This window comes from Puntigrus tetrazona, chromosome 10 (genome assembly GCF_018831695.1).
Source record: "Puntigrus tetrazona isolate hp1 chromosome 10, ASM1883169v1, whole genome shotgun sequence".
Classification (NCBI taxonomy): Eukaryota; Metazoa; Chordata; class Actinopteri; order Cypriniformes; family Cyprinidae; genus Puntigrus; species Puntigrus tetrazona.
The window spans coordinates 3,402,910-3,474,998 of NC_056708.1; the positions used below are offsets into that span (position 1 = coordinate 3,402,910).

Genomic DNA, 72,089 nt, shown 5'->3' on the forward strand with positions numbered 1-72,089 from the left:
ACATTTGCTTCTGAAAAATTGTGAAAAATTAAAAATTGTGGCTGAAGATACAGCTATAAACAACTTTTATTTAAAAAATTTAAATTCTGTCACGCTTCAATTTTGTCAGCTCCTTTCTTGGTTTATTTTTAAACTATTGAACATGATGCAGTCACATTTGTTGTGTTATTTTACTAGGGTTTTGTTGTACATTATTTATCATTGCACAATATTCCAAGGAAAATATATTCTTTGTTATGTATTCTTTGTTATGTACCTTCAGTTCTGCTGCATTTTTTTATTTATTTTTTTTTACAGATTTTTGCAAACCCGCATTTTAAAACGATGCCATAATCACATATTTTGCAGTAAACTGACAAAAATGACATCATTGTACAGAGAATAGACTATATTTTAACAAACAAGTTTTTTATTTGAGATTTATTTGATCCATCTCCTTTCATGACGATCATCTGATTCATCTAAAAGGCAGTAAACAGGGAAAAAACATTATTTATATGATTTATGAAAAAATAGTTATTTAATTGTAGGGGGTCTATACGTCCTACTTTTGAAAGATCAGGCATATTCAAATTCAAAACCTTCATCATACTTAGGGCTAATCAACTTTCATCATACTTAGGGCTAATGAATATAAATGGTCTCATTTTACACAGAAGACCTTCAATTTTATCACATGGGTGGAATAATTCATAATTATTATTGTATTTGTTTACAATCCAACGTGATCCACCGTGCATGGAGCTAGCGGCTAGCACGCTGGGGGCGGGTCCATTTCGTGCTCAGTGAGCCCTCCTCCATCGTGTTTGGAAAGGTATAAGTCATTAACGAATAGGCTAGAATGTAAACCATTTTTCCTTTGAGAGCTGGGATTGGAGGCTTTTTTTATATATATGACATTACGTGACAAAAGTAATGGTAAAAGCACCATTTAACTGTATTTCCTGTCTTGACCGGGACATATTAGGTTGTACCTTCGCTGTGCACAGAAAAGCTTGTGGCTACTTCAAGCACAAGGAACTAGCAATCTGAGCAAGAATGTGATATAATTTATTCTGTTGTTGTTCTTTCAATCGCAATGATACTCTTGATTACGCAGTTTGGGTCCAGACATCAAGAGGTTAATAACTTGCTTTTTGTCTTATGTCTTATTTATCAGTTTACCTTCCTTCGAAGCAGCTGTGAAGCAGAAACGATTCATGACGATCCAATCGACTCTCGCCGGGTAAAACCAAGCCGATATACGCAGCGCTACCGAAATAGGTTACGAATGCTGTTTCATGTTGACTTTAAAGCTTTGCTCAATCTCTGGGTCACTGAATTAATTTGATAGCATATGTGGCACGTTTAATTACTTCACAAGACGCTGTGGGCAAAAACACTGAGCCGCGTGGAGCTGTCGGCGCAGAATACGGAGCACATATGATATGCCAGTTTTGATGCTTTGATCTTTTTAAACGGTGAGATTATTCACTTACATCATCAAACAGACAGACTTCATTAAATATTCATTCAATTCCTGGTTTGTATATGTCATTAGTGGGTCCCAAAAGCTGTTTCCTGTGGGGGATCGAGGAGAGAATGAGTAGCTGTTTGGAGTGATAGAATCATAGTAATCACTCTTTCTATCTTTTATATTCATGTTAACTGAGAGCATGAGATTGCGGGACCAGACTACCGGCAGGAAAAGGCAATTGATTTAAGTTTGTTGCAGAGATTAAAATTGATTTTTAGATTCCCTGTTTTTATTTTTGTGGTTGTTTTCCCTCAAATGTTCAGTTCGTTTCTCTGGTTATCTTCTGAAGACTGCACCATAATCACATTTTAAAAATAAAACTGAATACTTGAATATGAATACAACATATGTTTTTTTAATTTTTATTATTAATTATATGTGTTTTATAATATATGTTTTATATGCATTTATTTATATATATATATATATATTTATTATTATATATATATATTATATATATTTGTATTAATCACAATTAATCACGATTAATCATTTGAAAATGAAAATTGCACCACACACACACACACACACACACACACACACCAAACAAATAACAAAAGATTTTACAGAATTACAGGTAAAATATTTTGAAAAACAATGTTTACATGTAAACAGTTTATTTATATATATATATATATATATATATATATATATATATATATATATATATATATATATATATATATATATATAATGTATGTGTAAACAAAACTTAATCACAATTAATCACGATTAATCATTTGAAAATGAAAATTGCAATTGTAAATGACCACACACACACACACACACACACACACACACACACACACAAACAAACAAAAAATTCAAAAGACAACATCCACATAATTCAGTATTACAGAATTACAGGTAAAATACCTCTTAAAATTCAATACGGAAAATAATTTTATAGGCTGGGACAACAATGTTGTCTGTAAGCAAAACTTTTTAAAACTAAAAACAAACTTTTAATAATGCTAAAATATTTTATGGTATATGCAAGTAAACTCAAAGTTTTGACATGTTGGCTGTAAAACATGAGTTTTCCACCCACACCTTCACTAGACACGTCTGCAGGAAAATCACTGACATCACATTTTCCTTCCCCAAAAGATCTAGCGTGTATTCCGATGAAATATATTTTTGCATTAAGCACCAAAAATTACAAACAGTAAATAAACACAAAAATGAGAAAAGGTATAGCCTAATTGTTTATTGCTTTCAACTAATGCAGTCAAGTTGAAAACTTTGCACAATTTCTGTAGCATATAATATGTTCAAGTAAGTAAATATCTTCAGATATCTTAAGTAACTTGACCTTCCGCAAGATTAATAAGCCAGAAGTACTTAAAGACACTATTTGGAATATCAAATAATACATTTGCCAAGAGACGCAACAAACAAACCCCAAAAATTTGGTTTAAAAAGTAAAAGCGTATTTATATGTATTTCCAATATGATGAATGAATGATATAGAAATGTAGCTGAAGGTGTACAGTGTTTTATATTTAGTGATCATTAGATTTCAGACAAAGCCATATTCAGTTCAATTGCAGTTCTGGTTCATTCACTGAGAGAAGGTCAAATTCACAACATTGCATTATGGGATATAATATCTGGTGACTGCATTCCGACTAATACAATACTGCCTATACTACATATTTGCTATGCAGTGTGCAGTGATACATTTAAAATAGTATAGGTTACATTATTATCACTGGTGGTATCCACATACTATATGCAAATATAGTATAGTATTTTTTTTTTTAATAGAAATGTTTTACTTCTTGCCAGCCCTTGAACTGTGCTTATAAATAAAGAATAAAATTATAGGATATAAATAAATTATTATATATATAGCAAATCATGTAATATTAATTAAATAAAAGTACACTTTTATGACTTTTTATTTTTTTTAACACGCTTAATTATACTTAATAATGTCAACGTGCACTGTCAAATTAAAAATTAAACTGTAGTGTGTTGCTATTAAATTTTCTGTTTAAATGTAATATAGGTTATGTACTAAACTGCAACTTCATTATTATTATTCTTTATTAATGTGCAATATAAAAATACACATCTCAATAGAAATTAAAGTATATTTTTGTTTACACAAAATGATTCAATCATTCAAGAATACATGAAATCGCATGTATAATGAAGTCTTATAGCATTCTTAGGTTAATCTTTTGTAATTGCATTTAATATGAGTTTAAACTATAATACACTTTAATGAAATTATATGATTTCTGGTTCACTGTGAAATATTGGATACTGAACTGTCAATGTAGTAGTTCATTCCTTAATAAATTATATATTAAGGAAAATGTGTTGCATTGCTCACGGCTCATCAGATTGGAACTGAAACTAATTAAATATGCAATGCATTATAATATATTCAGAACTGCTACAAATAAATATAATAAAATAAAATACAATGCAGCACAGCTGCTGTATGCAGCCCTGTGAAGGAGAAAAGATTCAACACTGTCTCCTTATTTACATGCACACATGGCCTTGTTGTCCAGTCATGTGTGAGAAAGCAAGAGCCATAAAACACAGACCTACACCGTGACGAAATGTGATTCACGGTGTGTGTGTGTGTGTGTGTGTGTCCTGAGCTATCTGTTCTTCAAACTCAGCCATGTTTTCTGGAGATCACTCCTCGCCATTGCATGCGTTTGATGTTACCATGGCTACCTCCGCTCCGCTGAGGTTATTTTTAGTATGTGTGAGCTCTCACCGCAGGCAGACACGTTCAGCGCGAGAGGAAGGCCGCTGAGCCAAGATGGCAGCGACAGAGAAGAACGAGGAATATCGCGGCTGAGGGTTTCTGTATTGTCTCAGCTAAAGAGGATTATGAGTCTGGAAGAGCAGCGGCGCTCTGGAATATAAACACATGGGTTAAAAAAAAGAAAACAGACTGTAAACAGTGTTGTGAAGCATCTGGCATCTGAGAAGATTCTCCGCGGATTTTGGTTTAAATCACGTCTTTGTGGTGCAGATACTGGGATTGTTCCTCCTGAGAAGCAGATTATCGTGTTTACCACATATCATCTTAACGTAACATTTAAAATGCGACCACATTTTCTACACTTTTTCTGCAACCACAGTATCATAAATAAAAGAACATTTCAGCATTTGAATATGATCAGGTGACCAGACCTGTTTTCAAGGTCAATCTTTCACTATTGTCTATATTAGCCGAGTAATGCTTCACTTAAAGGAGAGAATGAAAAGCAGCAAGTGAATTTGGACACTGAGTGCTGCTTTTACTTTTGCTTTTATGTTGAGCTTGACATTTAATAATCATTTGAGACCTTGACGAGCTGGGAGCTCCGGTAGTAATGTACAGATTTATCTTAAACTCTAACATGTATAAACCTCAAATGAATTATTTAATAATCAATTAAAAATAAATCTGCACCTCTATGATATAGTGCTGTACTCACTTTGGACGAGCCGTTTGGAAGATGGATGGATGGATGGATCATTCAGCTGCAGCCACCATCTTCTGGCGAGACGTGGGAATTCATGACTTTCACAGTGCATTATGGGTATTCTCTAGCCCAAGGGTACTCGAATTCAGAGTCCAAGTGGGCCACATTTAAACTACATAAAATGCAAAGGGGCACAAATTGCAATTTTCATCATGAGACTTTATTTGCAGTATTTTACCATCGTTTTAACATCATTTTGAGTATTTCGTTCAAAACATTCTTAAGCAAATATAATTTACAAATTTATTTAGAAGGTAGGATCATATTGCCTATTTAAGCCCAAAAAATATGCGATCTGTTTCATTCATACTGTACACCAGAGGAAGCTCTCGCGCTGAAACTCCACTTAAGCATTACAGAAGTAATGGAAGGGATGACACTACAGATTTTGAGATTTTTTTTTACACATTTGAGAATCTGAACAGGATGGCATAACAACACAAAACGTGGCAATATATAACCAATATGCAACATTGTGACATAGAGACATAAGCCCCGCCCACATGATAAACTCTAACATGCAACCTAACATGTATAAACCTCAAATTAATTATTTAAGGAAGATTGGAAGATGGATGGATTTAGCTGCAGCCACCATCTTTTAGCGAGGGAATTCATGACTTTCAAGGTGCATTGTGGGTATTCTCTAGGACCAAGGGTACTCAAATTCAGAGATCAAGTTGTTCACATTTAAACTACATAAAATGCAAAGACTTTAGACTTTATTTGGAGTATTTACTCATGAACCTGAGCAAGTTCACAGTGAGTTCATTGCTGCACTGACAAGAATGTCTCCCCTAGTATTAAAACATACAGGCACTGTGGTGTTAAGTACATCATTGTTTTCTGATGTCAGGAACCAGTTAATAATTTTTGATTAATTAAATGTATCACTTCTGTGCAGATTCAGGCTCCTAATGAATCCCTACTGCGCAAGACTCAAGCTCCAAATGAATCACTACTGCACAGATTCGGGCTTCAAATGAATCACTACTGAGTAAGACTCAAGCACCAAATGAATCACTACTGTGCAGATTCAGGCTCCAAATGAATCACTACTGCACAGACTCAAGCACCAAATGAATCACTACTGTGCAGATTCAGGCTCCAAATGAATCACTACTGCGCAGATTCAGGCTCCAAATGAATCACTACTTTTGTTAATCCATTGTTGAGCAAGTGGTGCAATGCTACATTTCTTAAATTGTTCTGGTGCAAAAATAAGCTCATCTACATCTTGGATGGCCTTAAGTACATTTTCACTCAATTTATTTTTGGGTTCAAATTCATAAGAACCAATGACATAAGCCTTGAATAAATGTAAAAAAGAGCAGAGATTAATCATGATTAAATAGTTTAATTATCTGACAGCCCTATTAGAGTAATTAAATGTAATTGAACTAGACATACAATTTTACAAAACAGAGTATAGACCTCATTTAAAAATGTTGACACATCCCCTGTAATAGGAATTGCAAATGATATTCCCTAGGTCTGCAGTTTATGCAGTATGATAACGAGAACCGGAATCACAAATGTCACAGTGATGTTCATTTCAGAAATCTTCAGATCCGCTATGCTCCTATATTTATATTTCTTCTGGTTTCTCACGGTTCTGTCGAAGCACAGACAGGAAGCCCAGCAGGGATCATCGAGTAAACCCATCACAGGAGAGGTCAGATATTTCCATGGGTCTCATTTTCTCATGCAAACACAAATGTCAACAAGCTTTCCTTCCTAAGATAGAGAATCATTCTGTCACTGAAACATTGCCGTCTGTGTCTATCCAGGATAAATTAGCTAATATCTGCCGGTGTTGAATACCATGTAAAGTTGAAGTGTGCAATTTTGGTCCACTGGTGAAAGAATTGTGCATTATCTAATGTGATATTGAATATATGTGAATGAATAATTGAGTATATATATAAATAATGACTCTATCTATAACATTACTGAGGTACTGCACTGGAAGGGTTTTTGCCTGATGGATTGCACGATTGCACAAACGCACACACACATACACAAACACAAAATAAAAAATAATGTTATAATTAAAACAAATAAATCAGAAGCACTCTTAAGTGAATTTACTGACACATAGTGAGCGTAAAAGCAGTTAAGGTAAATGTAGAGCTAAATGTGAAGCATGGAATATCCTGGACACCATTCCCTTTGTCAGGGTGGGTTGGTCTCCCTGGAGTCTCATTTACAAAATATTGGCTCAGCCAAACTGTCTACACATTGATTTAGTGCCGTCCTAAGATACCTATGTCCCTGCCTCTTACATCACCATGGCAACCCCTCCGCGCAAGGGCCGCTGATGTTGTACTTCTAGATACAAATATCAGTTGGGGTCTATGCATACAGATCACGCGAAATGCTGCCTTTGTCGAGTAGATTTTTCTAAGGTTAAACAACCATTAAAAGCTCGAGAATCAACATCAGCCGCTTTAATTGTGTATGAAGCTTCAGCATCGCGTAAAAATTAAGCCCTTAGATTCTACGTTATCCTGTTATTTAGATCTGCTGAGCTCTCTGAAGGGGCTAAAGAGCATGAAATTCCTAATCTTTTTACAATCGCGACAGTCTTTGTAAAAAAAACCCTGGAAATATTTATATGTATATGTAGTACACAAACGTACGCTTGTATTTTTCTTGTTCTTCTTCTTAATATGCATTTGAATCTCAAGGACACTTATTTTCGCAAAACGTAGCCTATATGTTACGCATATTTCGTTCCTGTATTGAAAACCTTCTGCTTTCAAGGTTTTTCTGCTTTTATGTTCTGTATTTTCATGCAGAAACATTCATCAGTCTTATTCACTAACCACCAGCAATCCATTTTTACCAGTGCCTTAAAAACGTAATATTTGCTCCTCCCTCAGTATATTTAGATTGCAATGTCAGTATTTGAACATCTTCCTCTTCTGTTTTCCAGGGCATGTCAGAAAATGTCACAGTATAACATTTACTTTTACAACACTTACTTTATAAGTTTTACCAGCGGTGCACTTAACTCACCTTTATTCTACCTCGGATTTGGAGAAATGTAGAATTTCTTAACTTCATCAGCAATAGACGCTCTTCGGTAAATGGGTGCCGTCGGAACGAGAATCCGATAAAAGCATCACATTTAACTTCAGACTGTTGCTTCTTTGCAAAATATCCATTATCCATAATAAGACTTTGGAACATGAAAAGGTCAGTCTCCTTGTTCTTTACTTCAAAATCCACCCACGTATTTGTTTAGAGCTGTTTTGGGCTGTTTTCACTTTTAAATCACAATCGATCTGTGAATATTTCAGAAAAGACGACTGTTTCACTGCAAAGCAATATTCGATTTTTTTAGATATAGATTTTTTTACCTTGCGAAGCCAGATGCACGCATTCTGGAAAAGTAATACGATCTGATGATCGCCACACTCCAGTAGAGTATGTAAACCCACAATCTGTGTTGCCAACTGTCTGCTCTGTGAGGATCTGTAATGCTGTAGGCAGACATTTCATGGGAGTGTTTAGGGCTGATGATCGTTCTTAATTGCTGTATTATATATTATCTAATAATCTTAGACTGTCATACTTCCATAATGTCGTGCAAGCACATTAAAATGGGTAATGAACATCAGGACAACCAACCTCCCCAGTCACCAGTTCTACACGTTACCTGACCCTAACAGAACGCATGATACGTGCACCGATCAAATCCGTGTTTATGAGATTGGGAGATGTATGATTCATGAACAAATCATTCTCATGAGTCAGATCTTTTCAGTGAATCAGGAGGTCCATTTCACAGAACTTTCCTGGATGAGTTGATCATTATTAATTCATCCCAAAATGGCAATGCACTCACCCGATTTTAAATAAATGCATAAAAATGCATGCGTACATATTTTTAACAAATTAATGAAATACAAGTAAAACGTAAAATACATACGTGATATAATAAAGTCTAAATATTTAAAATCATAAAGATTTTAGCTGTCACTTATTCTCATTCTTCATGACATGCATGTGTAAAAAAATTACAGAACATAAAATTATTTTATTATGAATATTTATTTAATTGCCTATATTTTAATCGAAGATACAGTATGTCATAATAGCAGCACTACCAATGCAAATGCAATACCCTATTAACCTCAATACAGTATGACCGACTAAGCTTCGCAAATATCGATATTCAGATGATATGTCAAAATTAAATAGTGTGTATTTTCATCAAAATGATGACATAGGATTGTGTGCTATATTTCACAGATGAAAAATAAATAAATATACTCTATTGCGTTCATTTGATTAAATAAATTGTTTCGAATATAGCACATAATATCTATTAGATAATGCAGCAGACGTTATTTTCTCTACCAGTGTTAATAATGAAAGACAAATGGGTTGATGGGAAGAGGATTTGGCCTGATAGTTAATGATTAAACACAAAGGAGGGTCTTCCCCTCTCAGACGCATTGAGAGCTGCTGGCCTGAGGGGGAAACACACACACACACACACACACACACCACAAAGCAACATGCGCTCTCTGCATTCCTCCAGTCTCTTTGTCCAAACTGCATACATTAAACGCCTGACGGCACATCCTCAGCGCAAACAGATGCGTGTGTAGCGCCTGCCATGACAAATTATCATCTAATAGCAGCTGCCCACTGAAACGTCGTTCTGTTTGGTGGGCGATAAAAGGACGCGTTATCGTTTCACTTATAGCTATACGTAAACATGCGTTCTGATGGACGTATTTTGGTGTTTTTTTCACGTTTATTTCAGCCCCTTTCTGATTAATAATGCAAGAGCAGACGCAAACGTAGTCGCTGCACCGGGTGACCAGTCAAACCACAGTACGCTTCTGTTCGGAAGCCATAGGGGTCCTCTGCCTGTTTGTCTTGCTGTCCGCGCTTGAATTACGTCCATTGTTCAATTCGCAGGCGACTCGTTCTTTCGAACCGATTCTTTTCGAAGGACTCGGTCGAAACCATTCGCGAAGTTGACTTCGAGAAATTGATTTCCCAAGCGAGATGGGAATGATGTTGTAAACATAAAAAAATTAAATACTTAACAGCCTAGCATTACTATTAAAGTTACTATAATACATCTAGCTTACAATATATGTAGCGAAAACGTAATCTTGTGGGAAACAAAATAAAACATGGGGGTAGCCTATTTGTAAATCATTTTACTGCCTTGACATTTTTGACAAAATATTCATTGTTATTCATTACGAATAATGACACTGTATTTATATATTGATATAATTTATCTAACACAATATTGATAATGTGTTTGAATAATAAACACCGCAACATCTGACTACAGCATGCATGAAGTGCATTCTCTGCTAAAAAAAATAAAACCATTAAACAATTAAAATGGTTTCCACTACAAATACCATCACACCACACACATTACAAACAATCAACCAACTTTTAACCATTAAAAATGGTTTCGTGCAATGTGTTTTAGGACACGTTCTATTAGGATTTAGTGTTTTAACAAACCACCGAGAGAAAGCAAATACCAGTAAAGTTTCCATTCAAATCAGTAGTTTCCATTAAACCACGTTTCCAATTATAATAATCAGTTCTTTTCTTTTTTTTCACCAGGGCTGTTATCAAAATATCGACAGAAAATGGTTAGACCTTTCATAGGTTGGTCATAGAAGGAAAATTGACTGAAAGGCAAATGCGGAAACAACTTAACGCTGAAATGACCCAGAATCGATTTTTTGAACCAGTTCACTGAATCCCTCCGTCCGAACGAATCGATTCGATTAAATGAATCAAATTCCCAACGCTTGCAAGCGTTCTCACCCTAAATTTCCCCGTTCTACTACCGCGAAGGCTCGGCTTCTGAGTATTAATTACCTCACGCAGATAACGCTACTGGACCGGCGTCTCGTGCGTCATAAATATTCATGAGCGACTCCTTCGCCATAGTAGGAACGGGAGCGTTCGCGTTCCCGGCCCCGCCTCCCACTCATCCCAGCGTCTGTGTGTGTGTTTGAGTGTGTGTGAGTGTGTGTATGTGTGTGTGTGTGTGTGAACTCCTTGAGCATTCACGATCGCCTCTAATCACAGATCTCCAATCAAACAGCAAGCTCAGCTACGCAGAAACGCTGCAGAAAACGCATATAATGGAATACCGGTTTTTCGAATCTATGCCCAATGAACACTGATGGATTAATTCAGGAATAATATACATCCATCGCACGGTAAGTTGTTAGAGGAGGTCGGAGGGGTGAAATGATGAAGCATGTGGTAGTTGCAACCTGCCATTGTCTCGTGCGTCCGGTGATATTTTGTGTCCGTTTTTCACTTGCTGGCAAGGAAACGGGGACGTTTATTAACATGCCTGTTATTTGGATCTCGCAAATAATCGCGCATAAAATGCGGTAATAGTCAGTAATAGTAAATCATGTACAACTTGGGTTGTTCGGACACCTAGTGAAAGCTACACGTTGGAAACAAGTGATCTCCTCATCCTACAGTGTTGATGGAGCATCTCCGTGATGATTGACACCTGTCCTCTTGGTATGATGCATCAATGATGGAGACTATGTGTGCGAAAGGCGTAAAATAGGGAATTTTCACTAACGGGGAAGTTTCGAAGATTGTGTGCGCCAGAGAAGAAATGGAATTATACGATGCGTTTTTACGCGCAAATACGAAGCGGAATCGGGTTTGATGATTTGACATTTATCTGCTTTGACCGAGTGTCATGGAGTGCCAGAAATGCTGGGAACACAGATGGGTCCGTGTAGCCTTTGGGCTCAGTTCATAGCAAAATGCATTCGATCGGATGCATGTTTTGGATAGAAAAGCAGAATTTAGCGATGCATTTAATTGACTGTATCCTGGCGTGTTTTTTGAAGATCATTTGCGATATTTCTGCACCGACGCCAGACTGTAGTATATCGCGAAGGCATGAACTGGTCACATGATCGGGGGAACCCTCAAGTTAGTGGGCCACACTTTGCATTGCATGTTTAAAGCATGGTCTTTGGTTGCCGTGGTTACCCAAATTAAGCGTCCGGAACTCAAAAAGAAATGAATTTAAAATGATAACATGCATTTAGTCAGGCTTGCCATGAAATCAATCAGTTTTATAGCCTAATGCCCAGAAAAAGGTACAAAAGCACACATTCGATCCTTTATTTACACTGTTAGGGTGCATTTCGGTATCTTAAATGAACATTTTAGTTCATAAAATCACATATTAGTACCTTTTTTTTTCAAGGGTTACATTTTGTTAAGAGCATGAATTGGGTATTTGAATAAATTCCGAGTTGGTTGTTTAACCAAAGTGCTTGTCTTTTTTATTTTTCAATTCTTGAGTGATTGCAAAAGTTTTTATTAGTAGAATCATCCGTCATATACTAAATACGCTTTTTCCGTTGCATGCTTTTCAGAGCGAAAAGCGAGTCAACCATTGTCTTTGATTTTTTTGCCAAATAGGACATGTTCCTGGATCGGAATCAACATCTTTTTGTCGCTGCTGTCAGACTAACCCAGCTGTATCTCTAACTATTAGCTGCTCTAAAGTCACAGGAAAAAATAACAGCTTGGCAATAATGCTATTGAAGCTCTGTTGCCAGCCCTGACCCTAAAATCTGATTGGCTCACAGGACTGTTGTTCCTGGACCAACAAGGATGTTGACGAACGTGGCTTGTCTAGGACGAGGAAAAGCCTACGGAGGGATTCATTTAGCAACATCTGTTCATGAGAAGCGAACACATGGCTGATAGACGGATGGTAATCTCACAGTCTGACTGATTCCTGTTCCGAGGGTTATTCGTGGAAGTTTCGAAGATTTAATTTTCTGTGATAACAGAGCTTATAGATGTGATTTATACTGGTACCTGCATTTCTTCTAAAGATAGTTAAAGCTGTTGTGTGTAATTTTAAACACGGCTCTTGTTGGAGTGGCCTGACTTGTTCAATTTTGGCATACATCGGTGTTAGCTTTAGTCGGGGACTGTAGTGTTTGGTGAGTAATGGAAGAATGGCTTCTTGTCTTGTATCCTGTCCTGTAGGAAAACTGAGACAACGTCTGAGCGCAAATTAACAGGACATTGCGTTTGCCGAGGGTTTATTTTTTCCATTTTCGTTTGGAAAGTGTCCCGGCAGAGTTTGAACAGCGCGATATATAGACAAGTACTCGATTGTTTAGTTGTAAAAGCACCGTTTAATCGAAAATGCTATGAAGTGTGCCAGGCCAGATATCCATCAGGTGGGAAGTCGGCTGTAATGCTGACCAGAGAGACATGGGAGATGAATAATACCGAGATCCTCTGTGACCCCTTTCATTCTTCTGAAAGTTAAAGCGTTTGGTTAATTCTCTACGGCGGGCTAATTGGAAACGCCTAAGTCGAGGTTTTAATTACGCAGCGGTTAAAATGCAAGGAAAATCGTGCTTTCCCCCTAGAACAACTTCTTGCGGGGCACTGCTGACTTTTCTGTACGCCAGTAATGGATTTTCCCTGACTGTTAATTGCTGGTGAATTGGAAGGAGGATATAGCGTGCGGCTCTTGAAGGCTTTGAAGCGAGAATTAGCCACGCGAGACGCTTTGGATTTACGCGTTCGTTCCAGAGAACACATTTAAACTGAACTCTGCTTGACTGCGCTTCATTTGCTCATTTCTGTGCTGACATATTTAAAACGGGTTAGATGAATACTTAACCCATCACACAGTTAAAAAACCTAATTTGGTGTCACAGTTAATATATGTGAAAGTGCTGTTCCATATACATATTAAAAGTAGTTTTTATGTTTTCTACTGAAAATGTCATTGGTTTTGCCTACTGAAAGCTTTCTAGGGAGTTGTGGGTGTTATTGGGGTGAACTGCGTGGTTGTAATGTTGATTTGTGGTCACTAGGGTTAGCTAGTTGGTTGCTGCTCAAATGTTCTGTGCAGTTGCTTTCTGTAGAATGATCGTTCTGCTTTTTAGGACAGCTTCCTATGCGCAGCATTGGATAAAACACTCACATTGTGGTATTTTGATATGAAAAAAACAAATACAAAAGTGTTGTTTTAAAGTGACTTGCACTTAGAATATAAATATATATATCTGTGTAAAAATAATGATGATGCTGGCATCGTTTTTTTTAACCTCCCTGTAATCTAGCCCTCTACAAAACAGTGGATTACTCAGAAATATTCATCCATGACATTTAATATTTTGGCTTTTTGTCACTATACATATTAATCTTTCTTCAAAAAAAAAATTCAACTGGGAACTACCGAATTTGTACGGAATGACCGTAGGGGTCGCTTGACATTTGAGCTTGGTGGGACCAAACCAAACCAGTAGATTTGGTCAGTCAGACTTTTAAAAAGATTTTGCATTTCTGTAGTAAATGTAGAAAGTCACAATCTGTGTGTCATTTAAGCAGTTTTACTATGATTACACAGAGAAGCAACAAGCTCGTGGGGTTGTCGTGGCAACCAGATACATTGAACGCCCATTACTTGTAAGGGCTGTGCTGTACTGCACTAGCAATACGCATAAATAATATATTGCACTATAAACATGTTTGTCAACAGAACAGAGTAGTGGGCTTTAAGCAAATCAACGAGTGATTTGTCCATGTGCTTTAAAACCGATATCTATTGGACGTTATTCAAGTTAAAACACACAAAAGCAGGCACACAAAAATATTTAGTAACTAAGTCTTACTGAAAATGACCAATTGAGTAGTTTATATTCGGAAATCGTGCCTCACACACCATGACGGAGCGTGAGGGTGAAGTTAGCATAGATGCCATTTCTCATTTCTCCACAGTCATTTTGCTTATTTAAATAGAAATAAAAAAATGTCATTCAGCTGGCACACAGTGCAGCAGGAATCAGGAATCACAGTGCACTTGACAAGACCTTGCACAAAAGTATAAGACTCCCAAAATCTTACCTTTCTTAGGCTGTGTTGTGTACCTGCACTTTTTTTACTCTTGATTGTGTTTATTAGCAGGTTGGTTTGGCAACACTTTATTTTAAGGTGTCAAAATACAGAGTAATTACCTAATTAAGTACTTAGTAGTTGCCATTGTACTCACATGAAATAAAAATATACTTATCATGTTACTCAGTTATGGAACAGCCTGTAACTAGTTTGTAATTATGTAGCTGTAACAGGCAGCTACTGTTACACATTTGTAACAGACCTGTCTGTTACACAGCTTCTTACACTTAAGTACAATCTTGATGCACTTTATTTTAAGTAGCTTATGCCTGTGTAATATTCTGTAGTTTTAATGTAATTAGGTATTAGATGTAATTTGGTATTTTATGTAAAAGACTCACCGATGACTTGGTCTGTTACATCTGTGTAACAGTAGCTGACTGTTACATCTATATAATTACAAACTGTAAGTACAAACTGTTCTGTAACTTAGTTATGTGTTTTATGTAAATAAGTACAATGGCTACTACTAAGTACTTACTAGGTAAGACACTTTAAAATAAAGTGTCACTGTTGGTCCTTTTGCTGCTCAGATTTCAATTTTCTTTGAAAAACTACCTGAAGGACTAATCTGTAACCCTAACCATAATTTTAGCATAGCGTCAGCAGCACATTCTGAGGCTGTAGGTAGCATAATTGCTTGCTGCGATCAGATCCCACCATTTCCAATCTGTTTTTGACAGGCATGACTGCATAATTAAGTTACTAAAGGAATTTGGCTGTGGGCGGGGCTTGCAGTTAACTTGTTTGTTAGGTTAAACCACACGACAAGCATCAAAGACGGCAACTGAAAAAAAAATATTGTTGAAATACATAAACGTACATATGAGTGAAACCGATTATTGGTAATAGAAAAATGTAGGGTGGGTTATGCGAATTATTTGGAGGCAGAACTGAATCTCGCATTTGGTTTTAGTTGTAGCATAATTTACGTGAAATAATGTTCGGAAAATAAGTGTACATCTCCAGAGAGAAGTCTGTTATTCTGTTGGGATGCTGAGTTACGACATTTTGTGGATAGACAACTCCGATGCATTTAGAATATATGCTGAATTTCCATTTCATGATGACTTTAAACTTAGAGTATCAAGACGATTAGCTTAGCAACTATCGTAATCAATGGTGTCTAAAGGATGCTTAGTGTAAGGAACACTAGTTTCTGTTCATGAAGAGCGTTCCAGTCCAACCGTGGACAGTAAGGCGGCTTTTTAGGTTTAGCTACAGAGTCTGGGTGTACCAGTTGGTCTTTCATCATTTCTCTGAGCTGGGCCTCATGAACCCCCAGTCCATTAGTGGCTTCTGACTGGTATCGCATTACACTGATGGCAGTTAGAGAGATGTTGTGCTAGAGATATGTCACAGCCGTTCCCTCAGGGCAGCGCTTGGATCCCAGGCTCAGATACGCCAGCAGGAGAGATGCTGTCCTGGCTGGGATGGACACAGCCAGAGAGCTTTATCTCTCCTCAAACCTCAACAGTGAATAACCTGACCTGGGTATTTCCCACACGGTATGCATATGTCATATAAACATGATATTTTTGTCATGTATTTTTTGGATATGTCATTAAATGTTTTTTATGCTTGCTGTTTTGCTATTTGTGTGGCTTCTCGGTTTAGTTTTTCCCAAAGGATTAAATTAGTGTTGTCACGGTACCAACATTTCTGTATTCAGTACTGATACCAGTGAAAATCCACTGTTCGCTGTAACAATTTCGGTACCAAAGCAAAACACAAAAACATGCTAATAAAAAGAATTATTTTTATTAATAAAGTCAAACTAAAAAAAAATGTAAAATAAAGGGTATTTACTATTAAAATGAAGAAATGTTATGTGATTATTTATTAAAAAATAAAGTTGTATTTTTTTTTTTTAAAGTAGTGGTAGTAGAAGTCTATCACATACATTATTCTAAATAATAGTAATATATTTCTGGCACAATATCTAAATCAAACGTTTATATTGTTGTATATTGTAAAATGCAAGTGAAGTTGCTTTCTGAGCAGTTATGGAGAACATGCAGGATTTATATTTGAATCGATTTTTTAAATTTACAGATACTAGTCCATATAGCAAACTGTATTTGTAAATACAGGTACTAGACAGAATAAACCAGACTAGCTGTTTTTGTCTACTTTTTAAGTGCTTAATCAATAGAGACCAAGAATATCTAAAAATAATTAGTGGTGTTTGCTAAGGCAAGCATTGCTGTTAAAATTCTTAGGGGTGTTGAAAAATCCCAGACAATTAATAACTGGTTTGGTGCATATAAGTCTGCACTGTTTGTGCTGCATGGATTGTTGACATGAAAGGTTCAAAAACTGATACTCAGCATTCTGTATTATGGATGATAAAGCATAAAATCTCAAAGTGAAGGAAAGTCCCCAAGTGACAGAGACCAGAATATCATCTTTGTAGGTGGACTTTTTTGACTTGGGCCAGTAAGCAACGATCTAGAAATGCAGTAACCAACACCCACAATACCCTAGCACCATTGCAAAAAGTTTGGCACAAGCAAATGCAACTCCTATTTCCTTCAAAAACACTTTCTTCTATGGATCCAAAGGCTTTGTGTAATAAGTTTGAAGACACTTTAAAGTAAACAAGAGCATTTATCACAGTGTTATAACACATTTGATCTAAGTTTAGATTGCTTGTGTCTCTGTGCGTTTTATTTCTATGCAAGGTGTGATGCGGTTTAGTTTCACATTTAGGATCGTTTTTAGAAAAAAAATTTCCCACTCAAATTCAAGTTGACCAATGGAAAGACTTGATTTGAAAGTGATTCTGTATGAGTTGAGCTTTACACATCACTGCACTGTTAACAATAGACTTTATTGGAGACAGAATTTTTTAAATGTGATCGAATGTTCAAACGAGCCAGTTTACCATGAATTGGCGCTTTTGTTCTTTTGGACTTGTTGGATAGAAAAGGTGCTTTATTCGCAAATGTTTTGTGCATACATTTAATTTGTAACTTTGAATGGAAACAAAGCTAGTGTCGCGCTACATTTGGCATTCAAGCCTGTGCCTTTACAAAAAAACGGAAAATCACAAGCATGATAAGCGTCTGTTTTCTTTTTGTTTTAAATGATGCAATGTCACTGTTATTCCTTCATCTCCTTTTGTCTTTGAGATAAGCCCTGCATGCTTTCTCAAAGCAATAGTAATCCTGGTGAACGAAGTGTGTCTCCAGATTCGCGATCAGAAGCTAGAGTAGACCCTAACCATAACCTGTCAGTCAGTCTTGCTTTAGCCAATTTTTGGTGGTCCTCTGTTGGGATGACCAAGGGCGAGTGTGACTTGCAGCACAGTCTTGGGTAGGGGATAATTCTTCATCTTGAAGAAGTGATCTGCCCAGTGCAGCTACGTCTTGAACAGCAGGTCCTTGATCATAAGCTCTGCTTGTTCAAAAACTTCAGTGTTAGTAATGAAATCATACCAGTGAGAATGGGCAGCTTTGTACAATATGAATTCCAAAAACGTTGGGCCGTTTTTTACATTTAAATAAAATTACAACAAAAACAAATTCAAATCCCACAAGCCATTATTTTATTCAGAATAGAACACTGATAACATAACAAATGCTTAAACTGAGAAATTGTACAATTTTATGCACAAAACCACCTCATATCTAATTTGCTGCCTGCTACAGGTCTCAAAGCAGTTGGGACGGGGGCCAACAAAGGGCTGAAAAAGCAAGTTTTGAAAAAATTCAAACTTGGAGAACATCTAGCAACTAATTAAGGTAATTGACATCAGGTCCGTAACGTGATTAGCTATAAAAAGGAAAAAATAAAGATGAGTGGAGGCTTTTCAGTCTGCGACAGAGTGCATACAGTACACATATTGCACAATACTTTAAATTATGTGATATGAAAGTCTTTTTTTTCCCCAACATTTCCGAAATTCGGGTTGCAAGTTACATTTGAATGTATGAATTGTGTTACGCCATGAAAACCCTTTTTTCTTCTCTGGGCAGGGCTTGCTTGTTTGCTTTCAGTGTAAAAAAGTCATTTTACACCAAAAGAGAAATGAATATGCCTTGGTGGCTGAAGAAAATGTAAATTCAAAAAGGCTTAAACAAACCTTTCAGCTGTGCTGCGTGTTTGAGTTAGACTTATATTCTGAGTTATCATTTTTATTCATTTTGAGAAATACTGAATTTACACATTTTAGTCGAGAACTACAGTAACATCATGTTCACACAACACCGCTGGACTTAAACCCGGTTTCAATCTATATGGCAACATGAGAGCTGCTACATAGAAAAACAAAGTAACTGGAGTTGTTTGTTTGAAAAAAAACAACAACTCCTATATATCACACTACTTGTAATGCATTGCTCCCAACTCCCATATACCCATGCCATACGGGAGGGTGGTCACTGCTGGTCAGTCTATGGATCTATACACACAGATCTTTTATTCATATGCTCCTTGTTCCAGACTCCTCTGCACAGTCTACTGAACTTTTGCCAGTCTATTTTCAATCTCTTTGTCAACTGTGGCGATGATGCATCCCAACTTTCTCACCATTGGTGATGTGGGGAGGATGGTAATCTTTCTGAGGTGCAGGTTGATAGATACCTTTCTTTAAAACTAATCTAAAAAGCTCAGAAGCCTCTGCAAAGCGTGTTATTATGCACTGCAGAACTGTCACTGTATAGGACATCTGTGAAAAGAAGCTATCTGATTGGTTGCCTCACTTTCTTGGCGTGAGCCTTTAGTCGCCTCTGATTGAACAGGCTTTCATTGCTGTGGTCTTGGATGTAGACAGTAAGACTGAGTTCCTAGAGGGTCCCTGTCCTGTTCATTGACACAGTTTTTAGTGCTTGTTACTTATACAAGTGGTGCCACCCATTAGCATCAATTTCAAAACAGTGGACCATTCAGAAGGCATTGTTCTATTTATATTTTTGCATGTAGCATTATTTAAAACATTTGTTTACAGTAGACTGAATATATGATTTCCTTTTCACATCAAGTTATTTTCTACATTTTTACATTTTCAGTTCAAGTGATTGATTTGAGTTGTTTGAAATATTCAGTAAAGCCGACAATTACAACAAATAATTTAAATAACCATACATGCAAAAACACATTACTCTTTCATCAGTAAAATAAATCAATAAAAATCCCTTCTTACCAAAAATAGCAGTCAGTCAATCAATTAATCAATAAAATAACAAATAAAATCCCAAAAATAATTTAGATGCAACTCATTGATGAATAGAACTGCCTTCTCAAGTCAACAAATGTAGTGCTTCTTTGTTTATCCTGGGCTTTTTTTTGAGACTACTTTCAGACTTGACTGTTACTTCTGACAATGTGCTTCTCTGAAGAGAAACTTGTTTTTGATTTTAAGTGGCCATTACAGATTTTCCTTTTGAGTCCAGTGAACTGTGTTTTGACAGAATTTGCAGAACAGTTGCTGTCCTAAGTCATAGAAATCCTTGGAATAGTGTTCTGCTTTGAATTCGCTAACTTAGATGTTTCAGGTGTCCTCTTTGACAGGGTTGTTTCTTCTCTCAAAACCCAAGTATTGTTAAAAAAAAATAGCCATGTAGCACCATGCTCCAGTCAAATATGGGGAGATGCTACTTGCTCAGGTGACATGTTGCTCGGATAAAGGCTTTGTAGGACTTTCTTCTAGCTGTCACTGGGTCTTGCTGTAGAATGAAGGATCTGTTCTAAAACGTTCACAGGCAACCACAGTCTTCCCTCAAATTCTGCAAGTAACTTGCAGTTTTATGTTCCAACCAGATATGCCAATAAATCAATCCATTGTGCAGCCCTGAGGTGTTTAGTTTTTCTTGCTAAGGCAATACATTGAGCCCTTTTATAGTTACACAAACAACTTTTATTGTAGTTAATTTAGTTTTAGTAAGATTGCAGCCTAAATTGATATAAAAAAAGGTGGCTCGGAGGTCAAAGTCTGATTATTTTGAAGATGTTTCCAACCCAACCAAATTTGTGGTAAAACATCCATGAGCATCATACAAAAATTTGCAAACAATAAGCGTCATCTCTTCCAGCTTCAATTGGCAGCATAAATAAAATTCCACCTGCATTATTGCCAGTGGGTAAATTTAAATAATTTAGTTGAACTTGACAATAAACGTTAGCATTTAAACATTTGTTTGGCCTTACGTGATGACTATATGTCCATAATCTTCCATTTTAACATTAAAAATTATGTAAGCAAGTTGATTGTTAGCATTGGTCTTGAGATATTAGTCATGAGATATATATTTTTTTATTATTGCTTCATATTTATGATGATATTATTAGAATATAATGCTGCTCAGTCAGACTTGTTTTAGATTATTATTTTAGATTATAATAATCGACCGTGGGTAAAAAAATAAACGTGTGATGATTGTATTGGAAAGTATAGTAAGTTCACAATAGCAGTTGTAACATTGTTGTTTAATGTGTACAGTTTCTACCTGCTAGTTAATATTTAATTTAGATGTATGACCTCATGCGATTTTATTGCTCAGTGTGATCTTGTTTGTATTCTTTTCATGCATCTCTGGTGGTCTGACTCAGAAGTATTGTGCATACGCAAACAGGAGGCTTGTGCGCTTTGATTTAAAGGTATGGTAGGTGATTTCGGAGAGGCTCCCTGAATAATCGCTTTCCAAAGACACCTTCAAAACACATGACCGCACAAAGGAAGACGGAGGCTAGCGACACGATGAGAGATGCTGTTGGTGGAGGGTTGAATGCAATGCTGTCAGATTACCTCATATCTCATTCATCAGTGAGAAAACATTACAGCAAAAAATGCATAATATTACAATAATAATAATACCTTCCATTCTCACTTGGTCTACAGTAGTGTAATTGAATGCTCCTGAACAGGGTGCATGGAGGTATACAGATACATATGTTGGCAGGCAGGTAAGACAGCCTATTGTGATGTCCGGATTGGTTGAACATTTTATGTTCCTTAGTGTTTGTTATTGGGATGTGAAGAGACCTTACTAAACATTTTGGAGCCAAATCATCATGGCACATGTGTTGTAATAACTTGGCAACATTTTTATTTTTTGTCATATCGATTAATGATCATAAACTGTGATGAATTGCATACAGTACAGTGGATGCTATTTTACGTGACTGTTCAAAGCTCCCACTTTCGGATTGTCTTTGGACTGTGTTGGAGTTTTGCTTTTTGGTTGGTCACATTTGTTTCCAACATAGTAATGTCTTTTTTTGTCATGTTTGTAACAGAAGTTTCCCAAAAAAAGGCTTTTTTTGTAATGTTGTGTACTGACTCTTCATGCAGTGGTTAAAGATTTTATATAGAAAAGGTCCAGGTTGTTTTTGAGAAAATGCATGTAACACTATCACTGTTAGTGTTACAGCTATAGCACTGGACCTGGTCAAAGCAAAAACTTTTATTTTGTCACAGAGAAAGCAACCATGTTTTAAAACCAGCATATGCTGGTTGGGTATGTTTTGAAGCTGGATGCTCGTTTGAGCTGGTCCTTTGCTGGTACTTTATTGGTTTATGCTGGTCAAGGGCTGGTCCTAAGCTAGTCCGACCAGCTTAAAACCAGCAAAGAACCATTTAACCAGCATGCTGGAAATGGGAGAAAACTATTTATTTAAGTGGTCCTACTAACAAATTGTTCAATCTCGTCATTATACATCCCTATCAATGTATTCTTCTGCTTTATACTGTACAGTGCTTTGATACAACCTGTGTTGTTAAAAGCGCTATATAAATAAAAATGATTGATTGATTGATACTACGGATTTTTGGAAATGGATTTTCTTCACTATGGAAGTGAATGAAAACCACATGCAAAGTTTTAAATCTGAAAGTGTACCGTGTATAAAGTTCTCTCTCAAAAGAGAGAATCGACTCTGAATCATGGAAAATCATTGAATCATCATTTTTAAAAAGCCTTTTCATGTTGACGTCAAAATGAAACATTAGCACATTGCCTGCCCACTTGTTTTTAAGTGTTCGAAAGTCACAAACACTATTTAAAATGAAATCATTGGAGGGGTTTGGAAAAATGAATCATTTAACAAATTTTTTGGGAGTTGTTGAACAAATAAGCTATTATAATAAAATGAAAGTGTTTTTTGACATGCATGTCAACCTGTTATTTGGGACTCCCAAAACCCAAATATGAACCTTTCATAAAACATAATAGGGGCACTTTAAAAGTTAAACTGAATGTGTGCCTAATAAAATATTGTGTTCACCACATAGTAGATAAGCTTTTTGTTACATCAAAGTTTATGATATTGATGTAGATGTAAATTCAGGCCATGTGCATATGTGGGTTGTTTCAGAAGCGGCTGTTAGTATTACCACAATTCTTTTTTTTTCACTCCTGTTCTCAGTTTAGCATCTTCAGGAAAGAGTTCTCAGGTGATCTGAAAGCTGTTAACAATTTGACAATGCGCATCAAGAGACACACTGTGAATAAACGATTCTAGCAGGAAGGGAGTTATATAAACTACTGTGTATCAGCGTAAGTGAACGGTGTAGACCTGCTAAGATGTAAAGCAATGACCAAGTGTTAGACCTACAGCAGCGTCAGTTTACTTGAGGTAATGGTGTCATGAATCATTGTCTAGGCTGACAGGGCCCCAAATGAAAAGATGTTTAGTAATGCATAGCTGCAGCTCTTCAGCACTAGCTAAAGAAGTGATGAGGACTTTATTTTTTTTTTCAAGAACAGCAGATGGAAAAAGACGGTACTGCTACATAATGAGGGCTAGGGGTGGGTGATATACTGGTAGACATAATTAACTGGTAGAAATTTGTCAACTGGTAGAGATATCGGACTATGGTTTCTATCGTGAATGCACACTCGTGTAACATTGTGTGCTATGTTGTTATGAAAAAATTATTCATTCCTTTTTTTAAATAAGTGATTGCGAGGCAGTAGCAAACTCAATTTACTATATTTGTTATTTTTTAGAGACCTTGAATGGTTAAATGCACACTTTTATTTGTCAAAATGCCTGTTTTTATATATTTATTTATATACAGTATATATTAATTCACTCAAAAATTACAATTTTATTATGAAAGGAAAACAAAATCCAAACCCACATGGTCCTGTGTGAAAAGCGCTTGCCCCTAAAACTAATGACTGGTTGGGCCACCCTTAGCAACAACAACTGCAATCAAGCATTTACGATAACTTGCAATGAGTCTGTTACAGAGCTGTGGAGGAATTTTGGCCCATTCATCTTTGCAGAATTGTTTTAATTCAGACACAATTGAGGATTTTCGAGCATGAACCGCCATTTAAAGGTCATGCAACATCTCATGTCAGTTCAGGTCAGGACTTTGACTTGGCCACTTTAAGTCTTTTGTTTTTCTTCAGCCATTCAGAGGTAGACTTCCTGGTGAATTATGGATAATTTTCCTGCTGCAGAAGTTCGCTTCTCTTGTGGTCACGAACAGATGGCTGGACATTGTCCTTCAGGATTTTTTGGTAGACAGCAGAATTCATGGTTCCATTTATCACAGCAAGTCTTCCAGGTCCTAGAGCAGCAAAACAGTCCCAGGCCATCACACTACTACCACCATATTTAACGGCTGGTATGATGTTCTTTTTCTGAAAAGTTGTGTTACTTTTATGCACACACTTTTCAAAAAGTTAAACTTTCATCTTGTCAGTCCACAGAGTACTTTCTTAAAAGTCTTGGGGATCATCAAGATGTTTTCTGGCAAAACTGAGACAAGCCTTTATGTTCTTTTTCCTTTTTTCTCTGCCACGCAGGCCATTTATGCCCAGTTTCTTTCTTATGGAGGAGTCATGAACACTGACCTTAACTGAGGCAAGCGAGGCCTGCAGTTCTTTGGATGTTGTTGGGTCTTTTGTGACCTCTTGGATGAGACGTCGCTGTGCTCTTGGATTCATTTTGGTCGGCCGGCCACTCCTGAGAAGGTTCACCACTGTTCCATGTTTTTGCCATTTGTGGATAATGGCTCTCACTGTGCTTCACTGGAGACCCAAAGCTTTAGAAATGGTTTTATAACTTTTTCCAGACTGATAGATCTCATTTACTTTCTTCCTCTTTTGTCCCTGAAATTCATTGTCAGGCAGGCCCAATTAAAGTGATTTCTTGATTGCGAACAGGTATGGCATCCCAGTAATTAGGCCTGGGTGTGCCTTTAAATATGAATTGTTGCATTGATGCATCATGATGCAGATGAAGTCATTCGCATACGCTCTTGTCATGCAAGTATTAAAATGCACCCTCTATTTCAACATTTTCAAACACATGGCACATGTGTGCTCGAGAGACAAACGCGACGGGCTTCATTGCACAGAATAAGCGCTTTGAGACGTGTGCACATTGCTTGTGTGATTCCGCTTGCTCTTATTTTAGTCTTTTACCTATATGCATTTATTTCTGCCATTTGTAATGCAGTTAAGTATAAGCTGCACAAAGCTCGCTTAGGCTAGTGACAGACTTTTCACGTGTGCTTTGTGCTTGTTTGTCCTGAAGCTCACGGCTGCAGTTAAATGGACTTGAATCTACTTTTATGATGCGAAAAAGGGATGCACGAATGTTAGGCAATAAACGTTTTGAAGCTATATTTAGGGCTACTTTGAATTCTTAACAATAATTAATTATATAATCATATAACATGCAACAGATTTATTTTTATATAACTGAATAAAACTGCTCAAATTTTTTTTTTTGATATATTCATTCATTTTTTTAGATCTTACATATCTCTGGCTTATCTGATCAAATACTTCTTATTTACTCCTGGGTTTAGCTATTATTTATGCTCCATGAACAGACTTAAAAATGCTCTTTTAATTGAGGGTCTGTCCACTTCTTGATGCACCAATTAAGACAAGATGTGGCAGACTCCAGAAAGCTTAAAACTGCTCTATAACTTTAAGACAAGATTTTGCCTATAACTTTTTTTTCCATGTTGCTTACAATAATGAGTACGTCAAGTTTTGCAATACACTGAATTATGATGCAATTCATGGCATAAATTCACCTTGTGAATGTGCAAGATGTATGTTCGTTTTAGAAAGCGTAGCGATAATTTACAGTCAAATGCCGGTACATTCACTGAAGAAAAAGTTTGGATCGTTTGCGCACCACAAAGCCAGAGTATTTACACTTTTTTTGAGGAGTCATATGTCTTACTGGGTTGTTTCTGCTTCTAAAGCTGGGGTAGGATAACATATTTTTACATAAAAACATTACACACTTATGCTTAATTGCTGCCCTAGGGGACGGAAATTTCCATAATGAACCTCATCTGTAAAAATGTTTCTTTTTGTCTCTGTGTACATTTTGTGCATATGTGCGGATGATAAAAGAAAAGAGAAAAGCAGAAAAAAGTATTTTCGTATGACCTTGCGTTGCTCTTCTGAGAGGGCTGAACAGTTGGAAGTCTTTTCTCTGTCGTTCTGCTCTTTATTCTGTTTTCTGTACACTGTTTCCTTCGGACAAAATTCCTTTCAAGGACCAGAAGTCCTCAGACTCTTTCTGGCTGCTCTTCAGATCCTCCGGGGAATTTGTTGTGAACTCCTGTTTGTTGTGATTGTGATATACTGCATAGTTAGAAATCGTTTTTTAAAAGTTATTTAACTGAACTCAGTTGTAGCATTTTGTTTGCCATGAAAGCTAGAATTAGCATTCATTTTAAACTAGCCTGCATGTCCACTAACTCTCAGAGTAGACCGCTAGGTTTAGGGTACTTGAGCCGTTTGATAAGAGACGAGGCTTTACGAGCTAATCAAAGCTGATTGTGGTTACATACAGCTTCCTAAATCTGCAAGGAGGTTTTACTAATACTACTAATACTCTCTGACTGCTAGTCAATGCTACTTACAGTTGGTAGAAGTTGACTATCAAAATGTTACTGCTAGCCTTTCCAGCAACATAAAGGACACAACATATGTGCCATTCAAGTTGGACTATTTATTTAGTCTCTATTATCATTAAAGCTGCATTCATTTGAAATATTATTAACATTTAAAATAATTGTTTTCTATGGTCATGCATTTTAAAATGTAATTTATTCATGCGATGCCAAGCTGAATAATTAGCATCATCACTCCTGTCTTTAGAAATCACTGTAATATGCTGATATGCTGCTCAAGAAACATTTCAGGTTCTTATCGACAGAATTAATGCTGTTACTTTCCAAAAAATTCAATGCTGAAAAATCTGTGAGCATATGAATGTTACAGTATAGTGTTTGAATTTTATAGCTGAAAAATGTGACACAAATGTAATTACTTCTTGTATCACTGCATCCATTCTTCTGTTTTTATAGAATTGTATAGAATTGTAGTACATTTGTAATTGCTCTTAAATATTCTATTAATTTGCTTTTTCCCTTTAGATCGCCAACTGTGGAACTTTGACTGAATCGATGCAAAATGGCTTCAGATAATACACACCGTAGTTACTCCATCATACCATGCTTCATATTTGTGGAGGTAAGTATATTTTACAGCCCAAACACGATTATATAGCTGCATTTATTCACTTGCTATTATATTCCGTTCACAAGTTATCATGCTGTCCCTTACTCTCCGATACGGCTTTAAAGACGTCCTTTCTTTCTGAAACTGGCCGCGTATTTAATTAAAATTTCTGTCAAATCCTGTTTAATCACTGGGAACTGTGTGTAGGCACTTCAAAGCGCTCATCTCCCTCAGCAAGTTGAGTTGTGCATATCTCTCAGACAGGACTGTTGGGTTTGTGAAATGAACTGCTGTGCCATTTGCCTGAACCCGAGAACACTGGATGCCAGATATCCAGAGCTGTGAGTTGCTGATACTGCGGAGGAGTATTCAGGAAATCCGGCTTTCTGCTTCAGCAGAAATATGTGCTAGCATGGGATCATAAACCATGTGGTGGAATTTTAGCGTAGTGGCCAAAGATCTAGTTTCTAGCGCTGCCAGTGTTGTGTAATGAACTATCACCATTGGCTCTTTGATGCGATGCTTGACCCTCAGGTTACCGAAGGAGTGCTGAGCAATTAGCTCTCTAATACCTGGAGAGAGAGATCTGCCGGTTTCTCGTCTGGCTCAGGAAATACTGAACACTTGTCAAAAAAGATGCCTCTTTCTCCACTTGGAATGAAAGTCAACAGTGCCATGTAATGGTACACGGATTCGGATTTTGGTTTGGGTCTTACAGCGTTGTTTTAACCACTACACAAGTGTAACTTAACTGAAAGCTTTTATTTCAATATATTGTTACTTTTAGTATGCCCTTTTTTTTATGAAATTCAAAGTATACAGTAAATGCCGTCTTGTGGCGAGACAGATCGCCTCAGTTTCAAAACAGCAGCTTGGAGAGCAATCATCCCTTTCTATTTACCGCTAGTTTTAAAGCAAAATAAACATGAATGAACATCTCATTTCTCTTGTAATCACTCAATCAGTGGTCACGGAAAGACGTCAGTAAAACTGTGAAAATTCAATGAAGATTTTATTTTCCTCAGGCAAGTCATCAGCGTACACAGCTGGTATCATTAAGTTAGTTGTTAAAGTGCCTCTATTATGGATTTTTTTAAATGACCTTTCTTGCAGTGTGCAATATAGCTGTGTGTAAATGTAAACCGTCTGCGAAGTTGTAAATAAGTTAAATGACTGTCTCTCAAAAGGTAGAGTTCACTCTGAAACGCTAAAGTTCGTATAGCAATTTTTTCGATTTTGATGACATCCCCTACTGTTAGCAAGGTGTTTTGAATTGAGAATTAAAACTCTGTTTAAGGTCTGCATTCATGTCAGTTAGCGCCTGTTCTTCATGTCTATAACGCAAACATGCCTGATGCTCACCTTTAACTTAATAAATAGTAAGTCAAATTTGTGAAAGTGACCAGGCGTAGATATTCCGCTGTTGTTTTCTTCATGTATGCATGCTAGGGATGGCTCGATATGTGAACGTGCCATTCACTGGGGAAATTTCAGACGGAATTGATCATCCTTAGTGATCATCTGAGGTGATAGTGACGATCACCTCCATTTGGAATTTCCCCCTGAACGGTACAGTTCGATATGCGTAACGAGCCATCGCTAATGCACACTTGTAACTAGAGCCTGGTGCAATAAACAGTATCATATCAAGATTCAGATTAAATTTTATGTTAATAAAGATGATGATATGGATTAATCTAACAGTCTGTCACACAGCAGAAATGGGTGACAACAGCCAGTCAGTGCATTTGATTCCAGCGACAAACAATCTGCGACATGAGAACACAACACAACACAACGCAATACAACAGAATCATAAGTTTAAATTTAAATGAATAAGTCCTAAACTTTTTTACTATTATTAAAAGGACATACCGAGTGACCAATACCATCTTTGTCACTTGTTGGTTTGATTTAATTTATTTTCAAGACCTGAGGTAAATGAACTATTGTTGCCTTTATTATTTAAAGGACAAGCAAAATGATATTCAAATGCACATGAGACACTTTTATCATTGAATGAAGCACATAATCAGTACCTGAGATTACCATTGTCACAGTTTGGCTGTTGCTGTGATGTTGCAGAAATAGAGATTGTTTCTAAAATAGACATTTTGCATGTTGCCATCAAAGCCGATTAGGACAAAAACAGATTCTTGTACATTCTGTCGCAAGGTCTAACTAACATCTTTGCAAATAAATATGCAAAAATATGATACAGATGCTGATTTTGTGATGATGCTGTGATGATACTTTTGCCTGTATCGCCCAGCCTTGTGCATGTTTTTGATTTTTAGTTGCCTGCTGAGTGTGCACTTGAATGACATTTAACTTCCTCCTTTAGTTCCGGTGCTTCTTTCTTTTTGTGACTGCTTACAATAGAGGGATTACACGTTGGCAGCAAAGTGCCAGACCATTTGCCAAAGAGTGTAAAAGAGAAGTAAAATGTGTATCTTTGCTAGTAGCTTCTCAATCCGACTTCAGTTGGGACTTTTCATGCAAACAGAGATAAAACACTATTAAAAAACATGCTTGTCACAGAGGTTCCTTTTACAGGGCGAATCCTCTATTCCTCAGTGCTTTCCTCTAAATGGATGTGTGTGTAAGTGTGTGTGTTTGCCACTGAATCTGCTTGGAGCTTTCAAGACACATCAGAGACGGAAACTAGGCCACACAGAAATGATCATGCAGCCTAATGCTCGCTTAGTGAGGACGATGAGAAATACAGTCATGTGCGCAGTTTCTTTAGAGAGATTATTCCTGTGAAAAGGCACCCGATCTGAGAAGCGTGTCCAATATGGTGACATATGCCAGCTACCTTTCTCTCCCAGCTTCTGGCTGTGCAGGAACTGGAAGCTGGCCATCCTCTGATCTTGTTGTTCCTGTTTATGTGGTCAGTCATTGGGCTTGTTTTTTACTGACAAATATCGAGAAATAACGAGGCAAAAAAAAATGGGTTATTGGCTCGTGCATCTTGTTATTAATTTTAAAGTACAGATATTTTGGTATTGTATTTTTGGTTTTAAATGAGTGGATTTGAGGCAATTTACTCATCTCCCTTTACCAGTAATGACGGCCGTATACCTGGAATACACCACAACCATCTGTTGACCTATTTTCACCGTTAGCTCTGACGAAAGTAATATACACTCACTGCAGACTATAATTATACCGTATGCATGATTAGATCAGAGGCAGTTTTCTGAATTTATCCAAAAATTGGGGTTTATAATGCGTTACAACCCTTTGAATGCTATGTTTAAGCAGAGTTTGTTGAAACTAAGTACATAAGTTGAGTATTTTGACTGATCTGGTATGATACCGGTGAGTCTTATTTAGACAGCATTGAGGCAAGGTAAAGATAAACGGCTAAATGTACAAACAAAAGTTTAATTCAAATTTTCAGTGAATTGTTTAGACACTCATCTGTTCATTCGTAAAAGATTGTTCGTAGTGGTACATGTGGTGTTAAAATATTGCAGTATTACTATGCCTGCTTGTAGTTTGTATAAATTAAAATGATTTAATAATCTTTCATGTAGTATCATTTTAAAAATAAATAGACATATTTAGCAAAGTTATTTTTAGTCACTGATTGAAACCAAAAATTTTGAGTAAACCAGAAACACGTGATCCCACAATATCAGAGAAATTGACCTTCAACATGGCTAAATGCGCATTTTTTGGCTGGAAAATGTTCTCAACTCACCTACCAATGGCTGGTGTGGAAAAAAAAAGTTAACTCTGGACCCTGCCTGAGAGACAGAACACATTAAACCTGCTTCTTGAGATCTGCTCCCAGCAAACCACCTATTCCCCAATAACATCAGACACAATTAATTATTCATCTGAAAAGTCCAGCCACAAAATGCTGTGCTCTTGCTCTTCAGCCTTCCAGTGAGACTCCGAGCTGTGCTTTTGTGTCTCTATGTCTGTAACCGTAGAGATCTAGACTTTGACATGTGAGGCTGATGTGTGTTATTTTGTTATATTTAGGACACATTTTCATTAATAATTTATTGAAAGCGGTTTCATCAAGCGACATCCTCTTTCTGACACGTATTAGTTGTAATCTAGGACTGGTGTTCCATGTACAAACTGACTTTCAGATCGCTTTTGAATGCAAGAAACTGAACGTTGTTTTGAAAGGCTAACATTTCAGGCCTCGAGGTAGAAAATACACCACGGCATTTCAACACCTCACAGGTGAAGTGAATAACATTGATATGTTATTCAAGAATAGCAGTTCTACAACTTCCAAAAAATGAGCAAGCGAAAAGATCTTGAGCCCTGTTTGTCCCTGGTGCATTTTTTAATAGGGTCTGAAAAGTTTGTCCCATGGCCTTTATTTTTGTAGGTATCAGAGAACATACGAAAGTAGGATAATGCACCTGCCACCATAATTACGATAACTAGGTACTAACCCTGAACCTACCCTATGTCCCCATGTAGTTACTAGGTATTACCAAAACTACACTGTAAGTAATGGAATGGTTTGAGGAACATTACAAAGAGCCTTGGCTTACAAAGTGCCCAGATCTCTGTTCGATTGAGTATCTATATGATGAGTTGGAAGAACGGATCCAATCCACGAAGGTCCACCTCACATCTTCAAGGTTCTGCTGCTAATGTCACATTCAGAGGTCTTGTGGAATCCAGGGCAGGTGTTTTTAATGTCGCAGCTGATCAGCGAAGACTACCCAGGCAACTGTGGAAGTCAGTAGAAAATTGCTGTCTGGCTTTAATGTTTTCTCCCAGTGAACATACTTGTACCTGCCAACACCAACAAGCAAGCCAGCCTCAGCCAGGGACTGATTTAGTCCTTGGATGGCTCACCTGAAGACATTTATTCTGCTTTACACACACTGTTGTATACCTGTTTCGACGTGAACCGAATGCATCGTGCTGTCAGTTGATACTCGATTGCGTATGAGATTTCAGATGCGTTGCATCATAACCAGTCAGAAAATGCAAGAATGATAACTGAGTTTCTTTTCTTTAAAACCTGCGGAAAAAAAAAAAATCAGTGTAGTGCAGATCACAGATGCTCCACAAATAACCTGAGACAGTTTGACAGTACGTTCATTGAAGAACGTAGTGAAACTGCTCAAATTCAGGCGTATAGACATGATTGACACATGCTCTAGAAACTCATGGCAGGACTGAGACCCAACAAATGTGAATACTGAACACAGCAAATGCTTTAAGTGATGTCTGTCTAATTATTTGTGTGAGAGTTTAGTATAGGCCCACTGGTGAATACTTTCGAGAAGATCTAATTAACCTATTAAAATAAATGAGCGGAATCAAACATGACTTGAGTAAACAGCTCTCTCTTTTCACAAGCCCAGAAACACTCACTTTAAATTAAAATAAGTTTGGGGGGTAATGTAATCAGATTACAACTTTAAGTACCTTGCGGAGGAAGACTTAGTTTTTTTCCGTAACACCTCTTACTCTGTTTCCCATGTACTGACAGCTCTACATCTTGCAAGAAATCTGAAGTGCATAGGTTTTGTGTGAAAATGTAGTTCTAGACTAAATGTGAACATTGACTCATCTCGCTCTACAAAAAACGCTTAGTGTTCCTCAAAATAACAACGAAACCGTGAACTTAGACTATGACATAAAAATTCAGTTGTTATTTACTCACCTCCATGTCACCCCCAAACTTGTGTGCTGTTATTTTTGTGGAACGCAATGGGAGAGCTGTGGGAGAATCTTCACACATTTCATTTGACGTGAACAAAAATTAATTGGGCAAAATGTTATCTTATATAAGTCAGTAAGTCTGATATCTTATTCACATTTACATTCAAACGTGATTTAGAAATATTAGTAACTAAATGACATTACATATTCAGTAACTGATTGCAAATTGCTAATATGCATAATCCAAATGAATACTGCAGCAGCTCGGATATTTTCTGGAAATAACTTCTGCAATATTTTCTGGAATTTTCAATTTTTTTTCACACAAAACCATTGTATGTCTTAAGTAATTCTTAAAATCTATATGTGTAATTTATTCTTGTATCATTCTAATATGGAGATTTAATTCTAAAATATATTAATATCAACATTAAAAAAGTTGTTCTTAATATTTTGTGCAGACTCTGATGCATTTTAAAGAGATTTTTGATGAATAGAAAGATGAAAAGAACTATATAACTCATTATAGCTTCTAAATATAAATCTTTTGTAACGTAATGTATAAATAAACAATGACGATCATTTTAAAGCGTGTGAACCTTTTCATCTTTTTCATATCTGAAGTCTGGTCACATTAGTTAATCAGTAGGCCATGTCTGTTTTTTGAATGCCAAATTGTTTGCAAGCTCCTTTTGATGTTTATTTTATCAGAACTAAATTATGCAAATGTTTTTTTTTTTTTTCATTTGCTTAAATTTGCAATCAGCAAAAGCTATTTCAATCAACTACACAATTAACCTAAATATAATTCGAATTTTATGACGTCAATGTAAAACGTTGATGTAAGCTTGGAATTTCTTGAAGAAAATCAAAAAAACATGTTTTCGACATTTTTTTTTCGATGTAGAAGATTATCAACTGTTATGATATCTGGATTAACTCAGAATGAGCCTCATTTCATCACGCGGTGTCAGAGCGCGCTGTAAACTATTTTTACAACACACTTTCTGAAAATAGAGTGAACCATCTACTGGTGTAATTCGTTTGATTCAGCAGCGAGCAGAATGATGAATCATGGTTGTGTGAAGTCGTTTATCATGTGTGCTTTAGGGCCGTGTCCCAGTGAACCGCTGGGGTTGTAAGTTGGCCGAGCGCTCGTGTTTATGATGCATACGGCCTGTTATGATTGATTTTTCTTGTCTGGAACAGCTGTAGCATTGCCCTTCCATTTAGTTTTAGATCTGATCCACTCTGGCTGGACGTGTGGCTGACGGGATGCCCTTGCTCATATTCCATGAGGGATTATGGGGAAACTGGATTTTTACATTTTTCAGAAGGAAACGTTAGCGGTTAGTCTTCATTCACTCACCTTTAATGTCATACCAAACCTGCATTTCTATAGAACATAATAATATGTCCTATAATAAAAGTGCCTGTGGTCCAGTGTTGTTTAAAAGAAGATAAAAGATGACCGAATTTTCATTTTTGAGTGAACTAAGATCTGGTTCCTCATTCAGTGTACGTTCACTCATTCTGTGTTTTTTGTTTTTTTAATAAAATGTAAACTAAAATACTTTCAAATCACATTAGCCGATTTATTTTATTTTATTTTAGATATTATTTTATTCATAACAGAACATAACAAATGTTTAAACCGAGGAATTTTATACTTTTTTCCACTAAATGAGCTCAAATTTTGAAGACGTTTGCACGGGACAACAAAAGAACTTAAAAAGCAAGATATTTTGAAAAGATTCAGCTGGGAGAGCATCTAGCAACTAATTAAGTTGACATCAGGTCTGAGACATGGTCTTTTTTAACTATAAAGGGATGCCTTAGAGAACAGAGTCAGATGGGCCGAGGCTTTCTGATCTCCAATCTCTTAAAAACAGCATTCCTCAATGTCAGATCGCAAAGGCTTTACAAATTTTATCATCTACAGTAACATCATCAAAAGATTCAGAGAAACTGTAGACATCTCTGTGCGTTAGGGACAAGAACGAAGACCCTTTTTGGATGTCTCTGGTCTTAAGGCCTTCGGATGATCACTTATCAGATTGATTCTGTCATTGACGTTACCAGATGAGCCCAGGAATACTTCCAGAAACCACTGTCGGTAAACGCAATATATCGTGCCATCTGCAGATGCCGACTAAAGCCGTATCGTGTAAAAAGGAAGCTATATGTGAACATGGTCCAGAAGCCCAAGGCTCATTTAAAAATGACTGTTTCAAAGTGGAAAAGTGTTCTATGGTGAGACGAATTTGTCATTCTTGGCTAAAGACGAGGGAGATCTTCCAGCATGTTATCAGTGTATTAGTTCAAAAGCCAGCATATCTGATGGTATGGGGGTGCATAAGTGCACGGGCAGCTTGAATGTTTTGGAAGTCACTATGAATGCTGAAAGATATATGAAGGTTTTAGAGCAACGTATGCTCCCCTCCAGATCATGTCTATTTCAGGGAAGGCCTTGTGTGTTTCAGCGGGACAATTCAGAACCACATGCTGCAGCTATTACGACAGCATTGCTTCGTAGTGGAAGAGTACTGCCTGCAGTCCAGATCTTTTCCAGAACATTTGGCGCATCATTAAATGAAAAATGTGTCAAAGCGACCACAAACTCTTCAGCGCGCTGGAAACCTGTATCAGAGAAGAATGGAACCAAATTACAAGATCAGAACTCCAGAAGCTCATAACCTCGATGCCCAGACATCTTCGAACTGAAAAGAAGAGATGCTACGCCATGATAAATTTGCCCCCTTCCAACTATTTTGAGCCCTGTAGCAGGCTTCAAATTTGAAACAAGCTCATTTTCCAGGTATTCTGTGCATTTTGGCCAAAATGTCATGATGCCAGTATTGCTAAATAATATTAATAACAATAAAAAAAAGATAAAAAAAAATATACTAAATGGAACATAAGATATTTCTAATGTAATGTAGTGCTGCAAAATATATAAAAAAACAAAAACAAGTTTAAGATAAAAATAATTTGAATAATAGGATATATTAGTAACATTTATTGTATAATCATTTTATTTTACATTACAGCTGTTAAATAACAATAATATTTGTATCATCTTCATTTAAATGTCTTACTTTTGAAAACTTTAGTTTTAACAGAAAAGAAACCACAGGAAGCCCGTAGATATTGCGAGTGCGTGCTGTGTTCATCCGTTCCCTAAGCACAATATGCATATTTTTGCATGCGTGGAATGCTGTATGCAGGGTTGATGTACATCAGAACGCACTGCACTGTACCGCGCGGCATCCCATAATGCAACGTGCTCAATGTGTGGCGAATGTACTGGAAGTAACTAGCGGCTCTAGATTAAAAATGTTAAATAATAGCTTTTATTCCAAAGATGATAACTAGAAGTCTCTCGCAAGCAGCAAGGTGTGCGAGTGAGGTGGCATGGTACTATTTTAATTGTGCCTACTGTATGACTTCCTAGAATAGTGTGTAGTAGAGCGACTTCTGATCTGTGTGTAGTAAGATTGTCTTTCATTCGGAGTATTTTTCCCTCTCTCACAGTCTCACACACACACACACACACACACACACAGTCGGTCTTTGCTTTATTGTTGGTGCATGTAGTCTCACGCTGCCCCCTGTAGGACAGCAGAGGTGTGTTTGCTATTTTGTCTGGTGTTGTATCATGCTGATTATTGCGTTGCGTTTTGGGAAATGGTATCGATCTCATGGACCCGAGCTGTAATTAGTCTATTCAGCGTAAAATCACTTTCACAACAGCACAGATCTGCCCTCAGTCATGACACTTTTATACGTTGATGATGTTCTGAACCGTTTCATAGCACGAGAAACTAAAGCCACGGTCGACATAGATACATGACTGAAAGGCAGTGCCAGGCCGTGCGTTTTCCACCTAATCCAACTTCTCAGTATCGTCATAATGTTGCCTCGACTAAAGAAACCATAAATATTACACAGAAATGCAGTATAAGAGAGCATTGCGTAACAGACAGGCGTCTAGTGTAATGTTGGCGAGAACGATTGCTGTTAATGAAGCTAGAAACACAGTTAATACAATTCAAAAGGTTCTGCAGCTCTGTAGCTTCAACCTGACAAACTGCATATAGTCGGCTCGATGTGCTTACATACAAACATATTCGGATGGATTTGTAACAAACTAGAGGATTACATATGTTTAAAACTTAATCTACACTTTAACTCTTACTGCTTTCCTCTTCACGAGTCTCCGGCGGACCTTGCACGCGAAGGAAAATGCTAGTGCGGCTATACCGGCAAACGAGCAAGTACCATTAAAATGATTCATACAAGGCGGTGAAAAAATGTTACGCGCTTTCAAAGTACCTGTCATTTTCAACACAGAGCCTCCCGCAGATCTGCCTCTGCCAGCGGTGCCGCGGCCGTTAATACAGCTCTTCTAAGAAACTGAGATATTCATGCAGAAAATTAAATGCAGCTTTTATCTCGCAAATAAAATTTAAATACAACAAAATCAAAAATTTGATTTTTTGCTGCAAAAAAAAGTATTTTAAGCTGCAGAAGCCTGCGCTGTTGATACCGAAGGCCTTAGGCGGATTTCTGTGACCCTGGCAACACGATTGCTGAAATATCATTGGATAAAAGCTCTAATATAAACATGGAAGCACATCCAAGAGAAAAGTTGACGATGAAGATAAATAAAGTAAAACTAAGTTAGGGATTCTGAAGGTGTTTAGGCTAGCATTTAAATGCATGATGTGAGTATTTTAATAGAAATTACATTAAAGCAATAAAACATTACATTAGATTTTAAAGTATATTAAAAGGGCTGCTATAATTGGTACTCTTTTAAAATAATACCTCTTTTCGCAAGGGCATTGCCTAGTCTTTTTAATTACTAAATATGTTAATATTGCCTATATCATGATAACATCATGTTCATAATATACACACATCTCTGCAATTTAATAAGTAATCAAAATAAGTCAAATGTATAAAAATAAAGCATGGAGGATGTTTTTCAGCTCAGTCCATCAGATTGAAGGATATGAATGGTTTGTAGGGCAGCTTCTCCTTCAGTCATATTAAAGTCTGTGTAATAAGCTCTAGAGAGATCCTGACGGGGTTCGTAGCGCAGTGGACGTTTGTTTTTCATCTTGGCGGGTTTCGCTCAGAGCTCTTTGTTGTAAAGCACCGTAAACTGTATACTGTGCTCAGTCCCGAGGGGGTTCGAGAAAAAACACTTTCGTGTCGATGCTTTATTACCCACAGGTATGCTTTAGTTTGGCGTTCTGTGCATTCTGAGGACTACAGTCTGACGTGTTCGGAACGAACGCACTTTTTGGTGGTTATCTAATAGAAAACATTCATATGTAAACAGTACAACTGTGCATCACGCAAGATGAGTTTGTTAAAAAACAGACTTGGACTTTTAAAATCGGATGTGGTTTAGCCACGTTTGAAGCCATTGTATAATCAGTCGAATACTTATACACTGAAGCAAATTCGAAATGCAACACTTTTGTTTTTGCCGCCATTTTTCATGAGCTAAACTCAACTGCGTTTGCACAGCAAGTCTTTTGACCATATCTGATTTTTTTGGCCCACCTGTTTATATCAACTTTAGAAACGACTGATATCCGATGTCCGTGTTTACATTATTCCCAAGTGATTGCTTTATGCACATGGTAGACACTCGGTTTCTGATTGGCCGTGCTATTAAAATGATTTAAATCATTCACGCCGAGTGCTCGTTATTATTTCCCAGCATGGACAACGGCTGTCGTGGATGTTTTGCGGCACGAAGTCTGACTGAACGGATAAAGGCCGGAAAACGGCGGTAAATGTAATTAGTTATTTTACCTGCAACTCGTGTAAAGAAAAGTAATGCTGTAAGATAGAAAGCTGTTTTATAGGTTGCAAATTAGCGACTAGTTTATATGAATTTGTACAGCACAATGTATACATTTTCATACGATCTCCAACTAAAGACCGGAAAACACTACACAACTTTTAAAATGTAAATAGACTGTTTTCTAAACCATCACAGAGGAAAAAATTGCCAGCGGGAAGCCTACGTTTACATGAATGTTACAATTAAATCTAATCTAAATGACAAATGACACATTTTATCGTTGGAGAGGTCTAACTGGTTGGAATAGGTATGTAGGAACAGTAATCGACTAAATTATTACAAAACATATGCATCATAACAGGAGTTTTGAAGTTTGACGCAAAAATAGTTTTTTGTTTCATGTTCATCATACAAATTCATCATAAATGTATAAGCCTTTTACAAGTTAAACTTTATAAATACATATCATTGGAAAGGTGTATTTTCTGAAAGAAATTGATAGATCTCAGACAGAAAAATGCATAAAAAAGTTTAAATGGATTTAAATGTTTGTGGTATAACTTCTAAACAAAATTGCATGGAAACCTGATTTTTTTTTTTTAAGTGAACTTTATATTTGGAACACACCTTATTTAGACATACGTTACTATAATTCTATAGCAATTTTGCATTAAAAAAATATTTATTTGTCTATATTTTATATAAAATAAAAATAATACAGTACATTTTTTGTAGGAAAAATTTAACCTTTATAACTTTTTTATACTTTTTTTTTTTTTTTAAATAATCTGCAGATTGTGTTCTTTAAAAATAGACTAACCTTATATCTGTTTTCATGGATTATAACAATTTAAGATTGAATAGTTCACTTTCAAGTCTTTGTACAAAAAGTTGACAGTTAAAACATCAAGCGCAAGACAAAAAGCTTAAAAAAATAGAGAAAACACATTTAAATTGTTTCTCCACAATAATGAAAATACCGTGCCATTTGCTATCTAATACCATCACCTCAGTTCTAGTGAAGTTAATATCCTACTTACCCTGAATAAACCTTACGTTACACCTATAGTTCGAAGCAGCTTTTCTCAATTCAGCTCCTGAAAGAAAAGTGCTGTGTCAGTGGAGCGCAACTTTAATGGGGTTAGACGTGCCTTCCCTTCGGCTCCATACGATGCCCTTTATATTACGGTTCAAGTCAAGCATGAGGAATCATGGTACGCGGACTCATGAAATACTAATGAGACGCTGACTCAGTACATCGCTGCGGGGTTCGGATTGTGTTGTTTCAGAGCGCAAGATGCGCATAAAGTCCATATCCAACCCGCTTTGATATTCTCTTCTGTCCTGATACGACTTCTGATGCGGAATGCGATTCGATTTAGAGGTCGGCGCTAACAGCTAGCGGTTAAAGCCAAACTCTGTGGATAACGATTTCATCTTATTTCTTCGTAAAACGAAAAAGGTGTGTTTATGCACTTTTTGGGATGGCATTTGAGTAACGTTGAAATACTTTTACACCGCTTTTGGCGAATCTTAGACATCTTAGTACAGCTTTTCGAAACGGGGAGCTGATTTTTACGTGGATGTTATGTAGCATTTATTTTGTCGGTTCAGCTCTCTTTTTCAAAGCACGCCAAAATGTGCTCATGAGCGCACTTGGTTATGTTCCTCATAGCATCGTACGTGTTTAAATCAAGCCTTTGTCAGGGGGAAAGCACTTACACAACAGTTGCTTTTTCCCATTTTGAATCATGATGCAGCTCGGTTTATTTGGTTCATTGGGTTCCCTTGTTTTCCGAGAACCGTCAGGACAGTCGATCTTGGATTGATGTTGTGCAGAACGGAGCACAGCGTGTTCATGTATCTCTAAATTGACTGAAGAAACAGCGAAGGTGTGAAATCACCCCTATATGACCGTGTAAGTCTGCTGACTTTAGTGTACACTGGCAGACAAGAGTGGAATTATTAATGGATTTTTTTTCTGCACGCTTTTCTTTTCAGGGTTGATATATTGAAGTTCAAACGAACAGCATTTACTTCGTTTTTCTTCTTATATCATTATATATATGTGTGTGTATATAGTGATCAAACTGCAAATTTTATTTTATTTTTTCTTGAAATGAAGGAATTTTAATCAGTATTGATTTTGCTGAATGATTTAGGTCTGTCATGGATAAATAAATGTCAATAAAACCGTTTTTGATCAATTGAATCATTCGAATCAATTCAAAATTAGTTGAAAACGGCTGATTCGTTGCCTGCGTCCATCCTAAATTCTATTTGACCGTTAGACGTTTTGAATGCTATTTAGGAAAGATAGGGTTGGCGTTGTACATATTGGGTCCATCATGTGGCAAATGAATCGCTGAATCGCTCGATTTGTTCAAAAACAGATTCATTCAAGGAACAGAACACAGTGTTGTTCTGCGCTATTGTATAAAATGTGCTCAGAAAAGTACATGAATATAATGCGCAGTGAATATAAAACATACATGGATATTTTTATTTCATTACTGGAATTGTAATGCCGTTCTAACTGCATTCATCATGCGGTGAAAGCTTTTGGGCTCTCAAGAAGTGGTTTATTCAAAGAACGATTTCATCTTTAGATACAACCATTAGATACAATGATACGAATGACCTAATTAAACAGTATTTTACAGTGCTTATGAAAAGTCTATTACAATTACCCATTAAAAGTTACAGCAGTTACTGGTCTGTGTAGCTGTATAATGCACACGCATTAATGTTCTATTGCATTATATGATATGTTTTATGTAATACACAAAATTTAGCTTTATTCAGCTACAAATACACAATTCATTTTTACTGTACTCAAATAAAAAAAACGACATCACGAACACTGTCGCTGCATATAGTCACATGACATTTAAAGTATCATTTATATATCTAATTTATGCAAAAATGTAAAGCGTCTTTTGGATGGAATCCTGAATATTGATACGATGATCTGATCGGATCACGGAGATTGCATGTAATGCAAGTAACCACCGCCAATGTATGACAAGCATACATCCAGACAACACTCGAATGCCAGTTTAATGTTAGACTCGGTATGATCATAATTCTGTCGTTTTCATATTAGAGGACAGACGAGGAGGTGCTTCTTGAATAGAGAGACAGTGAGACAGGGACAAGCAGTCCCTTAATTTGTTCATTATGAAATGGTGGTTGTTTATGCAATTTCAGGTAGCCACAATAGTTAGTTTGAAATAATAAAAAAATGAACCATGGAAATTAAGTCTCACGTTATTAAAATTTTATTCACACACATTTTCGGCTTAAAATTATTCTCTGAAATATTAGTGATATTCCTTTCGGGCAAATTAATATTTTAAATTAAATATTAAAAATAACAAATTTTTACTGGATTTTCTATCAACATAGTCTCTAACATAAAAATAAATCTTGTAACTTTGTCAACATAGTATCTAACATAAAAATAAATAAAACTTTGATAAATATATATATATATATATATATATATATATATATATATATATATATATATATAAATAAATAAATAAATCTTGATTTGACCTAAACTTGCTTGCTAGTGTAAGTTACATAACACCTCACTTTAAGCACACCATGCCTTGAGCTGTCCTCTCAGAGACACTGTCTTGCATTTTCATGAAAGGCCCTTTATGTAACTCTGCTGGAAATGAACGCTTGAGGAGCGTTTTAGAGGATAAAAATATAACTTATGAGTGGGCCTAATGCAAACAGAAAACAGATGCTTACATCAGGTTTGGTTAGATATAAAACAAATTTTGGAGGTTGTGTGTGTGTATGTGTGTGTGTGTGTATGTGTGTGTGTGTGTGTGTGTGTGTGTGTGTGTTGGTGCATAAGTTCTCATCAACAGTTTTGGGTTTGTTGCTCAAGTAAATTCGTTTTTTACTTTCTACTAGTTACTCCTTAGTAATATTATGTTATTTGCCACTGTATGCCAACAGCAATTAGTTACACTACTAGTTACATAACTTTTCCTTCATGGCTTACGCAAGTTGTAACGGTATATCTTACACTAAATTCTTCTGAAATTGTACTAACAATATATTTCTGCTTCATAATTTGATCAAAATCCACAGACAGAAGTTATTACGTACACTGTTAATGATTGCTTGTTGCATTAACCACATTAATTGTAGCTATAATGTCACTTTTACCCATATGCGATTACATTTCATGATGAATTTCATCGAAATAAATTCATAAGAAAATGGTTTTGTAAAAGATTCGTATCAGGAGAGGTATGCAAATAGCGCCACATCTTACACATTAGTGTTCAGATCACATCTGACAAATTCCTCGCAATGGCAATATTTCCATCCCTGAAATCTTATTAGTAAGTAGCTACCGCCCAGACTAACATTATTAGTAACTAGTTACCGGCCAACACTGCTCAACGGATGCTGAGTGTGTTTCTTCGTTCTCTTTCCAGTTGGTGATAATGGCCGGGACGGTGCTGCTGGCGTACTACTTTGAATGCACAGACACGTTTGGGATCCACATCCAGGGTTTCTTCTGTAACGACGCTGACCTGATGAAGCCGTACCCCGGGGTGGAGGAGAGCAGCTTCATCCCTCCGCTCATCCTCTACTGTGTGGTGGCAGCTGCTCCCACAGCCATCGTGAGTAGCACCGAGGACCCACCTCCACTCGTTTGGTGCTTTCGGTTTTTAGTGATTTTGAAAGGTTCAGTGTCCTTCTATACATTAGTAACAATCAAATCGCTGTGGGAAATTTACATGAGTAAGTTTTAATGCTAAATACTAAATCTTATTCTGTGATAGTTAAATGCTCGTTTTAAGATATGTGGTTGAAGAACATTTTATCGCTGAATTATATGAGAATTTTTAGGTGAACTATTCCTTTAAAGCAACTTAGCATCGACTTTCTTTTAGTTTTAAGCGCTCAAGTGATGAGAAAAACTAGAGCTGCACAATTAGAAGAGAATAGGTTATTTTTCTAATTTAGAATTAAAAAGCTAATTTAAAACAGTGATTTAAAAACTGTTTTGTAGGTTTACTGTACTTTTGACAGGGCTAAACTACTAATAACAATAATAATACCAACAACAGTCACAAAATAAAAATAATATTCATTAGTAATGTAAATTTTACTGCAATTTTTAAAATAAAAATTATATATATATATGTGTGTGTGTGTGTGTATGTATATATATGTATATATATGTATATATATATATATATATATATATATATATATATATGTATGTATATATATATATATATATATATATATATATATATATATATATATGTATATGTATATATATGTGTGTATATATGTATATGGTAATGATGATGATAATATTACTTATGTAATATAGTACTGCAAAAGAAAGATTAAGATGATGATAATAGTAATGATAATAACAATAATAATAATATACCAAATACAAATAAGACCTAAAAATGTGTAATGTATTATTTTGATTATTATTTACAGTTATTGAAACCACTATTCTAGAAAGTTTGAGTTTATTCCAAATTTATAGCATTATGTTTCTCGTAGTATAATTTTAGATAATATTAATTTTCTTCTGTTATTATTCTAGTGGTTATTATTAGTTTTCACACAGATGTTGATGTTGAATGCTGCACAATTAGTGAAACTGGGGTCTAAGAAACTCTGGCAGATGGATTTTTATATGTGGTTGAAGAACATTTTATCGCTGAATTATATGAGAATTTTAGGTGAACTATTCCTTTAAAGCAACTTAGCATCGACTTTCTTTTAGTTTTAAGCGCTCAAGTGATGAGAAAAACTAGAGCTGCACAATTAGAAGAGAATAGGTTATTTTTCTAATTTAGAATTAAAAAGCTAATTTAAAACAGTGATTTAAAAACTGTTTTTTGTAGGTTTACTGTACTTTTTGACAGGGCTAAACTACTAATAACAATAATAATACCAACAACAGTCACAAAATAAAAATAATATTCATTAGTAATGTAATTTTTACTGCAATTTTTTAAAATAAAATTATATATATATATGTGTGTGTGTGTGTGTATGTATATATATGTATATATGTGTGTATATATATATATATATATATATATATATATATATATGTATGTATGTATGTATGTATATATATATATATATATATATATATATATATATATATATATATATGTATATGTATATATATGTGTGTATATATGTATATGGTAATGATGATGATAATATTACTTATGTAATATAGTACTGCAAAAGAAAGATTAAGATGATGATAATAGTAATGATAATAACAATAATAATAATATACCAAATACAAATAAGACCTAAAAATGTGTAATGTATTATTTTGATTATTATTTACAGTTGTTGAAACCACTATTCTAGAAAGTTTGAGTTTATTCCAAATTTATAGCATTATGTTTCTCGTAGTATAATTTTAGATAATATTAATTTTCTTCTGTTATTATTCTAGTGGTTATTATTAGTTTTCACACAGATGTTGATGTTGAATGCTGCACAATTAGTGAAACTGGGGTCTAAGAAACTCTGGCAGATGGATTTTTAAAAAAGATAAGTTTAAATAAATGATCCAAGTAAATAATGGATTATTTCAGTAAAGATTTTTTTTTTTATGTATGATGAACACCAGAGGGCACTACAATACCAACATACAGTAAATACTACACATGCCTTTTAGTTCACAGAATTCAATTACTTGAATGTATTTGTAGATTTTTATTATTATTACATTAACATAGTTATAACTTTACATTTCAATTAAGAGAAAGTGTAAAACATGAAGAGGAAATGAAATTTAGTTTCTGTGTGACTCGTATCATTTTAATAACCACACGGATCATAAAACATCAACCATTAAAGAGAATATATTTTATTTCTGCTGAAAATGATGGTCTCAGTTTTACTGCCTTTGTTTGGGCCTTTATCAGAAGTGCAATGAAGCAGTCAGGAGTTCTGGAGGTCAGTTTTTCAGATCAGACACACTTTAAGGGCGTATATAATATTTGAATAAGAATTTTAGCAAGAATAATTCACTCCCAACGTGACGTTCCGTCATCATACCTTTATTTATGTATTAATCTGTATGTAAGAAAATGCCGCAATACAACCAAAATTGTCTTCGCTTTCTGAAGGTAAAGAATGAAAATTTTAATATCAAACATAACCCACGATCGCTTTTATGACATTCTCCTAAATAAAAATACGCACGGCTGAAAATCTTGTAGGTTTCTCGAACATTTTTTAATGCACAGTTCATCTTTACGCCTCAGCCTGTATCTCAAGCAGCGTGTTTTCAGCGTTTCATCCGTACTGTATTATTCAGAGACGAATGCCGCAGTTCAGTTCCATCGCTCCAAGCACCGAAATCAGCTCGCGGCGTATTCAGCCTTAAACAAGCCGAAGTGAGTTTGACTCCAGAGATGTAAAGAACTGCGGCGGCGTCAATTTTTCCTCCTGTACGACGCAAACTTTCTCTCCTCTGCGTGGTAGAACATGAAACTAAATGGAAACCCTCCTTTGCGTTTGCTGACTTCAGAAACGGTCAGCGGCTGAGAAATATCCGACTTCAAAGTGGCCTGTGAAATGCTGTATCTTTTAGGTGCAAATCCCCGAACGGCTCCACTTTTGTCGCTATCATTTCTCTTCAGCTCAAACGCATCCATTTCATGCAAATGATTCCTTTTTAGTAAATTCCGCTTTTTAAATTCTTGCTTAGTTATGTTTCGCGACTGTTTTCTGTTTCGCTGGAGACACGTGCATGTGCAAAATGTGACTGATGCTGTTAAAAAAAAAGACGAGCCTAATTTTATACTATACGTTGCAATAAATAAATGTTGTATAGGCATTAGTGTGTGTGAGGAACAATCCCATATTTAAGTTTTAAATGATCAATTATCTTATATTCGTGTTTAGATTTAACATTGATGGATGATATATGCATAAACAAAATCAATCCATTGGCTATAAAAAGAAAAGAAAAGAGAGAGAGAGAGAGCTTTGCAAACTCTAAATATAGATTTGGAGCAATATATGGGTAAATAAATGATTTCTAAAAAGTATTTATGACTTTCGATGTTTACGCCTTTGAAAAATAAATTTGAATATTTACGCCTTTGCGCCAGAGTCTAAATATGAATTTCGTTATTGTATTTGCGTTATTGATACCATTAGCGCGAAACACTGTGTTTAGCTGCAGTTGGTTTACTCCAAACAACGCAAAGGGCATAGTGAACCCATCATTAGAGGTTCACTCAATTTCACGCCACAAAAAAGACTTGAAAACCTGATTTTGCTCGTGAAACAGAGGCGTTATGGAAGCTATAGAAAGAGCTCACATTCACGGCACGCGATCCCACAATAATTCACGTCAGACTTCAAAACCCAAGAGCTCATTAACATATTAATTGGCGCTTTTGCATATTAACGCCTGTTCCTGATGAACCGGAGTGTGAGGCACTTCTGGTTTGACAGGTGACATCATAACGGAAGTCATTTGCATACAGATAAACTGGACTATATTGCGTTTAGATCGAAAACCGAAGCAAGTTAGGCCAGGTTTGATGACACCGTAACATAAGGGCTTAAATGAGGAATATAGTCCAAATCAAGGCAATGCTGAGCAAAAGATCAGAAATGTTAGGCATTAGGATGCATTAAATGATTTTTTTTTGTTGTGTCTGCAGATATTTGTCGGTGAGATCTCCATGTATATCATGAAGTCCACTAGAGAAGCTCTCCTAGCCCAGGAGAAAACCATTGTGACGGGCGAGTGCTGCTACCTAAACCCTCTCATCCGCAGAATCATTAGGTTTATTGGTGAGTCTTTGCTTTTTATTGCTAACTTTGCTTTGTATTATTAACACTGCAGCTCGGTATCCTTCGGTTCCGATGGGGATTTTTCAGTGGCTAAAACTTATATCACGGGAGCTTAGTGAGGTAATGCGTACTTGTGTGTGTGTGTGTGTGTGTGTTTGTGTGTGTGTACTTATGTATGGGCAGAATAAAAATAGTTTGGACAACTAAAAATTGCACTGTGTCCTATGACATAGCAAAAACACAGGAAAAAAAACGTACAGAAAACATGACAAAATGAGTTACAAATAGCAGGAGAGAGTTTATCTTCTGTGCATGTTAGTTATTTTTCTTTTCCCGTCACTACCATCCGTTACATATCATACAAATCGAACACGTTGCCAGTCATTTTGGGGTCGGTAGTGCTGGGAAAATAATGTCTGGAAGTAATATTGGACACGTTTACATATTAAATATCTAAAAATACTTAGCATAATTGATTCATGCAGCATTTCTCTTCCTGAAGCTGCAATTATTTCCTCACTTCCTGTGGAGAGCGTTATTCGATTGTGCTGTTACGCAGGCCTTTTGCTACTGGCTCAGCAAAGCAAAGGAATCGTATTAATTATTTAGCATGGCAATTAATGCGTACAATAATCTTTTGAAGAAAAACAATTAAATGTAACGCATGTAGCCATGCGCCGTTATTGGTTGATGCAATATATAACGGTAATGAATATGCACAACATTGTTAACGTGGGCACTTAAAAATACAGAGATTAAAAATACTAATTATGATATTTGTGTACTATTTTATTTATTTTTTATTCTACATTTTAATCTGTACTGCAAAACTTCACCCTAATGGCTTTATTCGCTTTTAGTTAATTCACTAGTTAACATATATTGGCAATGAAAATTCTACTAAACATTTATTAATCTCAGGTAGATCCAATATTTAATAACACATTGTTAAAATTAAGAATGATTTATAAATTGCTCATGTTGGCTCATGGGCCTCAAATTTAGGCCTCTAGCCTTCTGTGTATCTAAATGTTCAGCTATCTTATTAAAAAAATAGGTATTAAGCACTTATTTACAACTAAGATTCAATATCGTGATAAAACTGTGTGCAGTTAATCTCAACACAGAAATGTTATATTTTTTTACATTTTAGAAAAAATTAGACACATTTGTTACTACGTGTTTATGAGATGACTGCTGTAAAATGTCTGAGAAAGAAAATATACAAGATCTTGTTCTATGACAAAACATTGGTCTGCAGTTTGCTTAATAAAAAAATAACTAAACGTATAGTTTAAGGGCTATTAAAAAAAAAATCAGTGCACATAAAAATGTGCTTAACTATATTTTTGAGGACAAAATTGTGTCAGAAGTAAGTAAAATCTGGAAAAAAAAATTGTGGACACCCTCATTTGTAAAATATGTATTAAAATAAATAATTATTATTATTATTTCTGATAGAGTGTGGGTTAAATAGTTATAGAATTCTAGAACCAGTATATATGTAAAATAATATAAAATATATATAAAAATTAAGTGGCTAAGTGAATGTGCTTATAGATTTTATATAGATTTTCACAATTTGTCTAATGCAAATTATTTATTAATGGTTTAACGGATTAATACTACTGCTATTACTACAGAAAAAAGTACTAAGCAAATATTGCTAATAATACTTTAGCGAGCTCTCAAAAGTGCCCCACAGATCCGATAAATCTTTGACTTTGTTAGGATGGTATGATTTACCTGGAGATTTTAAAAGTGCAAGTTTTCGAGTAAAACTGCTGAGCTGTGGCTGTTTTATTGATTAGCAACAGAGACCGAACGCACAGCACTGCCTCCACTAACTCATCAATTTTAAATGTTTGCTACAGACACAATGACAGAAACAATCAACACAACTTTCCAATAAAACTTTTCCTCGCAGTGTTTCTTTTATGCATTCATATTTACAGGTTGTTGGTTTCAGTACGCCCGTCCGTGCTGCCCACTCAAAGCCCGACGTAAAATAAAATCAGAGACACTGGGAGCGCGTTGCTTTGCTGGATGTGATGCATAATGTAGTGGAGACTCTGGTAATGGTGTCCTCTGAGGCTTGGGATTGGGGCGATGTGGACCATCGGATTGCATTCTTGAGCAATTGTGGCCAGAGAGTACAGTATCTTTCGTCTCTCCAGTTGCTCAACTTTCGTGACTTTCAGAGACGCCATGCATTGTAATCAACTTCATATGCGCAGCTTCACGGTGTAGTTGGTTACCATCGTGTTTTACAAAATCAGTTGGAAAACGCCCATCGGAGAGTGTTGGCATAACTAGAGGACGTCGTAATTACATGCATAAGATACTCAGCTTAGTAGAGTAGTTTGTTTGTGCCAAATGATGTATGCAAATGTAGCTTTTGCTCTAGTGGGCATTTGTAATTACTTCTGGTTGAAGATAAAATAACATCGCTCCATCAAGACAGCATTGGTATTCACAGGCGTCCTCCAAGCCCTTTGTCTGATTTGCTTAGATTTTGGAAACTTAATTGGGAGCAACGAGATGAATAGTTTTCTGTTGCTGTTGTTTCTCGCCGCAGGTGTCTTCGCGTTTGGCCTGTTCGCCACCGACATCTTTGTCAACTCCGGCCAGGTAGCGACGGGCAATTTGGCGCCGTATTTCCTGAGCGTCTGCAAGCCAAATTACACCGGGATGGATTGTCACTTCAACCACCAGTTCATCGCCAATGGAAACATCTGCACCGGGAACCAGGTGGTGGTGGAGAGAGCCAGGAGGTCCTTCCCATCCAAAGACGCTTCGCTCAGTGTCTACTCCGCCGTCTACGTTACTGTAAGGCACTGTAGCGTGGGTCTGAAATGGTTTCGTGTTGAGTTCTAAATTGATTGCTTTATTTATCTAGAAAAGATATTAGCTTTACGCAAAAGTTGTCCCAACCATGTCTACAGCAATTAATCTTGAAATGATATAATTGGTCTGAAATCATGTCCATGTTCCGCTTGGACAAAGTAAGGATGCATGAAAAATGGCCTGCTGTTTCAATTTAGCGACTTTTATACACTCTTAAAAATAAAGATGCTTATTATGAATAGTTGACCTAAAACTGAAAAATCTGTAATCATTTACTCACTCCCATATACTTCAAGAAATTAATTCAGGTTTGGAATTACTTGAGGGTGAGTAAACGATGACAGAATTTTCCTATTTGGGTGAACTATATCTTTAAAAGGTCCTTCTACAAATCTTTTTCTTACTTTTTTAATAATATAAAGAACCTTTGTCCACACAAAGAACCTTTTTGAAACAAAAAGGTTTTTCTGATGTTAAAGGTTCTTTACGGGAACAATTTAGACAAACATGTTCTTTCTATGACATTGTGAATCTAGTTATATCAGATATATAGGTTGTAAAAGTTAGTTTTTATGCAAAGTTGTTACGAATATTCGTTTAATTTAGTTTTAAAAGGTGTTCATCTCAATTTAGATACCAAAATCAAACTAATATGCTATCAAATACCCATTAAAGAAGTTAAATATTATTAGCATTTTTAATAAATAATTGTTTGATGTTTTTCATGTATCCGACAGCAGTATTCAATTAAATCTTTTAGGGCAAAAAGGCAAAAAAAAAAAAAAAAAATGTATAAATACAATATATTGTATTTGTTGTTAATGGACAAAATTCTGAGATTTTGACAGACACTGGTTTTGAATAGATCTTCAGTGTGTTTGATGTCAGGTTAGTGATGTTGAACGTTGAAGTCTTTTCTTTGGTTGAGGTGAGTTTAGATCAGCTCTCTTTCTCTCTCTTTCCTGGGAATAAGAGGTTATTTACTCCGATTCCATTCTCCATAATTGGCCATAATTTCCCTGAGGTGGAGCAAGCGGCGTGTATTTATTTAAGCTTGATTTCCTCAGTCACCTGCTACACAATAAATCCACTGAATAAATGGTTTCCTGAGCTTGTGTGTGTGTGTGTGTGTGTGTGTGTGTGTGTGTGTGTACGCGCTTGGCTGTTTCAGATGTACATCACGAGCACCATCAAGACGAAAAGCAGTCGTCTGGCCAAGCCTGTACTTTGTCTGGGAATCCTGTGCGCTGCTTTCCTGACTGGATTGAACCGTGTATCAGAATACCGCAATCACTGCTCAGACGTCATCGCTGGGTTCATATTAGGAAGCTCAATAGCTCTATTTCTGGTGAGTTTCACAGCTTTACACAAATACACACATACATGCACACACACACTCTCACGCACAAAATATACAGCGGTCAACATTTGAAGTGGATCAAAACCTTTCATCAAAGTTGTCCTAAAACCAAAACAAGACTTTGGACAACTTTGCTGAACTTTTTTGATCCACTTCAAATGTTCACTACTACATGCAGACATACATACATACACACATGTATATATATATATATATATATATATATATATATATATATATATATATATATATATATATATATATATATATATTACTTTACCACCAGATAAAAATATAAATAAAATACATTTTAAAATATATTACAGTATTATTATTATTAGTATTATATTATTTTTACTATTTTCAATAGTAATATTATTGTGCTGTTTATACTGTATTTGAAAATAAAAAAACCCTTGCAGTTCATATAAAATAACAGCAAACATTTCTAAACAAGGTTCAGCAAAAATAATAAAATAAAATACTACTACTATTAATATTATTATTTAATAACAATTGTATTTTTTATCATATTTTATATTATTATTATTAATAATAAAGCAGTGAAAATATTATTGTTCATGATATTGTTTTATTAAAATATTTATATTATTGTTATTATTGATAGTAATTAACTTTATTTAATTAACTAATAATTATTTTCATGATTTTTACATTTTTTTAAGCATCGTGCGCAATTTCTAATTTAATAAATATTTTTGACTTAGTAGGTACTGTGTGTATTGCAATCTTCAAAAGTGTTTTTTTTTTTTCACGTTAGGGAATCTGTGTAGTGAACAACTTCAAAGGACTCACTCCACTCCTACCAAACAGAAGCAGGAGGATTACCGCTGCCTTCCCTTGATGACATTCCCCGCGTGGAAAGCCCTCTCTAGACACTCAGCGCACAGGTAGGGTCCTCTTCTGCATCAAATCAGCTCTGTCTCAGTGTTAGTTTTTGTTACTTACTATATCGTCGTATGGATCTTTCTGTTTTACTAGTTTGAATGTATCGACACTTAACAAGGCCGTACTGATATTCGGTAACTGCAATGTGATGACTTCCCCAGTCACTATAAATAATCATTTAATATAAAGTCATTTACATTTCAAGCATGTGGAATGCTTTTCTACTACCACTGGTTTTCAGTCCACAGCAGTGCATTTCAAGCAAAGAGTTGCTTTGTCTGAGATAGACTAGGAGTTGTTCACACGTGATGAGTTATGATTATGTTTTGTTTGCAGTTTTGTTTTTTTTAAACATACGCAGACTGACGTTAGTAACCGCTGTGTTAAGTGACAATGTTTTTTCATTGTCATAAAAAAAAAATACCAAAAACCACTATATGATAAAATAATAATTTGTATTTATATTTTTAATTAGTTTGTTATATTTTTATTCTAATGTCAGGTATAATTTAAGGGTTTTATAATAAATTTAGTTAATATATTTATTTAAATACATTTTTATGTATGTATTTATTTATTTAATAGTTTTAGTTTTATCCTTAGTTTTGTAGCCGTTTTGTTTTGCAGCTTGACCGTGATGCAAAATTGAGAGGGATCCTGCATATGAAAACACTCAATGTAACTGACAATAAAATAATTAATTTTTTTTTTTTGTTGTAATAATGAGAATTGTATTTACCTAGACTAGTAACCCCAGCATTAGTTTCAATGCTTATTTGGCTGAAATTAGCTTTGTCGCTTTTGTAAGTGGCCACAATCCGAACTTTTGCCGTCCCTACAGTGGTTCCTTTTATTTGGCCAGCTGAGTAAAAAAAAAAACAAACAAAAAAGCCCAAAGGCTTCGATTTTGCAGTTCGCCATTTATTCTTCCAAAACGCCCCAAAAAGGCATTTCATCACCTTATACAGCGGGGAAATACAATGCTGCTTTTTACAAATTCATTCCGACACTGTTTACAGCAGGGAAAATCTTGTGAGACGTCTCTATTGTCAGCCAGCCAGTGAAATACCTCGAGCGCCTGAGCAGCAGATGTGGGTCAGAGGAATTCTCCTTTGCTTCCGACACCAGCCAACACCCCGGTGGCTAAGTCGGTGCGTTTAGGAAACGAGGAAAATCAGGTGTTCCGTCACGATCTGGCCGAGCGCGATAATCCGAACGGTTGATTCAACGGGAATTGGCGTTGTGAAATTACACGTTCCGCTCCACAGCTCTCTTGTGTTTTTGTTGAACGCGCCTGATGTCAAATGCTTATTACCGTCTGGAACAGCGCGGCGTGACTCTGAATCCAATTTGGTTTCTCTTTCAGAACCATTCGGCGTCCATGACTGAAGTCACATGACTAAGGGGGCAGCACCGGGTCACGCTTCGCTTCACCTCAACACTTCTAGGCACAAAAGTTTTTTTGTACTGTGGCATACTGTAAAAAAAAAAAAAGAAAAGTAAAAGAAAAGAAAACGACGGTATTATGTTGTAACTAGTTGTACCTAGAAGCAGCTGTTTTGTACATTTTGTATAAGAGAGTGCTGTAGCTTTTCCTCATAACGTCGACACTGCTCAATTCATGTCCAGATTTCTGCCTTCGTCATGTTTTACATCACAAAAGTAAATATATACAGTCTATATATAATGTAATTCAAATATCGATGTTGTTATGTGGTATTTGTACAAAGAATGATTTTATTTAGATTTTTTCCTGTACATTTTGGACAAAAGATCATTTTGTATTCTTTTTGTTATCTGTATAAAGCATTTTGATCAACTTTGCCTGCTGATTTTCCAGGAATGTTTTTGGTATACCTATTTTTTGGTGTAAGATTTAAAGAAAACGTGTTGAATTGTTACGCGTCAGATCGATCGGGTTCTCCTCGGCATCTTTGAATGGCCATGTGCTCAGCATGAAATACACAACACTGTTTGAATAACCTGTTATTCTCGACTTGTGTTTTGTTTTTCTTTAAAGTTTGCATTTCATTTGAAATGCTAAATATATTTTCCTGAGTAGTCTGTCAAATAAATAGTCTGTAGCTGAGTCCAATAACTTGAGTGACTTTCATTTTTTTAAAAATTGGTATTCGATTGTCGCTTACGCCATGATCTAACGACACAATGTTTTTAGGGTACTTTATTAGCAATCCTTCTCGTTAAAAACGTGTTTTTGAAGCGAGGCGGTGTTTGAAACGCACCAGCAAGAGCTAACCAGACGCTTTTGAATAGATGAGGGTTTATCCAGATGCAAATTTTGGAAAGTGAACAAATTTTTTAAAGGAGCTGCAGTCACTTAAAAATCAAAAAGGCATATAGTAGCAACACAAAATTACTACCAATGGTTTCTGACAATATACTGAGGTCTCATGAAGTGAAAGTGATCTGTCATTGCAGTAAAATTAATAATATAGAGCCTCAGCCTCAGGTCTGGTTAAATCAATGAATCGCTCATTTGAACCAGTTCTTTTTGGTGAATCAGTTAACCGGAAGGGTTTGAAAGCTGCACAGATCTACAAGTTTTTCAATTAAAGCCGGAAAGTCGCTTCTGACTTGAAATCGAACACCATATATTGTCCCATGATGCTGTTTTTTTGCCAAGTAGTTGACCGCCTAGTTCCTCCAACAGTCACGCAGAACAAAAACAGAGAAGCTGCTGATATAAAAATTTCTAAAATTACAATTTTGTTGGTTTCTCATTGTTTATGTAAAATGTTTCTTGCACACACCAATCATTTTGTTTCTTAAGATCATATTGTCAGCAGACATAGGTATTAATTTTTAGTCTCTTTTTTCTCACAGGTTAGCAGCTGCTCTGTTTCACTGCTAAAACGGTGAACTGATGCTCAAACGTCCTTCCCTCAACAGCTGGCTCTAGTACACTTTTTGTTGATATCAGCTGGGCAAGGCACAAGCAGCTCAACAAGAATAAGAGAAACAGACTGTTCAAGATAGGAAATTGCAGGTCGATATGGATTGGAAACTTGTTTTCCCACATGAAATTATTTCCACCCAAGCTCAGACTGATTTGATAATGCGTTCAACTCGCGATGGTGAGACCTTTATGTGTTCTAGAGCTGACGGTGCCTTAGGAAGATGCAATTGAGGCAAGCATAAAAAGTTTAAGTGCAATGGATATCGCGGAGGAGAAAGACAATAGGGGTAGGGAAACACGTTTTCCCAGTCAAAATGTTTTGCAGAGGGTTTGTGTCCACCAGTAGGCTACATAAACAAATGGTATTCCGAGGAAATAGAGAAGTTGGAACTGGCTATGGTTGTAAAGAATAGACTATACTTAAGTCTCAAATGAGAAAAGCAGCATGCAAGGCTGCAAGGCTCGCTGGTGAGACCTCTGGAGATGTGGGTTTAGCAATGAAACATCAAGGAAAACAGGTGCCCACCTGATGACCTCAGTCATATTGGTAGCATCTGATATCATACCGTCCTTTAATTACCTCCCCAGTCTCACTTACATCTCATCAAAGCCAATTAATTAGGGATTGTAAAAGATTATACTCTATTCCTATTTGCTTAAATTGATGACAATTTTATTTCTATTTGGCATGAAATATTAATTTCATATAAATCTTTTCTATTTGTTTTCTAAAAATATTGTGAAACCGCATAATTAGAAAACAAAAAGTGTGCATTAAAAAAGTTTGGCAGGTGCTGACCGGTCCACTATCAATGGTGTCAGTCACAGAAAAAGAAAAAAAAAAAAAAAAAAAAATATATATATATATATATATATATATATTGTCACGGGCGGATGAAGCACAGCACAAACAGAGGCGCTTGAACTCCGGAGGGCGCTTATTTAACAATATATAGGTGATAGGTGAATGGTGAGCCGGTGCACAACCGCTGTCAGTGGCGCGATCTTCTGGGTGCTCGGTGCTCTGGGTGCAGTCGGTGAGTACGGCAACGGTGATTCTTGGGGGAATTAGCTCCGTGTCGCGGTTCAAGGACTGGCTTCTAGAAGATACAAAAGAGATAACAGTCAGAGACAGCATGTAGGAGTGTCGTGAGCTCACTGGAGTGCGAGCCTGACGTGGCTTATCTGGCCACCGCAAACGAGCTCCAGGTGCGGCGAGTCCGTGATTAGTGGCTTTCCCAGGTGATGGTGGTTTATTCCCAGGGCAACGCTGATGGTAGCTCGACGCCCACACACTCCCCAAGCGCTGTCCTGGTCCTGGCGGAGAAAACAGATGAGATCAAGGGGGATACTGGGGTGGGCGGAGTGACCCCTGACAGACCTGCAAAAGCTGACCACAGCCGGAGAGTCCGTCATGGCGCTCCCGCTGGCGGTTCCAGCGCCGTGTTTCACATCAAAGTGGAAGTCCTGGAGCGCGAGGAACCAGCGGGTCACCCTGGCATTGGTGTCCTTGGGTCCGGACATCCATTGAAGGGGTGCATGGTCGGTCAGCAGGGTGAACCGCCGCCCAGAAGGTAGTAACGCAGCTCCAGGACTGCCCACCTGATGGCCAGGGCCTCCTTCTCCACCGCGCGTAGTTCCTCTCGGCTGGGTTCAGCTTCCTGCTGATGAAGAGTACGGGATGCTCCTCACCTGCCTGGACCTGGGACAGGACAGCTCCCAGACCCACGCCGGAAGCATCCGCTTGCAGGAGGAAGGGGCAACCAAGTCCGGGCTCGCAGAACCGGGCTTGAAGTCAGGACTTCCTTGATCCGGGTGAAGGCCTCCTCCGCAGCGGGCTCCAGGGTATCTCTCGGCTGCCCCTTCCTGGTCAGGTCTGTCAGAGGGGCGGCTATAGAGGAGAAGTTGGGGATAAAACATCGGTAGTATCCGGCCAACCCCAGAAAGGCGCTGCACCTGGGACTTCGTGGTTGGACGAGGAGCCTCCGGACGGCCGTGACCTTCTGTTCTTGGGGTTGGATTAGGCCCCGCCAACGCGGTATCCCAGGTACTTGGCCTCGTGAGCGCCAGGTGACATTTCCTGGGTTGGCGGTGAGTCCGCCCGCCGGAGATCCCGCAGCACCGCCCCGAGGCGCCTAGGTGTTCTTCCCAGGTTCTCAGAGTGAACTACCACATCATCCAGATAGGCGGCGTGCATAGTGTTGGTGAGGCCGGAGTAGAATGTCCATGAGCCGTTGGAACGCGGGCGGGTGCCCCGTAGCCCGGCGGGGGAGGGTCCGGCACTGCCAGTGGCCACCGGGGTTGAGAAGGCCGCTTTGGGCTTTGCTTCACCGGTTAGGGGACTTGCCAATAGCCTTTGGTGAGGTCCAGTGTTGAGATGTACCGGGCCCTCCCAGGCGATCTAGCAGTTCGTCCCACACGGGCATCGGGTAGCCATCGAACTCAGAGACCTGGGTTGAGCCGCCGGAAGTCGCAGAAGCGGAGCGAGCCGCCAGGCTTGGGGACCAGGACGATCGGGCTGACCACGGGCTGGTAGATGGCTCAATTACCCCCAACTTCAGCATTTGTTGGATTTCTCCTCTATAGCCCGCCGACGAGCCTCAGGGATACGGTAGGGCCGCTGTTTTACTATGATGCCGGGAGGAGTTTTGATGTCGTGGCTGTAGGATGTGGTCTGCCCGGCGATGGCGCAGAACACATCCGAGAACTGACCGACCAGATGTTTGATGTCTGACTTCTGGGCGGAGACAGCATGACGCTCATGTCGACGCATCGGGCTTCCTGGGTGGTGAGGGCCGCTAGGTTCTCCCTGGTCCCCACCCATTTCTTCAGCAAATTGACATGGTAGATCTGCTCAGGTCGGCGCGCCGGTCGGGTTGCCTGACTTTATAGCTTGACTGGGCCCAGCCGCCCAGTACGGTGTACGGTCCCCGCCACGTGGCCAGAAACTTGCAGGCCTGGGTGGGGACCAGAACCATGACCCGCCGCCGACTTGGAATTCTCGCGCTGGGCGGGCGGTTGTAGTGGCGTTGCTGAGCTCTCTGGGCCTCCGCCATGTGCTCCCGCACCAGGCATCACCCGCTCGATCCGGTCCCGCATGGCCTGGACGTGTTCGACGACCGACCTCTGGGTCGCCGGCTGCTGCTGCTGTTCCCAGGCCTCCTGGCGACATCCAGCAGGCCTCGGGCTGACGGCCAAACAGCAGTTCAAATGGTGTGAACCCAGTGGAGGCCTGGGGCACCTCTCGAATCCCGAAGAGGACGTATGGGAGAAGTAAGTCCCAGTCTCTGCGATCCTCGGCCGCCACCGCCGGCATCCGCTTGAGGGTCTGATTGAATCTCTTCGACCAGGCCGCCGGTCTGGGGATGGTAGACAGAGGTGCGCAGCTGATGAATCTTCAGCAGCCGGCAGAGGTCGGCCATCACACGGGACATGAACGGGTGCCTTGGTCGGTCAGAATCTCGCTGGGGATGCCGACACGGGTGGAGAGGAGGAAGAGTTCTGGGCGATGGCCTTGGCGGTAGCTCCTTCGGAGAGGGATAGCTTCTGGATACCGGGTGGCGAATCGACAATCACCAGAATATGTTCGTGGCCCCGGCAGACTTTGGCAGCGGCTCCTACCAGATCCATCCCGATGCGCGCTCAAGGGCACCTCGATGATAGGAAGTGGTATAAGCGGACTGGGGAGGAGGCCGCGGCGTGACGCTGGCATTCAGGGCAAGCCTGGCAAAAGTTTCAGACGCCTCCATCCAGCCCCGGCCAGTGGAAACGGTCCCGATCCTTTGGGTGGTGTTGGCGACTCCTAAGTGTCCCGCCAATGGATGGGCGTGGGCCAGTTCCAATATTGTGTCCACCTTTGACTTTGGGACCACCAACAGACGCTTTTCCTCCCCTTCGCTGGGCAACACAGTAGAGCAAACCGCTTCTCCACGATGAAGTGCGGGGAGAGGATGGGGCTGGGCCGACTTCCTCTCCTCGAGGAAGCGCACTTGATCCCAGCAGTGTTTTAGCCTATCATCGTCCCGTTGAGCTCGACCGAATGAGCCCTCCAGTAACCTGCTGAAACACATCAAAGAATACGTTAGCGTTAGGAGGGGACTCACCATCTCTCCCGCTGTCGGAGGTCATGAGTGCAGTCTGGCGGCGGGCCCCTCTCTCTTCTCCGGCGGCTTTGGTGGGCTGTCGGCCCGGCAGCGCTTCTTGAGAGCCTCCGGGAAGCCCGCCAGTCCCGCCCCGAGGATCACCGCACCGTAGGTCTTGGACGAGGCCTACCTCCAGGTTCCAGCTTCCACCTGCTGTGGTTATTTTGACCCAGCGGTCGAGACTTTCTTGGTGTCCCCATGGACACAGGTTATCGGCAGGCGCTTTCGGGCGTGGAACGGGAGGTAGCAGGCGGACTGACCAGGCTGACAACGCTGCCAGAGTCCAGGACGGCGCTTAACTTGCGCCCGCTTAAGGCGATGGGGACGGCCGGCGCCGTGGGGCACCTCCTGGTGTAACCCACAGCCCGCTAGCCAGGCCTGGGTTCCCCGAGCTGGGGTGGTAGAAGCCTGTGGGCATGGGTTCGCCTTTACTGCAGGGGGCCCGCCGCCCGCTCTACTGGCCGCCAGGTGCCCCCGCGCGCGCGCTGCTCCTGGGGTGCCCTCCGGGAAAAGGTGGCGCCGCCTCGGCTTCCTCTTGAGTGCCGCTCAGCCAGCTCGACCGCCCACTAACTCCGAGGACGTCCGGGATTGCGCATGCCGACGCCTGGCGGTAGGATCGGGAAGAGCCCGCAAGAGCCGGTCGATGACCACCCTCTCGACGATCTGGCCGGGGTCGGGTCCTGATCCAGTAGCCAATGTTGGGCTAGACGGGTGAGCTCGGCGACTTGAGCCCGGCCGGTCGGCGTGGTTGGAACGCCCAGTCAAAGAACCCTGGGCTGCGATCGGAGATAGACCGACCCTTCCGAGGATCTCCCGCTTCAGGTCGCCATAGTTGGCAGCCAGGTCAGCCGGCATGGCATAGAAGCTGCGCCGCGCTTCTCCAGTTAGCAGCGGGCCAGCGCGCGCGTCTCACTCTTGGCGATCCTATCCTTCCGTGGACGCGACATTCTCGAACATCTGTAAAAATCTCTGGGTCGCCATAGCTGGTCATTTTTGGAAGGAGTTGCGCTGCTTGAATGCGGGATCGGACACGGCGGGCGCGGTCGAGCGGCGGCACCCTGGGCAGCGAGCCCTGCTCGAGCTGCCCTTGTCGGTTCGCCAGGTGTTCTACGATCTGCTGCTGTCGGCGACACTTCTGTGAGTTGCTGCAGCAGCTCCTCCATCTCCTGGCCGGGTCGCGAGCGCTAGCTGGAGGGGACAAAGAGAAGAAAAAGATGAGTCGGGGTAGGTGCCCTTTAAACAAAAATGGCGTCCGCGGCGTAATGTTTCGCTTTCTTCTTTGTTTCGCGTGTTTGTGAGTGCTTCAACATGGCCGCATTCTCCACCACTTGTCACGGGCGGATGAAGCACAGCACAAACAGAGGCGCGAACCCTGGAGGGCGCGCTTATTTAACAATATATAGGTGATAGGTGAATGGTGAGCCGGTGCACAACCGCTGTCAGTGGCGTTATCTTCTGGGTGCTCGTGCTCTGGGTGCAGTCGGTGAGTACGGCAACGGTGATTCTGGGGGGAATTAGCTCCGTGTCGCGTTCAAGGACTGGCTTCTAGAAGATACAAAAGAGATAACAGTCCAGAGACAGCATGTAGGAGTGTCGTAGCTCACTGGAGTGCGAGCCTGACGTGGCTTATCTGGCCACCGCAAACGAGCTCCAGGTGCGCGTAGTCCGGTGATTAGTGGCTTTCCCAGGTGATGGTGGTTTATTCCCAGGGCAACGCTGATGGTAGCTCGACGCCTATTACAATATATATATATATATATATATATATATATATATATATATATATATATATATATATATATATATATATATAATTTTTTTATGATAAATTAAATTGCATATTCTTTTCAGTTTCACAAAATAAACTAATAAAGATTATTCACTTTAAATAAGTATTACCTGTTTAACACATTGTTTAGGAACCATTTTCATCATAAGCATAAAGAAAAGTTTGCAATAAAACTTTCATTGGAATCAATTTATTTGTTAAGAAGCTTCATAGCAAATCTTTTTATTGTGTGGTTCTCTGACCTTTGTGCTTAAAATAAATGAGTGAGCTGGAAAAATCCATTCAATACTACACTCCCCAAAAAAATCACTGTCTTGAGATACAAAGTTTTAAAAAAGTTTCTTAAAAACTATGAACCGAGTAACTCTAGAGTCTGCATAGACTACCTGCTACCATGTTATCTAAAAAAAAAAAGGATGAATTATTATTCGTAGTAGTTATTACAGATAAAACGCACGTTTTCAGAAGATTGAGACTGGCTAAACTTTAAGCATTGCAGTCTTATTTCAAGCAACTACTGATTTTATGTCTAACACCACTCTGTCATTTTCCTTCAAGCAATAATAGGATTATTATTAAAATGTTCCAGAATTATCGATGGTATTAAGCTTTTTGCTTAAATAACTGGTTTTTAACATTCAAGAGTACAACTTTAACTTTTAAGAGTACCACTTGAAGGTGGGTTATTTACACTTTTAATTTGTTGCACTAAAACTTCATTTTAGTGCAGCAAATGCTATGAAATGCATAGTTTATTCCAAGGCAGCTATTTTGAGTTTTACTGTGGCATGAGCAATGTCTCATTTGTAAATTAATCTTTCAGTGGACATGTAATGTCAGAAATGCACGTATCTATTAATACATATTATCAAACATGTTAAAATAAATTCAACAAATTTCAAAACGACTGATATGTGATGAGTAACATTTAAAATGTAAATTTTAAACCCTTTTTTCGTCACTTCATTATGACCGTATTTTAAACCTTTCATTGCATCCAGCTAACATCTTGCAGCTCTCATCCTATTTTCCCTTATATTACAGATTAACCTTCGTTCCTCAACTTCCTTTCTGCTTTCTCTTTCCTTTTTTCCATATCTGACTGTAGACTTTTCTTTTCTAAAAGTAGCATTTTTCACACAGTACATCTGAATCTGAATCTCAATAGACTTTGGGTAGAGTGGGGGAAAACGTCCCCGAGATACATTTTTGTTGTAACTATGGACTACGTTGACGAATATGTACAGATTTTCACCATGAAGCTTACACTGGTGATGAGAAACATGACATTTCACAGTAAAAAAAAGTTTGTTGTTTCATAGAACAGTTTTATGCAACCTGGTCTCATGGCAGATACATAACTCTGGGATGTTTTTCACATGGTTTTGTGGCATATTTCATATTAAGTGTCCTCTGGATGCTTAAAGCTACCTTTATATGTCCATGTCTGGCTTTCATACAGTCGTAATACATACCTATAGCAACGTAATAAAAGCGTGCCAGAGTTCACAAATTGAGTCATTAATTTAGCATTTTAGCGCCACTCAATTAACGTTTCTCTTGGAAACTGTGGCGAAACGTGCATAAAAAGGGTTAAAAAGGTACAGAGGTACATTTTTTTTACACCAATGTGTGTTATATTCTCTGTGTCTATCGGCAATCACCGCAGAGAATATCCACTAAACACGGGAATGCTGTTCTGGGCAACAAGGATACAATATTTTTGTTCAAAGCGTAAATGTGCACAGAAAATGTATCACGGCTGGTGGAAGAGCATATATAGTTTGCGTGCAGTTGATATTCTTTCAAACGGTGCAATGGTGATACAGTGATTAATACTATGGTTAGTGTGGTTAACGTACCAAGCTTTATAGTAACCATTATATATAACTATAATAGCCATTTTTATTTGTATTTATTTTTATTATCATTTAATTATAAAAGTAACCTAACAGGCAAAAATCTCTTTCATCTTTCACAGAAGACGTAACCAAATGCCAGCCAGGTTTTAGTACCAAATGTAGTGCTTTCCCTGTTGAACATATGCTGGTTGGTTGGTTTTGAAGATTGGATGCTGGTCCTTGGGTGGCCATGTGTTGATCCTAAGCGACTAGCTCCTGTTCAGGACCAGCTTAGGAACAGCACACGACCAGTTAAGGACCAGCTCGACCCGGCTCAAACCAGCATTCGTGATTCAAACCCCACCTAACCAGCATATGCTGTTATTTTTTTAAACAGGGTTGTCAGATTGGGGACATTTTGGCCCATCCTTCATCCAAATATTTGTTAAAAATCTAAAACTCATAACTCATTTTCAACTTGAATTATGATTTGTCACTGTCATCATTTAAACAAATGCCCCTTTAATTAAAGACCATTGTTATGCTTTGAAAACTCATTGAACCCATCCAGTGCAGGTTTGACCTGCCGTGTCAAACGTTGCTAAACGTAGCTCCTCAGAGAAACTCTATGCACGTGGGGTACTTGAGAAACTTGGGAATTTAATTCTTTATAGTTATATGGGCAAATAAAATCCTTCACAGCAAACGACAAATGCACATAGCATTAAATGTGGAGTAAACAAATCACTGCCCATCAGCAACGAATCCTAATACCAGCTGTGCAGTGGGTTTGAGAGTTAAAGTGTTGGGTTGCTTGCCGCTTCGGGGTTTGAATGACTCGCAGTCGGACCAATGAATCAGAGTGTGTGCTACTTAAAACATGATTTCAGCCTCTTTAGCCATTCAAGTCACGAGTCAAGTCATTATTATACAAAGAGAATGAAAACTTGACATATATCTGTAATCAACATCCCGAGGGCTTCAGATGCAGATAGTTCATGTAGCAGGGCACTGAAGCAGCAGTGAGCTGATGGGTTAGGATGGTTTAACTATGCCACAGAGGAGCTAACTTTGCCTATAGAGGATTCCCATTCAGCCTCTGCGATAATTAACATCTGCTGAAAATATCTGGCCTGCTTGTGTTCTCTTATGTTTGTTCTTTGTAGCACCCTAACATTTAACCGAACGAGATCTGGGTGAATAATAATAGCGATATGAAAAGGTTTTGATATTGCCTCATTGCCTATTTAGAGAACAAAAAGGTTGTAGGTTTTCAAACAGAATGTAATACTGTGCTAATTGAAACATTTTGTTAATACTTAAAGGGATAGTTTATGTCATTGATTGCTCACCCTCATCTTTCCAAACCCGTAAGACATTAGTTTATTTAAGAACATATTTAACATATTTTTGGACTGCTTTGACAATGTTTTCTGGGCCTTGAATGTGTGAGGACCCTTTCTGTCTATGAGAGGATCAGAAAGTTCTCTGATTAAGTCCAAAACATCTTCATTTGTGTTCTGAAGATGAATGATGGTCTTATTGGTTTGGAAACGACATGAGGGTGAGTAATTAATGACATCATTTTTTTATCCCTTAAATGGACTCCCTTTTGTTAACCTTATGAAAATGTAAATGAATATTAAATAGAAAAAATAATAACTGATTAGACAACGTATCCCCACAGACGTCCTCACACTGCTAAAATGCTGTTCTCTATTATTTTTCTATGTTTCCCGCTTGCTTACTTTTTTTTTTTGTTTGCTTGGTTACTTTAACAAACACCCTGACCACAGATCAAAATCCCTGCCTGCTTGCTCAACATTATTATGAACCCAGACTTTAGCTGGGGCTAGAGATGCTAGCTTAAGCGGCTTGGTTTATTACATCTTTTGAAAAATCCAGATGCTGTGTCCCAGTAACCAGAAACAAACACACACTGCAGTCCCTAAATTGTTGTTCGTAGAATTAGTTATTGGTTGTTCTGCATTTTTTCGTTTGATTTAACATATCTGTCTAATTAATGGAATTAATACCTTCATCGATCAATAATTGTATATTTTTTTGAATAAACGGGACTACAGTGTGTAGGGTTTGTTTCTGGAGGGACACTCATTAATGGCGCACTCAATTTAGTATTTTTTGACACCTGATGAGGAGGATCAACTTATCTTATACCACCCAGTGTTTATGACAAATCTGAAGATGTCATGCGATAACTTAAGTATTAATTAAGTAATTAGTGTATTATTATTCATGTACCCTTATTGTAAAGTGTTACCAAAATAGAATATAAATACAATTCCATTTAGAAAATTAGTTTGCTATATTGCAAATGTAGACTTGCAACTAATTTAAGAAGATTTGAAAGAACCTAATCTCAAAGACATATATCTCAAAGCCATTTTAATTCATAGAAACATAACAATTCAAGGTTAACAGCGTGTGTTCAAGGTTAGCACTTTCTCGTTACAACTCCAGAGAGACGACAGCACGGCTTTCTTCTTAAAAAAATGTTCTCAGCACTGTGTATCAATATGCAGGAGACGCTATCATACATCACAGTTTGACACCTTAAATAAATGTCATTTTGACACATAAATGTCTTCCCTTTAGGCAGTTATGCACTGTCTTTTTCCACGTCGCTGCATAAAATCAGGTTATCCTCAGAATGTAACTTCTGGGAATACAGAAATACACACTGCTTATATCCAATTTATATATGCGACTTCATTACTTCTCTTCTGTCCTTTTTTTCAAGTTCAGTTCAATGAAGAATCAAACCAAAAAAACATCCAAATAAAAAAGCACTTCAGAGAATGTGCAGAGAAAGTCTCGCTTCCCTTAGAGCCGCCATTGAAATAATCAACCGGTAGGTCCAGGCTTTTGAACAATGTAACCCATAAAACACCAGCCAAATCTCCAACGGGTCTAGGACTCGGCTGAAGTCTTTGTCTTCTGATACTGTTCCAGCTCTTTTTTCTTCTTCATGGCAAGCTGTAGTTGCTTTTTGATAAGCTGAATTTGTGTTTCCAGGTCTGTCAGTTCCTGTACTATGGGGTTCTGGGAAAGGCCCAGCAAGTCGGTTCTTCCGTTGGATGTGGCCTGCAATGGAAGCTGTCTCTTGTCCTGTGGGGACAGCAGCTCCTTACAGTGAGAACATTCCAGGTCATTTTGTTGTCCCTCTTGATTGGACAGTTTTCGTCTGTTGCAGTTGGAGGTCCCCAAAGAGTTCCATGGCATTTGTTGGTTATTTCCAACATTGCAGCTTAATAGGGACAAGAATGATACCACATTATCAACATATAAGCTGGATTTTAGGAAGCATATTATGGAAAGTTATAGCTGTTCCAGTAATAAAAATCATTATTTACTAGGACTTTCTTCTGGACAGTCTTTTCCCTGCATTTGCTACAAAACTGATATGTTTTTATTTGTGTGTTTCCGAAGCATTATAATGGCTTAAAATCTTAAAATTTTCTTGGCTTGTTCATGAGAGATGCAGCCATCATGAATTAAATGTTCTTGTAAGTCAAATATTAAATTAACCCATTTAATCCCACCGGTCACAATAGTGATCATAAAATAAATATCGAAAATATGATGAAATATGTGAAGTTTCACATGATTAGTATAAATTGTCACATGACTTGAGCCGTTTATTTCCTGTCTGCACCTTGTGAAGATGATAACTGCATCAAAGCTCCAAAACGAAGGGCTAGTAAAGTATGTTAACATAAAGATATGACAAAGATTTTTGGTACACATTATCTTTAGGGTCTCTAGTATTAATATATATATTCGCATATATTTATTTTTGTTGAGTGTGGACATAGTCCGTCTTGATGGTCACAGTAGTGACCGTTGGGATAACGGTGAACTTTATGCTTCACAATCCAATTGCAGTTGTACTAAAAAATGCCAAAATATCGTGCTTAATGAAAAATTCCAATGCTACAAAAATTGCACATTAATAATGTTGTCATAGCATTTATTTAAAAATTTGATTTAAACATTTTGAAAAATTTACAAAAAGTAACAGTTTTAAAATATGTGATGGATGAATTTTGTTGATTTTTTCAACAAAAAATGTTGCATAACATAGTATGTATATATGATATATATAATTTTTTTCAAGAAATATGTGATTTCATTACTCACCATATCCTACCTCTCACAATTGCGACATTAAACACAATTTTTCATATAGTTTTCCAGATTTTTTTAAAATAATTATTTCAAAGGGTAACTAATGAAACATCATTTGGATATTTTCATGTCTGAGAAAATGTTGTGATTAAATGGCCTAAACTGGATTAAACTGCCTAATCTGTTTCATAAAACTAGTCTGATAAAGATCAACAAATACTGACTTTAAAAAAAGTGCTACTTTCATGCTTTATGCCATTTTTGAAGTTTGAAAGTTACTGTTTTTGTAATTACATGAAAGATAGGAGCAAGTGCATTTTTAAATGAAAAGAAAGCTTAAATTATACAATATTATATATATATATATATATATATATATATATATATATATATATATATATATATATATAAATTCTAAACAATCATGAATAATAATATATAGTAATATATAAATAGCAAATAACTGTTTAGAGTGGTGAGATATTTTAAAATTCAAATTACTAATAACATGTCAGAAGTGAACAGTACTTAGCAATAGGTTAAGCATATAAAGCATCTTACAACAAAAACTGGTAAAGCTTGTAAGAGAAACTTTATTTAGTTTAATTCATAAGGTGTCAAAAAGATCAATCCATTTAAATTTCATTTTTCACAAGGCTTTGAAAAAAAACTTTTCTGAGAATTACACACTACTTTGGCACTTCAATTCAGTGTTGCTTGAATGCTTATTTAAAAGCTCACTTGTTATGAAAGCAGTTTACCTTTTCTCGGTTTTGCAATCGTCTGTAATTTGTCTTCTTTGAAAGTCGGGTTAAGTGCTCGATGCAATCGCTGAAAAAAACAATTAAATTAAGTGTTATTAAAGAAAAGCGGCGTTGAGAATTACAAAGTGAGTAATGAGCAAAGCTTCCTTTTAATGTTACAACGTGTCACCAAAATGACATATAATTATGTGCAATAAAAACCAGTGTGGAACAGTGCGGATGAACTCACTTGACTGGTGTGGAGCCAGTACTTATGCTGTGACGACTGCTGCATTCTGGGTATCAGCCAGCGATGGACGATGTGTTCACCCAGTGTGGTGAGCAGAGACAGGGCCACTCCGACGCACAGCATGACAAATAACCCTGAGAAGTGCTTTATCCCCATCTGCAATGTCTGAGGACGACAACAGAAAGCCAAGGTTAGATAAGAGGAATAGTTCAGCCATGAATGAAACTTTGTCAGTATTTAGTTCCATATTGTTTAGCTTATTCTGTGAGACACAAAATGAGTTGCCTATAAGTATAACACCACGGCAAAGAAAGATTAACGCCATTAAACCATTGCAGAAGTAGTTTGAATGACTTGTGCACTCTATTCCAAGTCATCTACGAGGAAGAAATCATAGTTATTATCCTCTGAAAACGTTCCTCTTTACTAGAGCTCTCAAATCCCTAACTCAATCGAACAAGCAGACGAAACATTTGTGATTGAAGAATGAAAATAATGCATGAATTGAACGATAAATCGGTTCGTAAATGATGACGAAAAGTAAGCAAATAAATGGAGTAACTTCTCATTAGAATAAAATGTTGTGTTAATAAGCTGTTTTTAATGTGACGTGAAACGAACAAGAACAACAGGGACAAATTGACAAAAAAACGACACTCTTGAACATTCTATTCATTGGACGATCCTTAAAGGATTCATTCAAAAACGCAGATTCATTCAGAAACTAAACACTGCTGTGTTGCTAAGAGACATGCAGCAATTCTGCTATGGCTTTAAAAGTAATATGCTCTTTGCAAAACTGAGCACATAAACACTTTTTTATAAATATATATATATATATATATATATATATATATATATATATATATATATATATATATATATATAGCACAATATATCTTATTATTTACAGAATAACTTCTTATTTACTGGGCACGAGGCCAGTGCGTTAACTGTGTTCAAGTTATATATATAACCTAGTTAATGTGTTAAACTGGCTTAAATAATAATAATACAAAAGTAATAATAAAATAATTTTTACTTTCACAAAAATAAATAAAATAAAATAATAATAAATAATAAAAGGGGCTGTTCAAACACAGAACGCATATTTGAATGTGCAATATGCAATATGAAGTATTTCAAACAAGGTTTAAAACAAGTGCATCTTGTTACTGCAAACAAAAGTTTGCAAAGCTTGCCCGGCCTCCATGGTCTTCTGATTCTGCCACGGGTTTTGGGGCTAACGTAATGCAAAAGTAATACACTGGAAAGGAAAAACTCATTCTGTGTGAACGGTCCCTTAACACCAATTAATTATAAAAGGTTGTTTAAGATTTTCAGTCCCACTCTTGGGGTTTCGTTTAGAAAATGTTGCACAGAAACCATCCTAAATTTGAACTCTATCAGATAAATGATTGCGTGCGAATAAAAATCATGCGTACGCATCTCTTTCAAATGTGAAATCAATGAATCGCACATGATCTTGAACTTGGGCACATATAAATGGTTTCAGAATCTCCTAATCAATATCATCAACGCATAAAACATCAGCAATCATCATAATTTAGAGCAGCGAGCTGCAAGAAGAGCTTGCGTTTTCAAAAACCTGCAAAACTCAAGACAATAAAACGTACGTACGTCTGCTCAGACTCTGACGGGACGCTGAGAACTTTTCCACATCAAAGACGGTTTTTATAAATGTGTTTGCGTGGATTTAATCGCACACACATTCTACGATCAAACACACTTCGTAACCGAAGCCCCCGATACGAAAGGAAAGTATCATCGTACGATTTAGGCAGAGGCACTTTCTTGAGTGAACATCATCAAAATGATAGCATCTCTGATTTTTAAGTTTGTATCAGACTGACCTCTGTGACTGCGAAGCTTCTTTTACCGCAGGGTACGACCTTATACCACTTATCATGCAGCATGTCCATAAAACCGTCAGATTTGTACTGACTGACCAGCTCAGAGATATTTGAGGTCAGAGGAGAGTTCTGTTTGAGCCCAATGCCATAACCTGTGGACGGATGGGAAACATTTTCTTTATCAGCATGTGCACAGAAATTCATTCACTGAATCACTTAGAAACAATAACAACTTAGAAACATTAATGTACTGGCCTTCAATCGCAAAAGGTTTCCCCACCGTCAGCATCTTGCAGTCTGCATCAATAGACACTTCATAGTCTAAAAGCGCTTTGTCCATTATAAAAGCATCCAGCTTTTGGGGATCATCCCTGAAATAGAATCACACAGTTTGCTATTATATAGTGACACATATATTTGCCGCATTCAAGACATTTTGTCTATGTCGTCACAATACGAACTTTTAAAATTGGTTTTGATGTTTTGATACTTACGCACTTTTAGAAGATAACACAGAAGGCCAATTTCTACTAGCAGTTACATTCTTGTTTATTCTATGTATGTTATCTGGCAAAAACACGTGCTGGGTTGATTTAAAAGGAGAGACCTGGCTAACCTTCTTAGGAAAATATTGCAAATTTCATCTACTTCTCCTGAAATCTATTCATTCTGCCCTGCTTGAAGGAATTATACACTGTGGCAATATTTTGGAGTATGCTGTCTGATTTGAGGACTGCATCAAATCATGTCCTGAAGGTTGTGGAAACTCAAAAGAGGAGTTTCAGACTTGCAACAGAGGATATGAAAGGAGGAAAACCTCTTCTAAATTTAGTTAAGCGTGGCCTGTCGAAGACTCAAGTGACATCTGGAGACTCTTGGCACTAAATTATGTGCTCGGGTCATTTCTACAATTATTAAAAATAAGTATTAATAAGTATCCTTTTCCAGTATCTTATCCTAGGGTTTTTGGGGGTTGGGGTGCTTTGGTGGTGTCCTTAAATTAAAAAAATGCTTCCCCAACATGAATCGCTGTTCAGCAGCACATCTCTGTTGTTTTGATGACCATATGTCAATACATTTGTAAACAACATAAATGCTAAATATATTTATATTGTTTATCTAAATATATTTAAGTATATGAATGGTAAATATATTACAAAATGGGCAATATAATTTGAATAAATTCCAAATATATTTTAAATAAACATATTTTGGACAAATTAAAAATGTAATTAAAATTAAATAAAACGTTTTTAATATAAAATACATTTAAACATCTGACATTTTTAATTAAAAATATATATGATTTTTAATATATATATATATATATATATATATATATATATATATATATATATATATATATATATATATATATTTGCTTAATATTTAGAATGTTTTTGAATGTTTTGTCAGACAACTCAGCAATGCAGTTAATAATAATAAGGACATTTTTTTGCATGTAAAATGTGTGCTTTTCAGCCACCCAGATTATTCAATCAGCTGAA

General features: G+C 37.4%; 1 protein-coding gene and 1 pseudogene across 1 annotated transcript; one reads left to right on the top strand and one right to left on the bottom strand.

Moving 5' to 3' along the window:
- Window positions 1-11,015: 11,015 nt before the first annotated feature.
- LOC122352557 (phospholipid phosphatase-related protein type 1-like) lies at window positions 11,016-52,878 on the top strand. The gene is made up of 7 exons (XM_043249998.1): window positions 11,016-11,237; window positions 27,353-27,449; window positions 43,380-43,568; window positions 47,628-47,760; window positions 50,339-50,589; window positions 51,779-51,955; window positions 52,749-52,878. Exons 2-7 carry the CDS (start codon window positions 27,390-27,392, stop codon window positions 52,830-52,832), a joined length of 894 nt encoding a protein of 297 aa, XP_043105933.1. The 5' UTR covers window positions 11,016-11,237; window positions 27,353-27,389; the 3' UTR covers window positions 52,833-52,878.
- A 13,545-nt stretch (window positions 52,879-66,423) lies between these two features.
- LOC122352386 overlaps window positions 66,424-72,089 on the bottom strand; it is a 15,571-nt pseudogene continuing 9,905 nt past the window's right edge.

Bases quoted from the DNA above. Each gene is read 5' to 3' on its own strand.
- LOC122352557 (XM_043249998.1), top strand. From the start codon at position 27,390: ATGGCTTCAGATAATACACACCGTAGTTACTCCATCATACCATGCTTC. The intron at 47,761-50,338 runs GTGAGTCTTTGC...TTCTCGCCGCAG, and splicing joins CAGAATCATTAGGTTTATTG to GTGTCTTCGCGTTTGGCCTG. The intron at 50,590-51,778 runs GTAAGGCACTGT...TGGCTGTTTCAG, and splicing joins ACTCCGCCGTCTACGTTACT to ATGTACATCACGAGCACCAT.